Raw genomic sequence first — 70595 nt, forward strand, 5'->3', positions numbered from 1 at the left:
TCTGCCTGCTCACAGCCCCAGCTGGCTCTCAGCAGCAGGTGCCAGCCTGCAGCAGCAGCTCCTGGCCTGGGCAGAGCCCCACACCAGCAATCTGGCTGTTCTCTGCAAAGTGAAGCCCGCCTGGGCTGCCCTGCACTCAGCAGTCCTGCAGGAGAGGAGTTTTTCCCCTTTCCCCCGCAGCGCCCCCGGAGTTCTGCTCTCTAGGGCTCTCTTGTGACACACAGGGAGCTCCCAGGTAAGCTCCGAGGCTGTGCCCGTGAAGGTCCCCACAGCCTGCCCAGACCTGTGTTCTCCAATGGGGACAAAAGCACCAGCCAAGGGAGACAAGGAACGGGGGAAGTGATGCGGAGCACTGAGAGCGGGTGCTGGAGTCCTTTGTCCATCCACAGCCCGGGTCTAACAGTGTGAGCCATGAAGTCAGGGCGGGTGGGGGCCCCACAGCCCATGGAGGGAGCCATCGAGGAACTAGACGGGGCTTTTGTTCTTGGGGAATCACCTGGCACAGGAGCACTGAGCTCTGCTGGGTCCGCACGCGCCGCACGTTTTACCACACCTGCCTGGCTCTGGAGCTCGCACTGCCGGACCCACAGCAGGTCAGCCGAAGGGGCATGGCGCTCCCCACCAGCTCTGCCTTTCTGGGAGCCGCCCTGCCCCCACCTGGCCTCTCTTGGACCCAAAGCCAGTACAAGAAGCAACGCAAAGGTCTCAGCCCCCTGGACAAGGGCGATAGGTGTCAGTTTGAGCGAACAGGTCGGTTGGGTCCCCTGGGCTGGCTGCTCCCGAGACAACAGTAACGGTTGCGGTTACCTGTCTCCTAGAACTGGAAGGGATCTTCACAGGGCATCGAGTGCCGTCCCCTGGCCTCAGCAGGGCCTGGCACCAGCCTGACAGCTGGGTTTTAAATCACCTTGTCCCGAAATGGCCCCCGAGGGGCTGAGCTCCCAGCCTGGGCTTAGCAGGCCAGTGCTCACAGCACTGAGCTGGTTCTGTCGGTTGCTTCTCCCTCCAGCTCTCAGGGGTGTTGCTTTGGCTCCCCCTCCCCTTCCAGCAGAGCTCCCTGATCCCGTGCTAACCACCGCCGCAGGGTGCGCCCGGCACCTGGCTGAGCAGCAGTGCTGCGGAACTGGGGCCAGGGAGGTGCTGAACGGGGCGCATGGGGATGGGAGCTTAAAGTGCTGCCAAAGCAGCCGGATGAGCCCGAGGGCACACGAGGCCACAGCCTGGCACTGCTGTGCAGCCCAGGCCCTGGGTACAGGGACAGGTGCTGAGGAGCTGCTCCTCCGGCACAGCCTGTCCCTCCGATCCTCAGCTGGGAGGAGCCCAGTCCTGGCACAGCTCCCTTGGGAGGGGACTGGCCAAGGGCGACACGAAGCTCCCGACGAGGACACAAGTGACTTAGGCAGCACTCTGACGGAATCCTCCCCCGGCCCCTCTAGCACAGGAGCAAACCCCAAAGCAACGGGTGCAGCCGGTAACAGGGCAGCCAGGGCGGGGGGGTCTCCTGTTAGTGACGCTGGCTGAGAACCTCAACTGGAGACCTCGTTTTCATTATCAGATGCTCCGAAGTTTGCCAAAGTTTAAGTGTTTGGACTGAAATTGCCCTCGCGGGGTGTCTGCTTCCAGCTGGACTGTCTTTTTTAAAATTTTCAGACCTGAGTCAAATGACATCTCAATGCCAGCTAGGAGAGCAGGTGTCCCGCTCACGATGGGAAAACCTGCATAATGTCCCAGTGAGAAGCCCTCGCACCTCCCTGGTTTCCAGCAGATAAAAGTCAGGAAACAGCCTCCTCCCCAGAGCCCTGAGCTGCAGGGGCAGGAGGTGACACACCCAGCTGCCTCCTGAGGGCTTTACTCGGGGCTCACTCCAAGGGGAGCTTTGTCCCACTGGCCCTGAGCAGAAGACAGCCCAGGGCTCCAGAGCTTGGGCTGATGTTGTACGTCGACTCACACCTCTCATCCGGATCGGTCCCCTGGGCCATGAAATGGAGCCCCCTCGGGGCTGGGACCATCAGCTGGGGCAGGGACTGGCACAACCAAAAGGCACATTGTGGTCCAGGAGAGCAGAGGAAACTCACCCCCAGGAGAGGTCCCTGAGCTGTGAAATGGCTGTGCAGAGCAGACTGCACCACAGGCATCTGCCCTCCCCCATCAGGCCCACGCTCAGCTGGGTTTGTTGAGCAGGTGAGCTGCTCAGCAAGAGATGGGTACCTGTGACGTGTCTGCCCTTGGAATCCTCCTCAGGCTGCCGTGTCCCCCGCCTCTCTCAGCCCAGCGTCTGCTGCAGCACCTCATGCCGAGAGCCGACATCGGGTCGTGCTCTTTATAATGCAGCTCTGAGCATTCCCGGGGGGCTCACCCTGCCTCTCGCGGAGAAGGGGCATCTGCATGGAAAGAGGCTGGAGCCAAACCCGTCTGTGCTTTGGGAGTAAACAGCAATTAAGGGCCCTTCCCAAAGGGGCTCCGAGCTGAGGCAGACGGGAATTAGTGATCAATGGCCCAATGTCTAGTTAGCAGCTGCAGTCTCGTGGCGCTGCACAAGGGCTGGTCCTGGGGCTGGTTTTGTTCAACATCTTAATTAATGACCTGGATGAGCCACAGGCTCATGGAAGGCTGGGGCTGGCAGCGCCCTCAGAGGTCATCGAGTCCAGCCCCGAAGGTGACAGGAGCGACGGCACTTCCAGAGAGTTTGCAGGAGACATGAAGATGGGGGGGAGGTAGGTACACTGGAGGGTGGGGGTAGGATCCAGAGCGACAAACTGGAGGACGGGGCTAAAAGAAATCTGATGCGGTTCAACAAGGGGAAGTGCAGAGTCCTGCACCTGGGAGGGAAGAATCCCAAGCGCTGTTACAGGCTGGGGACCGACTGGCTCAGCAGCAGTCGCACAGAAAAGGACCTGGGATTACAGGGGGTGAAACGGTAGAATCATTGAACACGAGAACTGGAAGAGACTTTGAGAGGTCACTGAGTCCAGCTCCCTGCCCTCACAGCAGGACCAAGGACCATCTAGACCAGCGGTTCCCAAGCTTTTTGGCACCATGCCCCACTTTTGATTTGTGAGAAACCCTCCTGCCTCCCACCTCTTATTTACCAACATCCAACCCCCTTCAACAAAAAATCCCATTTGCAATTTAAAAGAAACACAAAAGCTTGATGTAAGATGTTATTTAAAATTAAAAAGAAGCACACAGTTTTTCTTGGCCCCTTGTGGGTGCCTGGTGCAGCCCCAGCTGGGCAGCTGCCTGAGCCTCATGCCAGCCGCCAGAGCTGCCCACGCCAGCCGCCTGCCCACCTGCCTGTAATCTGTGCTGCCAGAGCTGCCCACCTGAGCCCCATGCTGCCAGGAACAGCCACCTGCTCGCCCACCAGCTGTCCCCCTCCCACCGGCCACCCAACACTGCACTACCGGGACCAGCTGCCGGCCCACCAGCCACCCACCCCAGCCGCAGGCCAGCCGTCTGCCCAAGCCCCATGCTACCAGGGCCAGCCACCCACCACCAGCCCGAGCTGGCCAAGCCCCACACTGCCAGGGCCAGCTGCCCAAGCCCTGCTCTGCTGGGGCTGGCCGCCTGAGCCCCACAAGCGGGCTGGCCACCCCAGCCCCACAAGCCCTGAAAGCTGCCCACCTGAGCCCCTCCCCTGCCCTCCTACAAAGCCAGGCACCCCAGCACCCATCTAACCCCATCCTTCTCTTCCTCCACCCCAGCCCACACTCACTCACCTCTGCAGAAGACAGACGGCGACAAGTGGGCCTTCACCGGATGTCTGCTTTGTGTAGCACTTGCACCAGGTCACCCGCGTGAAATGGCAGGGGCTGAGAGCCAGAAGCAAAGGCCGGATCTTTCTTCAGGTGGGGGGAAATTATGGGGGGGAGGCTGGGACACCTCACGCCCCCCCCTGGAATTTCTTCACGCCCTCCCGGGGGGGACGCCCCCCAGTTTGGGAAACCGTGATTTAGACCAAAGCTGCTAGATGTCTATCTAACCTGTTCTTAAATATCTCCAGAGATGGAGATTCCACAACCTCCCTGGGCAATTTATTCCAGCATTTAACCCCACTGACGGTTCCGAAGTTTTTCATAATGTCCAACCTAAGCCTCCCTTGCTGCAGTTTAAGCCCATTACATAAGAACATAAGAACGGCCATACTGGGTCAGACCAAAGGTCCATCCAGCCCAGTGTCCTGTCTGCTTACAGAGGCCAAAACCAGGTGCCCCAGAGGGAGTGAACCAAACAGGTAATGATCTCTCTCCTGCCATCCATCTCCAGCTTCTCACAAACAGAGGCTTGGGACACCATTCCTTACTCACCCTGGCTAGTTGTCATTAGTGGACCTAACCTCCATGAACTTATCTAGCTCTTTTTTTAAACCCTTGTGATAATGCTAGCCTTCACAGCCTCCTCTGGCGAGGAGTTCCGCAGATTGACAATGCTGTGTGAAAAAGAACTTTCTTTTATTAGTTTTAAATCTGCTATCTATTCATTTCATTTGGTGTCCTCTAGTTCTCATGTCATGGGAACAAGTAAATCATTTTTTCTTGTTCCCTTTCTCCACACCATTCATAATTTTATAGACCTCTGACATATCCCCCTCAATCTCCTCTTTTCCAAACTGAAAAGTCCCAGTCTCTTTAACCTCTCCTCATATGGGACCTGGTCCAAATCCCCAATCACGTTATTGCCCTTTTCTAAACCTTTTCTAATGCCAATACATCTTTTGTGAGCTGAGAAGACCACGTCTGTACACAGGACTCAAGCTGTGGGCGTACCACGGTTTTGTATAAGATATTCTCCATCTTATTCTCCATCCCTTGTGTGATTATTCCTGACATCCCCTTTGCTTTCTGCACTGCTGCGTCTTGTTTTACCCTTGAAGGTTAAGGAGAATAATTTTTCTCCTTTCTCTTTGTAATACACTTTCTGGTGCTTGAAATCTGTAATCGTGTCCCCTCCCACTCTCCTCTTCTCCAAACTAACCAAACATAATTCTTTCAGTCATCCCTCGTAGCTCATGTTTTCCAGAAGTTTAATCACTTGTGGTTCTTCTCCGGATCTTCTCCAGTTTCTCCACATAGCTCTTGAATGTGGTGCTCAGAACTGGACACTTCACTCACACTGGGACCTGAGCTGAGCAGGGCAAAGCAGAGTGGAAGAGTGACATCTCCGGTTGCTTACAACTAGGGTGGCCGCACTTTCTATGGTGAATGGGGATGCCTGGTAAGATTGCTCACACATGAGTGAGTTTGATGGCAATCAGTCAGAACTAGGTGGCAGCCCCCCTCCAAACATCTTAGAGAATCTCTAGGCCCGGGGGGAAAGGAGGCTGGGGGGTCAGGGCTGAGGGGTTTCGGGGCAGAGCCACAGGCTCAGGCCAGCTGCACATGGCTGGACCAGGGAAGCAGTGACACCTTGTGATGGGGTTCAGGGGTCCCCCTGCACTGCACCCCGTCTGCTGGCAGGAGTGACTCTCACTCAGCAGGTACAACAGGAGGTTTACGAGGCGACAGAGCCCAGCTCAGCACAGAGGTGTCAGTACAGCTGGCAGAGACAGTCCTTCCAACCCGTCCTGGGGAGAGGACCCCGAGGGGGGCCCCTCTGGGGTGGAGCTTCCCCCTTTGCCAGGCTGGCTCCTTCCAGCTCCCTCTCCCCCCAGCTTCTAACTGCCGCCCCCCATTCAAAACCAGCTCGGCTCCTCCCTCCTCTTTGTTCAGGGCTGAGGTGTTACCTGCCAGCCTAGGTTATGGCCCCAGGGTCATGCTTAGTCGCTGGGAGCTGCTCTGCTTGTCTCCCACATCCAGCCTGAGTCTCACACATGCACTCCCCCCACTCCATCACATCTCTCCCCCCTTCCAGACCGAACTGAGCGGGGTCACTTAGCCAGTGACCTGGGGAAGTTCGGGGCCCTCCCTGCGTGACAGGGCATCGGCTATGGTGTTGTTGTTCCCCTTGACGTGGACCACCTCCATGTCGTAGTCCTGCAGGAGCAGACTCCACCGCAGGAGCTTGGCCTTGGCCCCTTTCATGTGATGCAGCCAGGTCAGGGGTGAGAGATCGGTGTACACGGTGAAACGCCGTCCAAACAGGTACGGTTGCAGCTTCCCCAGCGCCCACACCATGGCCAGACATTCCTTCTCTATGGCTGCGTAGTTCTGCTCCCGGGGCAGCAGCTTCTTACTCAGGTACACGATGGGGTGTTTCTCCCCTTTGTCATTCACCTGCATTAGCACCGCCCCCGGCCCCACGTCTGAGGCATCGGTGAACACCAGGAAGGGTTTGTTGAAGTCTGGATTTGCCAGCACTGGGGCCCTGACCAGAGCCTCCTTCAGCGCGCAGAGGGCCTCTTGGCACTGCTCGGTCCAGACCACCTTGTCAGGCTTTCCCTTTTTACGTAGCTCCGTGAGGGGGGCTGCGATGGAGCTGAAGTGGGGCACAAACCTCCGGTAGTACCCCGCCATCCCAATGAAGGCCTGGACCTGCTTCTTAGTCTGGGGTGTTGGCCAATCTATGACAGCCTCCACTTTGGCTGGCTCTGGCTTTAAGCAGCCGCTGCCCACCGTGTGGCCCAGGTAGGTCACCTCAGCCATTCCCACCTTGCACTTCCCTGCCTATATGGTCAGACCAGCCTTCTGGAGTCGGTCCAGCACCTGTTTGACCTGGGACACATGGTCCTCCCACGTCTGGCTGAAGTTGCAAATTTCGTCCATGTAAGCCAGGGCAAAGCTCTCCATCCCTTTCAGTAGCTGGTCCACCAGACGCTGGAAGGTAGCGGGTGCCCCCCCGAGGCCAAAGGGCAGGACCAGGAACTCGTAGAGCCCCACAGGGGTGATGAAAACCGACTTGAGCCGGGCATCTTGGTCTAATGGCACTTGCCAGTACCCCTTGGTGAGGTCTATGGTGGTGAGGTAACGGGCTCCCCCCAGCTTGTCTAAAAGGTCATCAGGCCTGGGCATGGGGTAGGCGTCCGATGCAGTGACGGCGTTAAGCTTGCGATAGTCCACACAAAACCGAACAGACCCATCTTTTTTAGCGACTAACACCACGGGAGAGGCCCAGGGGCTGGACGAGGGTTGGATCACCCCCAGAGCCAGCATGTCTTCAACCTCCCGCTCTATGTCCTGAGCCGTCCTCCCTGTGGCTCTGAATGGCACACACTTGATAGGGGCGTGGGTGCCTGTCTCTATTCGGTGGACACCAAGGTCAGTGCGTCCGGGTCTGTCCGAGAAGAGCTGTTGGTGTGAAAGCAGCACCTCCTTGATCTCCGTCTGCTGGGCAGGGGTCAGCTGGTCTGAGAGGGGAATAGACTCCAGCAAGGAGCCGGCTCCAGTCCTTGTGAGCAAATCCACCAAGGGATCATCCCCCTGCCCCTCCCAGTGTCTGCACACGGCCAGCACCAAGTTCTCTCTGTCCCAGTAAGGTTTCATCATGTTCACATGATAGACCCGGTGGCTGTGGGCCCGGTTTGACAGTTCCACCACATAATTCACGTGATTTAGCTGTTTGACGACCTTGAAGGGCCCATCCAAGGCCGCTTGCAGCTTGTTCCGCCGCACAGGTACAAGGACCATCACTGGGTCCCCGGTGGCATAGGCTCGGGCCCTGGCGTTACGGTCATACCAGACCTTTTGCTTCCTTTGGGCCATGGAGAGGTTCTCCCTGGCCAGGCCCATGAGCTCGGTGAGCTTTTCCCGGAAGGTCAGTACATACTGCACCACTGACTCCCCTTCAGGAGAGGCCGTCCCCTCCCACTCTTCTCTGAGCAAGTCCAAGGGTCCCCGTACCCTCCTTCCATACAGCAGCTGAAATGGAGAGAACCCCGTGGATTCCTGGGGCACCTCCCTGTATGCAAACAGCATGTGGGGTAAGTACTTGTCCCAGTCATGGGGTATTGATTCATGAAGGTTCTCAGCATCTGCTTCAGAGTCCCATTGAACCTCTCCACCAGCCCATTGGTCTGTGGGTGGTCGGCTGTGGCCCAGGTGTGCCAGACCCCACACTTGTCCCACAAGATTTGCAGCAGGGCCGACATGAAGTTGGACCCCTGATCTGTGAGGACCTCCTTGGGGAACCCCACTCTGCTGAAAATGGACAGCAGTGCATCCGCCACAGTGTCAGTGTCGGTAGAGGTCAAGGCCACTGCTTCTGGGTATCGCGTGGCAAAATCTACCACCACCAAAATATATTTCTTCCCCGAACGCGTTGCCTTGCTGAAGGGTCCCACTATGTCCATAGCCACTTTCTGGAAAGGCTCCTCTATGATGGGCAGTGGCCTCAGGGCAGCTTTTCCCTTGTCTCGGGTCTTCCCCACCCTCTGGCAGGGATCGCAGGACAGGCAATATTGACAGACAGCTGCAAAGATCCCTGGCCAAAAAAAGTTCTGTAACAACCTTTCCCTGGTGCGGTGGATCCCCTGGTGTCCTGCGAGCGGGACATCATGGGCTAGGTACAGCAGCCTGCGCCGGTACTTTTGGGGAACCACCAGTTGCCTCTGGACCTTCCATGGCTCCGCTTTGCGTCTGGGAGCCCATTCCCGGTACAGGAATCCCTTTTCCCGCAGGAGTCTCTCCCTGCAGCCCTCCCCCAGCTGTGGAGCTGGGCTGAGACTGGCCAGTTCCCTCAGCTTCTGCAAGGAGGGGTCTCTCTGCTGCTCTGCCTGGAATTCTTCCGCTGGGGCAGGGGCGGAAGCTACTTCCCCATCCCTGTCTGGCTCCAGCACCCCTGGCCTGTGAGATCTGGTTTTTGGGGGCCCCCTTTCTCTCAGGGTTGGCCCCTGTGCCTCCTGTGTCTTTGGCTGGGCCTGTACCCCTGAATCTGGGGAGCGCACCCCTCGTTTTCTTTGGCTAAGGGTCAGGACCAGGGCACGAGGGCGTTCACCTGGCCAGTTATCCAGGTCACCCCCCATCAGTACAGCCGCCATCAAATGGCTGTGCACGCCCACTTCCCTGGGGCCTTCCTTCTTCCCCCATTTCAGGTGCACCCTTGCCATGGGCACCTTGAAAGGGGTCCCATCAATTCCTGTTATCGTCAGGTGGGAATTGAGTATCATGCGGCCCGGTGCCACCACCCCGGGTCGGGCCAGCGTCATGTCAGCGCCTGTGTCCCAGAACCCCGTGACCTTTCTCCCGTCTACCTCGAGGTGTTTGAGACACTTGCTCCGCAGAGGTAGCGCCGCCCCCACTCTGTAAACTGACCTCTGAGCATTTGGTCCCCCTGAGGAGCTGGTCTGTGGGGCGGTCTCGGCCCAATCCGAGTGCCCATTGTCAGCACCACCCGCCTTGGCCGCCAGCCCCTCTGACTTCTGGGACCCCACCCAGTTGACTCCATGACCCCCCGGCCTGCTCAACCTGTCTGGGAGCCTGGGGCACTGGGCTGCTCTATGCCCCTTTCGCCCACAGCGATAACAGCCTGGGTCTTGTTGTGTCCCTCGGGCCGACTGCTCTGCCCAGGCTCTGCTTGGCTCTCTGGGGGGGTGGGTGGCTGGCCCCTCTTTCCTGGGCTCGCCCAAGAGGTGGTCCCCTCTGTTGTACGGTCGGGAACCGGTCTCTCTGAGATTCTCGGTCCCTCCGGGACTCCCTCTCCCTCTGGGACTCCCTCTCCCTCCGGGACTCCCTCTCTTTGTGGGGGTCACTTTCAAACCTGGCCCGGCTGTTTGTGAAGTCATCTGCCAGTTTCCCTGCATCGTGTGAGTCCCCTGGCCTCCAGTCCACGAGCCACACCCTCAGGTCAGGTGCGCACATCTCGTAGAATCGCTCCACGACCGCCAGCTCGATCAGGTCCTCTACGGACTGGACTCCCATTCCGAACGCCCACTTCTGGTAGTATTGCTTCAGGCGGGTGGTTGTATCTACGTGGGTTTCCTCTGGCCTCTTCTGCGCCTCCTGGAACTTCTTTTTGTACATCTCCGGAGTCAGCCCGAACTTATGCAGCAGGGCCTGTTTGAACCGTTCATAGTCCCCAGGCTGCAGCCCCTCCAGCCGGCTGAGCACCACTGCGGCCTTCTGGCCCAGCAAGGGGGTGAGGTGCCGGAGCTACTCATCTGGGGGAACCTCGTGCAGCTCACAGGCTCGCTCAAAGGCGGTAAGGAACTCGTCCATGTCCCCTGGGTCCTGACACTGGGCCAGCACGTGTGCCTCCAAGTGACTGGCCGCCCTGAGCCGTCTGGCCCTCTCCCCGCTTACTGCAGCTGGGGCCTCTTGGCATCTCGCCTCCGCCATGGCCTGCTTGTGCTCCCGCTCTCGCTCTCTCTCCTCCCGCTGTCTTTCTTGTAGCTGGTGCTCGTGCTCACGCTCTGTTTCCCGTTCCTGGTGCTCGTGTTCACGCTCTTTGTCCCATTCCTGGCACTCATGTTCCCTCAGCCGTTCCTGGGCTTCCAGTTCCTTTAATCTCACCTCGAGCTCCAGCCGTCGCAGCTCTGCGGCGGGGGACTCTTCCCGCGATGGACCACCGCTAGCTGAGCGCGACCTGGCGGGCACCGCGTCTGTCTGATGACGTCGAGCCCCTGCTCCTGTCGGAGAATCCAAAACGCTTCCCGAGGGTGACTGGCCACTTTCTGCTGGGACAGGATCTGGCCCCCCGGATCGGTCACTCTCTTCCAGCTGGGCAATCAGCTGGGCCTTGGTCGCCTTCCCCACGGTCAGGCCCCTCTCTCTGCACAGCCCCGCTAGCTCTGCCTTCAGGAGTCGGGTATAATCCATTTCCCCGCTGTCTCCCCGGGGTATCCACTCACCAGCAGCAGCTGCAGGAATTGCTCTGTTCCCCCTCTGGCTCTTGTGAGGCTCCTTCCTTCTCTTGCGCTCAGTCAGCCACTGCTGGGAGCTCATCTGTGGGTGCTGTGCATCCCACTTCTGACACCAGTGTGATGGGGTTCAGGGGTCCCCCTGCACTGCACCCCGTCTGCTGGCAGGAGTGACTCTCACTCAGCAGGTACAACAGGAGGTTTATTAGGCAACAGATGCCCAGTTTCTCACAGAAGCGACAGCACAGCAGCCAGAGACAGTCCTTCCAACCCGTCCTGGGGAGAAGACCCCGAGGGGGGCCCCTCTGGGGTGTAGCTTTCCCCCTCCTCAGGCTGGCTGCCTTCCAGCTCTCCCTTTCCCAAGCCTCTAACTGCAGCCCCCGATTCAAAACCCAGCTTGGCTCCTCCCTCCTCTTTGTTCAGGGCAGAGGTGTTACCTGCCAGCCCAGGTTATAGCCCCAGGGTCATCCTTAGCCACCAGGAGCTGCTCTGCTTGTCTCCCACATCCAGCCTGACTCACCCATGCACTCCCCACACTCCATCACACACCCCCACCCCCGTTCCCCCCAGCTGGTCGCCTTACAGTGGATTTCTCCAAGCCACGCTTCTTTAACTTGCTGGCACGGATGCTGCAGGAGACCGCATCAAAAGCTGTGCTTAAGTCAAGGTATGTCACACACAGTGACTTCCCCATGTCCACAGAGCTTGTTACCTCATGATAGAAGCTGATCAAATTGGTCAGGCAGGACTTGCCCCTCGTGAATGCACGTTGACTACACTTGATCACTTTCTTCTCCTCCAGTAGTAGTAGTAGGCATCCTTCAGTCTGCATAGACTATGGATCGCGCCCTTTAAAGTTTCAATTGAGGGCTTCATTTACAGTGTCTATTGTGACTATGAAGACCCACATGAGAGTGACAGTCTTTGCTGCATCTCTTGCAGATGTGGTGGGTGTCTGGCAAGTCCTTATTGTGCTTTCTGTGAGCTCGCTTCTCCTCTGCTAGCTGTCTGATCCTCATCTCGCCCTTCTGAAGGCCCTTGTGTAACCCCTGCCTCCATCTGCTGCGGTCGTCTGCTAGTTCTTCCCAGTTGTCCAGCTCGATGGCTACCTCTCTGAGGTGTCTCTTGCAGACATCTTTGTAGCGCAACTGGGGGCGTCCAGGAGGTCTTTTGCCAGAGGCTAGCTCACCATACAGGATGTCTTTTGGAATCCTTCCATCATTCATCCTGTGGACGTGGCCAAGCCAGCGGAGCCGCCGCTGCCTGAGGAGGGTGTGCGTGGTTGGGATTCCAGCTTGCTCGAGGACGGCGGTGTTGGTCACTCTGTCCTTCCATGATATTCCAAGGATGCGCCTGAGGCAGTGCAAGTGGAAGACGTTCAGCCTCTTTTCCTGGCAGGCGTACAGGGTCCAAGTCTTGCTGCCATAAAGGAGGGTGCTGAGGATGCAGGTTCTGTAGACTTGCATTTTGGTGTGAGTGTACAGCTTGTTGTTATTCCACACTCCAAGTTGTAATAACTTGTTGTTATTCCTCTCCTCCAAGTGCTCCAAAATGGATTCCTTGAGGATTCCCTCCACTATTTTCCCAGGGATTGAGGTGAGGCTGACGGGTCTATAGTTCCCTGGATTGTCCTTTCCTTTTTTAAAGATGGGCACTGCGTTTGCCTTCTTCCAGTCACCCGGTATCTCCCCTGATCTCCAAGAGTCTTCAAAAGTAATAGCCAAAGGCTGAGCAATCACACCATCCAACTCCCTCAGCACCCTGAGCTGCGTTAGATCTGGCCCCGTCGATTGGTGTATGTCCATCTTCTTTAAATAGTTCTCAACCTGTTCTCTCCCCACTGAGGGCTGCCCGCCTCCTCCTCCCCATTCTGTGCTGCCTGGTGGGGCAGCCTGGGAGATGACCTTGTCTGTGCAGACAGATGGGAAAATAATTTGAGTTCTTTGTCTTTTCTCATATTGTCCGTCACTGGGTTCCCTCCCACTTCATTAAGGCCCCCCCGCCCCCCCCGAGCAGCCTTTCATTGCTAACGTGCTTGTGGAACCTTTCTTGCTGCCTTTCGCATCGCTGGCTGGCTGCAGCTCCAGCTGCATGTTGTTTTTCCTGATCACAGCCCGGCCTAGGCGAGCTGTAGATTTATACCCTTCCCAAGTCACCTCTCCAAGCTCCCGCTTCTTGTCCGTGTGCCATTTGCACTGAAACTCCGTAAAGAGCTCTGTCGTGAGCCAGGCTGCTCGCCGGGATGGTGCATTTCTGTGCCTTTGGTACGGGTTCTTCAAACTCCTGCCAGCTCTTCTGGACTCCGTTCCCCTTCGTTAGCTTCCCAGAGGAGCTTGCCCAGCTGGTCCCTGAGGTAGTCAAAGTCAACTTTTCTGAAATCCCGGGTCCGTGTTCTGCTGCTCGTCTTTCTTCCTTTGGTCGGGATCCTGAACTCGACCATCTCATGGCTGCTGCTGCTGAGATTACCGCCCACACCCGCTTCTGTTACTCGTGCCTACCTGTTTGGGAGCAGCAGGTTGAGCTGAGTCTGGTCCCTGGTCGGTTCCTTCGGCACTTCTGCCAGGAAGTTGTCTCCGCAATATTCTCCAAAAACTTCATCCCAGAGCGACCGGCAGGAGGTGCCATGGTGGAGTCTGCTCCTGGTTACACACACGGCAAATGTCAGAGCTTCAAACACAGCGACAGGCCCCAGGGCAGTGCTGTTCAACACAACCAGCCACTCAAACATTGCCTCACCAGGAAGCCACTGCAACGGCCACCCCAGCCTTACCTGGCCCAGGTGAGCAGGGGGCATCAGGTCACTACCTTGGGCACAGCGTGTCACGCTCCCCAGTGCACTGAGGGGGGAAGGGGCTGGGGATCAGCCGCGGCCGTGGGAGTGGCGCCCCAAGGGGAGCGCGTGACAGGGAAAGGAATGTGAGGCTGCAGTTCTTGCTAGACCTCAGCAGTGGGCGCAGCTCAGGTGGGAGTGTATGGAGAAGGGCTGGGCTTGCTGCTGTACTAGGTGCTCTCTGGAGCGACCAGTGGGGCCAGCACTTCACTGGGGAGGGGAAGCCATGCTCTGTGCCTCTGGAAAGAATGACGCCTAGGGGGGAGGGGGGAAGGGGCAGCCAGCCCTCAGTGCTGGCCAGGACAGCGGTGCCCCCAGCCCTGTGCGGTGCTCTGGCACTGACAGAAAAGGCCTGGGGCGCTGGCCAGGACAGCGATGAGCCCAGCCCTGTGCGGTGCTCTGGCACTGACAGAAAAGGCCTGGGGCGCTGGCCAGGACAGCGATGAGCCCAGCCCTGTGCGGTGCTCTGGCACTGACAGAAAAGGCCTGGGGCGCTGGCCAGGACAGCGGTGCCCCCAGCCCTGTGCGGTGCTCTGGCACTGACAGAAAAGGCCTGGGGCGCTGGCCAGGACAGCGGTGCCCCCAGCCCTGTGCGGTGCTCTGGCACTGACAGAAAAGGCCTGGGGCGCTGGCCAGGACAGCGATGAGCCCAGCCCTGTGCGGTGCTCTGGCACTGACAGAAAAGGCCTGGGGTGCTGGCCAGGACAGCGGTGCCCCCAGCCCTGTGCGGTGCTCTGGCACTGACAGAAAAGGCCTGGGGCGCTGGCCAGGACAGCAATGAGCCCCCAGCCCTGTGCGGTGCTCTGGCACTGACGGAAAAGGCCTGGGGCGCTGGCCAGGACAGCGGTGCCCCCAGCCCTGTGCGGTGCTCTGGCACTGACAGAAAAGGCCTGGGGCGCTGGCCAGGACAGTGATTCTCCTGCCTAACCGTTGGCCGTGGCTGGGAGCTCTGGGCAGCTCTGTGTTGCTGGGCTCCAGGCCAGTTTTATGCATTGCTCTGCACCCCAGGAGGTGGATGGAGGGACGTCATTATGCAGGGAGCTGCAGCAGTAGGAGCACGCGCTGGCAGGGGTGGCAGCTCTGTGGAGATCTTGGTGGGGCCCAGAATTGGTCCAAATCCCTCCCCAAAGCTGTGGGAGGGAGTTTGCATGCAGGTGGGGCCTTGGTGGGCAGGGTCTGAGCTGGGGTTGTGGGTTGGGGAGTGGTTGTTCTGGGGCAGGGTCTGAGCTGGGGGGAGTGGTGGTTCTGGGACAGGCTGTGAGCTGGGGGTGGTGGTTCTGGGGCAGGGTCTGAGCTGGGGGTGGTTGGGGGAGTGGTGGTTCTGGGGCAGGGTCTGAGCTGGAGGTGGTGGGGGGGAGTGGTGGTTCTGGGGCAGGGTCTGAGCTGGGGGTGGTTGGGGGAGTGGTGGTTCTGGGGCAGGCTGTGAGCTGGGGGTGGTGGGGCGAGTGGTGGTTCTGGGTGCAGGGTCTGAGCTGGGGGTGGTTGTGGGAGTGGTGGTTCTGGGGCAGGCTCTGAGCTGGGGGTGGTGGGGGGAGTGGTGGTTCTGGGGCAGGCTGTGAGCTGGGGGTGGTGGGGGGAGTGGTGGTTCTGGGGCAGGCTCTGAGCTGGGGGTGGTGGGGGGAGTGGTGGGTCTGGGGCAGGCTCTGAGTTGGGGGTGGTTGGGGGAGTGGTGGTTCTGGGGCAGGCTCTGAGCTGGGGGTGGTGGGGGGAGTGGTGGTTCTGGGGCAGGCTGTGAGCTGGGGGTGGTGGGGGGAAGTGGTGGTTCTGGGGCAGGGTCTGAGCTGGGGGTGGTGGGGGGAAGTGGTGGTTCTGGGGCAGGCTGTGAGCTGGGGGTGGTGGGGGGAGTGGTGGTTCTGGGACAGGCTGTGAGCTGGGGGTGGTGGGGGGAGTGGTGGTTCTGGGACAGGCTGTGAGCTGGGGGTGGTGGGGGGAGTGGTGGTTCTGGGGCAGGGTCTGAGCTGGGGGTGGTTGGGGGAGTGGTGGTTCTGGGGCAGGGTCTGAGCTGGGGGTGGTGGGGGAGTGGTGGTTCTGGGACAGGCTCTGAGCTGGGGGTGGTTGGGGGAGTGGTGGTTCTGGGGCAGGGTCTGAGCTGGGGGTGGTGGGGGAGTGGTGGTTCTGGGGCAGGCTGTGAGCTGGGGGTAGTGGGGCGAGTGGTGGTTCTGGGGCAGGCTGTGAGCTGGGGGTTGTGGTGGGGAGTGGTGGTTCTGGGGGCAGGCTCTGAGCTGTGGGCTGGGTGTGGGGAGTGGTTATTCTGGTGCAGGCTGTGGGTTGGGGTTGTTGGGGGGAAGTGGTGGTTCTGGGTGCAGGCTCTGAGCTGGGGGTTGTGGGGGGGAGTGGTGGTTCTGGGGCAGGCTCTGAGCTGGGGTTGTGGGTGGGGAGTGGTGGTTCTGGGGCAGGCTCTGAGCTGGGGGTGGTGGGGGGAGTGGTGGTTCTGGGGCAGGCTCTGAGCTGGGGGTGGTGGGGGGAAGTGGTGGTTCTGGGGCAGGCTGTGAGCTGGGGGTGGTGGGGGGAGTGGTGGTTCTGGGACAGGCTGTGAGCTGGGGGTGGTGGGGGGAGTGGTGGTTCTGGGGCAGGCTCTGAGCTGGGTGTGGTGGGGGGAGTGGTGGTTCTGGGGCAGGCTGTGAGCTGGGGGTGGTGGGGGGAAGTGGTGGTTCTGGGGCAGGGTCTGAGCTGGGGGTGGTGGGGGGAAGTGGTGGTTCTGGGGCAGGCTGTGAGCTGGGGGTGGTGGGGGGAGTGGTGGTTCTGGGACAGGCTGTGAGCTGGGGGTGGTGGGGGGAGTGGTGGTTCTGGGACAGGCTGTGAGCTGGGGGTGGTGGGGGGAGTGGTGGTTCTGGGGCAGGGTCTGAGCTGGGGGTGGTTGGGGGAGTGGTGGTTCTGGGGCAGGGTCTGAGCTGGGGGTGGTGGGGGAGTGGTGGTTCTGGGACAGGCTCTGAGCTGGGGGTGGTTGGGGGAGTGGTGGTTCTGGGGCAGGGTCTGAGCTGGGGGTGGTGGGGGAGTGGTGGTTCTGGGGCAGGCTGTGAGCTGGGGGTAGTGGGGCGAGTGGTGGTTCTGGGGCAGGCTGTGAGCTGGGGGTTGTGGTGGGGAGTGGTGGTTCTGGGGGCAGGCTCTGAGCTGTGGGCTGGGTGTGGGGAGTGGTTATTCTGGTGCAGGCTGTGGGTTGGGGTTGTTGGGGGGAAGTGGTGGTTCTGGGTGCAGGCTCTGAGCTGGGGGTTGTGGGGGGGAGTGGTGGTTCTGGGGCAGGCTCTGAGCTGGGGTTGTGGGTGGGGAGTGGTGGTTCTGGGGCAGGCTCTGAGCTGGGGGTGGTGGGGGGAGTGGTGGTTCTGGGGCAGGCTCTGAGCTGGGGGTGGTGGGGGGAAGTGGTGGTTCTGGGGCAGGCTGTGAGCTGGGGGTGGTGGGGGGAGTGGTGGTTCTGGGACAGGCTGTGAGCTGGGGGTGGTGGGGGGAGTGGTGGTTCTGGGGCAGGGTCTGAGCTGGGGGTGGTTGGGGGAGTGGTGGTTCTGGGGCAGGGTCTGAGCTGGGGGTGGTGGGGGGAAGTGGTGGTTCTGGGGCAGGCTCTGAGCTGGGGTTGTGGGTGGGGGAGTGGTGGTTCTGGGGCAGGGTCTGAGCTGGGGGTGGTGGGGGGAAGTGGTGGTTCTGGGGCAGGCTGTGAGCTGGGGGTAGTGGGGGGGAGTGGTGGTTCTGGGTGCAGGCTCTGAGCTGGGGTTGTGGGGGGGTGTGGTGGTTCTGGGGCAGGCTGTGGGCTGGGGTTGTTGGGGGGAAGTGGTGGTTCTGGGTGCAGGCTGTGGGTTGGGGTTGTTGTGGGGGGGAGTGGTGGTTCTGGGGCAGGCTGTGAGCTGGGATTGTGGGGGCGAGTGGTGGTTCTGGGGCAGGCTGTGAGCTGGGATTGTGGGGGCGAGTGGTGGTTCTGGGGCAGGCTGTGGGTTGGGGTTTTTGTGGGGGGGAGTGGTGGTTCTGGGTGCAGGCTCTGAGCTGGGGTTGTGGGGGGGAGTGGTGGTTCTGGGGCAGGCTGTGGGCTGGGGTTGTGGGGGCGAGTGGTGGTTCTGGGGCAGGCTGTGAGCTGGGATTGTGGGGGGCGAGTGGTTGTTCTGGGTTCAGGCTCTGGGCTGGGCGTGGCGGTGGGGAGTGAGGGTTCTGGGCCCAGGATCTGGGCTGGGGCTGGGGGTTAGTGTGTGCTCCAGCAAAACAAAGCAGCAGAAATGTAGCACTTTAAAGACTAACAAAGTGATTTATTCGGTGACACGCTTTGATGGGACAGACCCACTTCAGCTCCATCACAGTTCCCGTGCAGACTGAGATTTGTAAGTACAGAAGGCCAAATCCAAATTGCAATAAAAATGGACAAATCAGACAGGATTGAAAGAGGGGGGTGAGGGGCTGGAGGATCATGGTTTGTACCCTGAAATAGCAACTCTAGTCTCAACATAGCCATTAGTATTCGAGCTGAGTGGGCCTAGTGTTTGTTTAATTTTCTTTCTTTCCCATAGGAGTTAGATATGGTTCTCTTGTCTGCTAATTGCTCTGTTATCTGCCAAAGACCTGGAGTTTTCAAGAGCCTAAATAGTCTACGGAATCGCGATGACAGTTACTAACACCGCCCCCCCCACCCCGAAACTAGGAATGGCTCCGTTGCCCTGGGGTGAGGAAAGAGAGGCTGAGATGATCCAGCAAGTGATGGGGTGGGCCAGAGAGGAGGAAGCAGCAGGGGAAGGAGACAAAGGAGGCATGTCGGGGGCGGGTGGCAGGGCCCATGGGTCCAACGACAGCACTTGGGAAGGTGGGAACCCCGTGAGTAGTCCATAGACTGATGCCCATGTCTGTCACGCTGGCACGGCACAGAGAGGTTAGGGAAGCATTCAGAGTCTCTCCGTCTGGTGCTTGATTCAGGGAAGAGGGGCCCAGCACCATGTCACCAGCCAGCTGTGTGCGGAGCACGGTCTGGCAGCCGGAGCACCAGGAGAAAATGCTTGGTCCCTTTACAAGCAAAGAGCTGGAGCACCTTGTCCCAGATCTGTCTGGTTCTTGCCCTGTAGACGATGGGGTGTAGCAGGGGGGACACCAGCAGGTATACGTTAGCTGGGAGAATGAGAAAACGCAGTGGCATGTTGCAGCCAAAGCGCAGCGTGAGGGAGGCAAAGAGATCTGGGAGGTAAAAAGCTAAAACAGAACAGAGGTGGGAGCTGCAGGTCCCCAAAGTCTTGAGCCGGGCGTCCTTGGAGGTGAGGCTGAAGATGGCCCGGAGGATCTGGGTACAGGACAGGGCAATAAAAGACACGTCCAGACCGGTCACAACGAGTGCCACCAAGAGGCTGTAGTAGCTACTGATGTGGATGTCAGCACAGGCCAGCTTCACCACAGCCATGTGATTACAGTGCTTGTGGGGGATGACACTGGTTCTGCAATATGGCCACCAGCTCACCAGCCATGGGCAGGGCAATGACAGCAGGCTGCCACGCATAACCACAGCCAGGCCGATCTTGGCCACCACGCGGACCACAGATGGCCACATAGCGATCCAAAGCCATGGCCACGAAGATCCCAGACTCCCAGATCCCAGACACTGCTGAGAAGCAGTGAATGAAGTACATCTGGATGAGGCAGGCCCTAAAACTGATCTCCCTGAAATTGAACCAGAAATTGCTCAACATTTTGGGCAGGGTGGATGTGGGCAGGACCAGGTCAGTGACAGCCAGCATGCACAGGAAATAGTACATGGGCTCATGAAGGCTCGGCTCTCTTGTCACAATGAACAGGATGGTGATGTTCCCCAAGACGGGTATGGCGTACACGGCGCAGAAGGGGATGGAGATCCAGACATGGGCTGCCTCCAGGCCAGGAATGCCCAGCAGGATGCAGGTGGAGGTGTTGGTGGAGCTGGTTGTGTTGGAATCTGACATGGGGGAGGGGAGAAGGTGTCCAGTTCTGAGGCAGAACCCTGTCTTCTGCATGTACCGTTCTGTTCTTCTGACCTATATGTGCCCAGGGTCTAGGGAGACAGTCACAATACAAACTCCTGCATGGAGAGAGAACGTTAATGTGAGACAATACACCCACGTGTGGAGGTGGTTCTCATGGGTGGAACACACTGGTCGCTCTTCCCACACTGAACAATTTCATTTTCATTATTCAGAGAAACAAATTATCAAGAACTGGCCCCACTCCTCCCAGCTGAATAGGGTTTGATGGTGCTCCATACCTCACTGATTCTCCTGTGCCTTGAGGCGGGAACCTGTAACAGTTACCAGCTGGAGATGTGAATGTGTTATCCGTCACTGTCTCTTAATGCAACAAGTCTATGCTGCAGGGAGTTCTCCACGCACCTGATTCTGCAACATCTGAGAGCGGCAAAAGAAACTCAGCTTGACTAGATACGTGCCGGGAGACATAGACCAGCTGGAACACACCTCAGGGAAAAGATTTGGGTGTTATTGACAGAAGCTGCATGGACTCACCTCCTCCTTCACACTAGTAGCCAAATGGAGGGCAATATTCCAATGGCTAAGGAATGGTGAGCAGAGGAACCTGCTCTGCTGATGTGCTTGTTTGAGTCACCTGTAAAGGATACAGCAGATGGCACAAGGGTTTCCAAGGCAGGTTGTGAACATGGAGGAGGCTGCCACATGTGGACAGACTGAAAAAATCTTTGTCTGCTTGGTTTAGAGACGAGACAAGGTGGGGAAGCTTACAATACAGGAGAGGAAAATAAGGAATGGAACCGATCACCTTCTGGTAGACAAAAGGAGAGGTAATTTATATACATATGTAGTGCTTCAGAGGAGCTAGATCTTCAAAGTTCAGGGAAATTATCAGCAGAGTGAGATGAAAGGAAACATTTAGGCAGAAAAATGGGAGTGATAACTGGGACTTTTAACAAAAGACTGTCTGATAGCTGAAAACAGGATTCTATAGTCAAGAGGGCAGAAGACTTTGGCTAAGAACCTGGTTCATTGCCAAAGGGAAGGAGCAAATGTGAGAGGAGGAACCAATGTATAACATGGGAAAAGGAAACCTAGGTAGGAAGCAATGCAATGCAGAAATTATGGGAATTGTTACAGGGAGAGAAAGGCACGCGGGAGAAATCCATGTTTGTCTGGTGTTGTGACCACAGAAAGGAAGGCACTGAGGATGTTAAGAACAAAAGAAACACTAGAAAAGTTGAGGCCAACTCCAAAGGGAGAAAGGACACTTGTTGACATTGCAGAAGAGGCAGGTGTGCCCAAGTAGGTGCTTGGTTCTGCATCTTGGAAAGAAGCAGTATGCGGATCCTCATTTCGCCTAAGATGAGAAAACTCTTTCCAGGCCGGGGCCGTCAAAGGGTGTCAGACCACAGCTCCCATAGATCCTCGGTGTTCTGCAGGCCAGAGTGAAGAACCGGCTGAGCAGCCACTCTTCCAGTCTGGAACCAGAGCTACCCAGTCAGGCGGCTCCAGAACAATACAAAGGCCAACACAGGAGAGTTCTCTGGTAAACATAAACAATTAAAAAGGGGGAAAGTCTGAAAAACGATTTGCAAGGAAGGCGAGCAATGACAAGGGTTGGGAATGACTCTATTTAAAGTAAATAAACCCACATCACCATTTCACGAGAGGGCACATTTAGTTGGTCAGCAGATGTAACAGACTTTTATTTCTCTGTGTCATGGGCTTGGGTGCCCTGTGGTCCCACTCCTCCCTCTGGGGTCCCATGGGCCCTTGCCCACCAGCAGTCCAGAGCCCCTATAGGCTGCGGTTCTACAAAGTCACCTCCTAGTATGGGCCAGCCCTTGGTCACACCCAGGCCACTGGGCCCCACTGATACAGTGCTACTTTCTGTGCTACGCTGAAGGTGATAGTGGAAGAGCTAATGGTCCCATCTGACCTTAAACCCCACGCACCTGTCGATAAGAAGAGTAGAGCAGGCGTCTGTATTTTCTGTGTTGCACAACACACCAACAAAGGAGCATTCCATTATGCATTCCATCGAATGTCAGAAGATATAACACTGGGAAAAGACAGTTGTCAATATAAAGCATATTTCGCCTGTGGAACTCCTTGCCACAGTTGTTACTGCAGCACAGTCAGAGCTGTACGGTATTCACAAAATGACTAGCTATCATTGGTGGTGGTGGTGGTGGTGCTTCAGGTACACGAAGATCGTCCGACTCCTCCAGTCAGGAGACTCCATTTTCACCTATTTATAAGTTTGCCAAACTTAACCATGTGGATAGAAATTTCCCACACATGGGTCAGCCTTCAGCTGAGTTGGGTTTTGAAAGGTTCAGTGGTAACAGCTCAGTCAACTTTGGGAGAGAAGCTGGGAGAGAAGGGACAATGCAAAGCTTGAGGAAAGAACAGACATAAAGGTTTTGAAAAAACAGATTTGGAGAGGGAGGGTTTTTGGCTTCCCAGTTCATTATTCAGCTTCTGTGCCCTGGGAGCTCCCAGCAGTCTGTGTCTTTCCTCCACCCACTCTTCCCTGCATGCAGGGGTCCAAAGTTACAAGGATGACAACAGGAAAGGCTAGGAAGAAGATTTTTGACTTCTCTCTTCACTACATGGACATTGCCAACGGGGGGATGGGGCTCGCCAAATTTCATTGCCATGGTGGGGCTGTTCGGTATTTATCAGTGACCTGGATGAGGGGTTGGATTGCACCCTCGGCAAGTTTGCAGATGAGACTAAGCTAGGGGGAGAGGTAGATACGCTGGAGAGTAGGGACAGGGTCCAGAGTGATTTAGACAAATTGGAAGACTGGGTTGCAAGAAATCTGAGGAGGTTCAATAAGGACAAGTGCAGAGTCCTGCACTTGGGTCGGAAGAATCCCAAGCGTTGTTACAGGCTGGGGTCTGACTGGCTCGGAAGTAGTTCTGCAGAAAAGGACCTGGGAGTTGTAGTGGATGAGAAGCCGGACATGAGTCAACAGTGTGCCGTTCTAGCCAAGAAAGCTAACGGCATATTAGGTTGCATCAAGAGGAGCATTGCCAGTAGATCCAGAGAAGTGATTATTCCTCTTTATTTGGCTTTCATGAGGCCACATCTGGAGTACTGTGTCCAGTTCTTGGCTCCCAATTGTAGAAAGGATGTGGATTCACTGGAGAGGGTCTAGGGGAGGGTGACCAAAATAATTAGGGGGCTGGAGCATATGACCTATGAAGGAAGGTTGAGGGGATTGGGACTGTTTAGTCTGCAGAAGAGAAGACTGAGGGGGACTTGATAACAGCCTTCAGCTTCCTGAAGGGAGGTTGCAAAGAGGCTGGAGAGAGGCTGTTCACAGTGGTCACGGATGGCAGAACATGGAACAATGGTCTCAAGTTGCTGTTGGGAAGGTCCAGGTTGAACATTAGGAAAAACTTTTTCACTAGGAGGGTGGTGAAGCATTGGAATGGTCTTCCCAGGGAAATAGTGGCATCTCCATCCCTGGAGGTGTTTAAGTCTCATCTTGACAAAGCCCTGGCTGGGCTGATCTGATGGGGTTTGGTCCTGCTTACAGCAGGGGGCTGGACTCAATGGCTTTTTTAGGCCTCTTCCAGCTCTATTGTTCTATGATTCCATGGGACTTTGAATGGCCAGTTGACATGGACCCTGAAAGTGGGGTGCAGGTTTCGTGGCTTGAGGGCCACTTGAAGCGTTTCCCCCAGGCAGCAGCCAGGCCCTGCTATTCGTAGCTGCCAGGGGAAACTTGCCCCCAGTGGCAGCTAGCCCTGGAAAATATTTGTGGTGGGGGTGGGAGGGCCAGTTGAAGCAGTCGGCCCCCGTGGCAGCAAGCCCTCAAAAATCTTAGCTGCCAGGGGAGACTTCCCCTTGGAGGCAGCAAGCCCCCCAGAATCTTTCCTGTGCTCGGAGCCCTCACCGCGTGCGAGCTGGGACACGGTGCAGTCTGGCAGCGTGGTCAGCACCGAACGGCAGGCATGTGCTTTCACTGGCTGGGGGGCTTGCCAGGTGATGTGGTTGGGCATGGGAAAGCCCCCCCCTGTGGTGCCTGTGGGGGAGTGGGGGCTGTACAAATGTAACCCACAGAGAAGAACAGTATTGGAGAGGGGCCCTGTCAGTCTGTGCTCCAGCAAAGCAAAGCAGCAGAAAAGTAGCACTGTAAAGACCAACACAGCGATTTATTCGGTGATGAGCTTTCGAAGTGGGTCTGTCCCATGAAACCTCATCACCGAATAAATCATTTCGTTGAAGTGCTACACGGCTGCTGGTTTGTCACCGAGAAGTTTCTCATACAGCATGACCCCCCGGCAGGCTGGCTGCCACGTGGTGGGGTGGGGCAGCGGCTGGTGCCAGGCAGCGCAGAAAGAATACCAAGTGTTCGGCTAGCAGAGGTAGAGACAGGACCACGTTGGGGCAGTTTGTAATGGGCAGATGCGTTCACAGCGCTAATAGCAAAGACAGAAAGACGTTTCTCTGCCTGTCATACGAACATGACCCCACAGGCGGGGTCCTCCTCATCCCAGATTGAAATTCCCTGTTACCTAATCCCTGCACCCGTGGGGAGTGGCGGAGATGGAAGCGGCCAGCGTGGAGCACGGGGGGGCAGTGTGGGGTACACACAGGACCCTCTGGAGGTTAATGAATTCAATTTAAAGACACAGCGCTTCCACACTGGCGTCATTTGAACTGCTAGATTCGAGCTGGATGCTACAGCCAGCCGGTTCTGGCAATGTTCTGCTATCGAGACCAGCGCTCCCTAAATTGAGCTGCTGGTATTTACAGTGATGACAGTCACCTGGTCATATCGAGCTAACCGCCTTACACTCACATTTATCTCGCAGCGCAGATGCAGCCTGAGACGGCCGCAGAGACGCCAGCACAGTTGTTCTTCTGAAGTCAGCACGGGCAGCCTTGCGACGTGTGTTTGCCATATGTGCAAGGGATGGCGTAGAGCATTACAAGGATGGCGCTGCGCAGCCCCACGGCCGGGCTGATCTTGACCCCCAGGGGGCTGGTAGGATGGTGGAATGTCTGAGTGGATCACAGATGGCCACCTCATGGTGGGCACAAGGATCCCAGGTGCCATGACCGAGAAGTAGAGAAAGAAGCACGTCTGGCTCAGGCGCACACTGCTGGAGGTTGCTCCTTTGGGTGACGCGGATGGGTCCCTCTCCACACAGTGAAAAGGGACATTCTCCTCACTCAAAGAAATGAATGATGAATGACTACCTCCTCCGGGCATTTCATTTCACCTTTTTATGGCGCTCCTTGAGGAAATAGTTCCACTACACCTTCGTGTGGGAGACGTTAGCAGGGAACGCCTGGCCAGGGCTGACCCTCTGCCAAGCGGCTGGAGCCATTTGTTGTATCTGAATGTTGTCAGTGCTTTCTTTTTCAGAAAAAAGGGGGCAGAACTTAAACCCCAACTTGTGCTTCCCAGCAGCTTAGCTCCTCGTGCCGGGCCCATACCGCCCAGCCACAGGCTACTTAACCACCCCACAGCAGGGCCCAAACCAATGCCCGGGCAGCTTAGCCAACCCTACTGAGGGCCAAACTGACCCCCTGGTGGCTTAGCCATCCCATGGGTGGAGCCCCAGCTGCTACCTGGTGGGGCCCAAAATGCCCCTGGCTCAGCTCAGGATGCCCCTGAGTTTGCTAAACTGCCCCGGGCAGCTTACCACCCTCTCTGGGGCCCGAGCTGAGCCATGCAGGGCCTGAGCTGCCCTAGGCAGCTTAACCATTCCCCCTTGGGGAGGGGCCCAAACCACCCATCCTGCCTCCAGGCAGCTTACCCCCCCTTGCAGCCCCAAACTGCCACCCCTGTCCCCACCCCTGCCCCCAGGCTTAGCCCCCCCACCCAAGCCCAGATTCGCTCACCTTCCTGTGCAGTTGCGCAGCTCCCTCTGGCTACCCCCATCCAGTGTGGCGGGCCAGTGCCCAGTGCCCAGCGCCCTGCCTGCCATGCCGAGAACAGGGCTCAATTTAACTGGTTTGTTTAAAGCAATTAACCGGAGCCCTCTTTCATTGCAGCAGGGCTCTGGGCGCCAGGAGAGAGTGGCAGTGGCATCAGCAGTGGTAGGAGCCACAAGAAAGTGGTGCTTGAAAGAGACATGTGGCTTGGAGAGGCTCAGCTGCCTTTTAAAAATGGCAGTGCCAGGAAAACCGGTGCCAGAATGTTGGTCCCCAGAGCTCTGGCAGAAAAACGCCCTGCATGCAGTTACTCCCTACTGCTCTCTGCGTGGAGTCCCAGAAATTGCTCAGTCTTTAATGACCAAACTATTTATAGACTGATGCCCCCTCCCAGCCCCCTGCATCGGAGCACAAGGACCATGAGTGGGGCGTACAGGAAAAGCTCAAAGCCATAAGGATACAGAGAGTTCATGCAGTCAAACGAGGTAATAGGGCTCCCGCCTGTCCAGGTTTCCCCAGACAGTCTGTCGTTTGGCTTCTGTGTCTAGTGTCATTTGCAGTTGCATGTACCTGGTTTTACACCAGAAAGTCCAGTCAACAGGAGGCTCTGGAAGAGTCCAGGTCTTGAAATGTGGACAGATGGTCTGGTTCATTAACCCACATCAGCCTCTGCTCACCCAGGGCTGCCCTCTACAAGCAGGCAGGCTCCTTGTCTGGCTGCAGCTGCTCCACGCAGGTGTGGAGCTGGGAGGTCCCACCAGGAGAGGGGTGAGGTGGAGATGACCCAGCAAGTGACGGGGTAGGGTAGAAAAGGACTGAGAAACTGTAGGGAAAGTGGTGGAGAAAAGGACTGGTACAGCAGTCTTGGGGGCGCAGGCAGGATCTGTCTGGTCCTCACCCCGCAGATGATGGGGTGTAGCATGGGGGGCACCAGGATGTACACGTTCGCTAAGAGAATATGGAAGTGCAGGGGCACATTGTGGCCAAACCGGTGAGTGAGGAAGGAGAAGAGAGCCGGGATGTAAGAGACAGAAATGACACAGAGGTGGGAGCTGCAGGTGACACAAGTTTTCATTCAGGCACCCTTTGTGGGGAGGTGGAAAATGGCCCTGAGGATCTTGGTGTAGGACACGGCAATGAGAAACAAGTCTAGACCTGTCACAGAGACTGCCAGAAAGAGGCTGTAGTAACTACCGATGCTGATGTCGGCGCAGGCCAACTTCACCACAGCCATGTGCTCACAGTACGTGTGATGGATGATGTTGGTTCTGCAGTACAGCCACTGCCTGGCCAGCAATGGAAAGGGCAGTATGGGGATGCCACCAAGCAGCACCATGGTCAGGCCAATCTTGGCCACCACAGGGTTTGTCAGGATGGTGGAGTGTCTCAGGGGATGACAGATGGCCACGTAGCGATCCAAAGCCGTGGCCACTGTCAAAGTTAGACTCGAGACTCACAATTTGTCAGGACACTCTGTTTATTAGCAAAGCCGCTCTGCTAATCCATTCAGAGAAAGGTGAGCCCCCACCTAGGGCTCAGGTCTCTCAATTTATACAGTCAAAAGAAGGCAAGTTAATAAACAAAGAAAAACCAGACACACACCCACCTCACATAGCCCCTGAATATCACCTCCAGCGGTCTCCTGTCAATTACTCTCTGGTTACCTTAATTAATTACCGTCTAGCACCTACTGCTCTGGTTCCTGCTTTCCCAGGCACACCTGGCTCCATTCAAACCCACCCTACATTCCCACACAGCATCAACATAACTTCCCCTTCCTGAGCTCAGAGGCAACATTGTATCAGTGTGTGATTTTTACAATGTAACTCTCATACTTCCACACCACGAAGATCCCAGATTCTGTGGCTGAGAAGCAGTGAAAGAAGAACATCTGGGTGAGGCAGGCAGCGAAATGGATCTCCCTGCAACTGAACCAGAGGATGCTCATCGTTTTGGGCAGGGTGGATGTGCACAGGACGAGGTCACTGACGGCCAGCATGCAGAGGAAATGGCACATGGGCTCATGGAGGATCGGTTCTGTCCTCACAATGAACAGGTTGGTGACGTTCCCCAAGGTGGCTATGACATACATGGCACAGAAGCGGATGGAGATCCAGACCTGGGCTACCTCCAGGCCAGGGATGCCCAGCAGGACGAAAGTGGAAGGGTTGGTGAAGTCACTTGTGTTGGAAGCTGACATGAAGGAGGGGAGAAGGTGTCCAGCGCTAAGGCAAAAGGGTTTCTCCTTCATGTACCGTACAGACTCCTGACTCTCTGTGTGTCGCTAGCGGGTAGGGAGACGGTCACAGTACAAATACCTGGATGAAGAGGCAGTGTTAATATTGTCCCCAATGTGCTGCTGGAGACTGCTGTCATGGCTGACGCAGATTTGTTGCTCTTCACAAATGGGCAGATGGCAATTTCATTAATCAGAGAAATTAACCGCGAACAACGGACCCTAGTGATGCCAATCCCACATTTGATGGTGCCCCATTTGTCAACCCTTCCTACAGCTTGTGGGGTGTGACACCTTAGCACACCCACAGATAACACACGTGGACACTGACTACCCCTCAGTGGATCCCAGGCTGAAGAGTCCATGCTACAGGCAGGACAGTAGTAAGCAAGTGGCTTTAGGGACAGCAGGCCAGGGCCCTGGGATACAGGGAGCCCCACAGCAAGATCTCCTGAACACCAAAAATGTGCCTCTTTGTCCGGGAGGCCTTAGTCTGGGGCTGCAGCCTCTCAAGCCCTTGCACATCACCTGGGCCTGCCTGGTGGGGGGAGGGACAGGGTGGTAAGGCAACTCTGCACACCACCGTTCTCCCCACAAGCCCAGCTGGGCAGGACTCATGTTGCCAGGGTAGTTCCATACCCTCACTGCCCTTGTCTTCAGGCTCCTCCCCTGCAGTTCCTACTGGGCAGGAGTTAGTGGGAGCTGTGAGGGACAGAACCTTCAGGGGAGCATAGGGCCACATGGGCTGTGCTGAGCTACCTGCTTTCCCCATCAAAAGGGAGCTGTTTCAGGCTCCCACTCCTCCCAGGGGCCCCTCCTGCACCTTGACTCCTGCAGACCTCACACCTCAGTCCTGAGTCTGCTCCTGCATCCGAACTCCTGCCCAGACCTCACATAACCTCCTCCCCTGCGTGCCCTCCCATGCTCAAAGACCCTTGGCCCCAGCCTGGAGCCTCTTCCTGTACCCCAAGCACCTCGGCCTAACCTTGGGGCTCAGGGTTACGAGCAGAGTGTTACGAGGCTGTTAAGGGAAAGAAATCCTAGACAAGGCTTAGACACATTTCCAGAAGGAGAAATGAAACTTGTTCATGTTTCATAAAAAGGGGATGTGTGGGAGAGCCAGTTTAGCTCCGCATTTGGAAAGACACAGAGTGAGGTGCTGGTATAACCTGAGGTGAAGAAACACTTCTCAGTCCATTAGCTGTCAAGGTGTGAAGGACCTTGTGCAGCACAGCCCTGGAGTTATGAACATCCGAGGTACGAAGTAAGTGAGCAAACAGACCTCCCATGGAACCAGAACTACACAGTCAGGCCAGAGGAAACAAACAAAGCCAAGCACAGGACAGTTACCTGCTAAACATAAAGTACTAGCAGATTGAGCCAGTGTTGCGTGGGTCTGTAACTCAATTTATTTTTTTGGAAAATAAAAGGCAAATACACATGCTTTACTTAAATGACTGTGTTTTGGAAGCTACAATGTTATTTTTATGAGTTTGATTTTATTTTGGATTTCTTCAAAGATGGAATTGTTTAAATTTTTCTGTTCAATTTTTTTAGTCAGTGTTTTTAAATGGGAATTCCATAAAGTGTGTTTTTCTTCATGCCTATAAACTGTTATCAATTGCTATGTCTTACTGAGAAAGGTCTATCGTCAATTTGGTTTCCAATAACATTTGCTTTAATCATTGATTTAGCTGTGCCAAAACAGAGCACTACTCCAAACTTTTATGGTTTTCTCTAAGGTTTATTGAGAAGCAACTCTGTTCTACGTTCAGCTTAGTTTTCTTGCTCATTTTAATTCAGTCTCTTTCAACATTTGCTCAGTTCTGTCAGTGTTGAGGTCTGTACCTGCTTTGGTGATTATGTTTCTTTTCTACTTGGTTTTATGAGCAGCAACCCCATTCCGTGCACATCCTCTTTTCCTGGCACAACCAAACCTGTATGGTTCTGTAGGTCTTGATCAAAGAGAAAAACAGACAAAGTCCTGAAATTATATAGGAGATTATAAAAGGAAAAATTTACAAAATTGCCAAGGTTAAGAAACAATCACAGAATCATAGAACACTAGAACTGAACGGGACCTTGAGGGGCCATTGAGTCCAGGCCCCTGCCCTCATGGCAGGACCAAGCACCATTTTAGACCACCCCTGAACATCTATCTAATTTGCTGTTAAATATCCACAACCTCCCGAGGCAATTTATTCCAGTGTTTAAACATGCTGACAGTTAGGAAGCTTTTCCTAATGTGCAGTGGAAAAGCTGGTATGTAATTAAGTCCAAACAAGTGTAGAGTTTTAATTAATGCCATTCAACAACATGGTTTATGGAAAAACAGTTCTGTGAAATAAACCTGATTGTGTCCTTTAATGAGAGTAAGGCTACGTCTACACGTGCACCCAACTTCGAAATAGCTTATTTCGATGTTGCGACATCGAAATAGGCTATTTCGATGAATAACGTCTACACGTCCTCCAGGGCTGGCAACGTCGATGTTCAACTTCGACGTTGCTCAGCCCAACATCGAAATAGGCACAGCGAGGGAACGTCTACACGCCAAAGTAGCACACATCGAAATAAGGGAGCCAGGCACAGCTGCAGACAGGGTCACGGGGCGGACTCAACAGCAAGTCGCTCCCTTAAAGGGCCCCTCCCAGACACACTTTCATTAAACAGTGCAAGATACACAGAGCCAACAACTAGTTGCAGACCCTGTATATGCAGCACGGACCCCCAGCTGCAGCAGCAGCAGCCAGAAGCCCTGGGCTAAGGGCTGCTGCCCACGGTGACCACAGAGCCCCGCAAGGGCTGGAGAGAGAGTATCTCTCAACCCCCCAGCTGATGGCCGCCATGGAGGACCCCGCTATTTCGATGTTGCGGGACGCGGATCGTCTACACGTCCCTACTTCGATGTTGAACATCGAAGTAGGGCGCTATTCCCATCCCCTCATGGGGTTAGCGACTTCGACGTCTCGCCGCCTAACGTCGATTTCAACTTCGAAATAGCGCCCAACACGTGTAGACGTGACGGGCGCTATTTCGAAGTTACTGCCGCTACTTCGAAGTAGCGTGCACGTGTAGACGCAGCTTATGTGTTTCATTGACAAGGGAACTGGGTCATTGTGAAAGATTTTGATTTCTCTGAGCTATTTGATTCAGTTGGAGGGGAAAACACTGAGACAAAATGAACTCTCTACACTATTGGTAGAAGACATGAAAAATGGACAAAAAGCTGTCTGAGTGACAGATCTCAGAAAGCCATTCTCAAGACACCGTTGCCAGGGGACAGGGCTGTGGCTAGCTGGGCCCTGCAGGGACCACTTGTGGGCCTGATGCTATTCTATATTTTCATCAGTGATCTGGGAGCAAATAGAAAATCACTGCAGAGAAAAGGTGCAGATGAGCCCTTGCCAGGCCGAGTGGTTACAAGGAAGGTGGGGCAGACACCTGAGTGACCTGGCACAGGAGGTAAGCAGGCTCCAGGCAAACAAAATATTTTAATTCAGGGAAAGGCAAATGTAGCCCCTCAGCACAGGGAACGTGGCCTGAACCGCAGGCGCGAGCGCTGCCTAATGGAACCCAGGGACCCCGAGAAGGACTTAGTGGTCATGGTAGACAACCACATGATCCTGAGCGCCTAGTGCAAGGCCGCGGCCAAAGGGCTGGCCTGACCCTTGGATGTGTGGCCAGGGCAGTGGAGAGCTGGAGCAGGGCAAGGGCTCTATCCCTGGTGAAGCAGGCCCAGCCCCATGGAGGGTGATGCCCAAATAAAACGGTTCGTCCTTCGGGGGCCCAGGACTCCTCGCTGATTCTCTATCTGCACACAGCTTTGATGACACAGACTGCAGCCAGGCCCAGGTCCGCCTTCGACAAGGGATGTTGAGCAGTTAGAGAGACTGCAGAAGAGTCCCAGTGGTGCTTGGAGGCTGCAGACAAGGCTAGAAAGATCCCGGTTTCCCTGTGCTAATAGGCCCTATGATGGGAGAGTTCCTAGTGCCCCTGGATGCAGGTGAGCACCAGCCTGGGTGGGTCAGGAGATCCTGGACCTCACTGGGCTCCATGGGGAACAGAGCTTTCTCTGAGATCTCTGCACCAGGCAGTGGAGCGCTGAGATCTATGGCTGGATCATCAATGGCCCGGTGGAGAAAGGTCACACCTGGCACAGTGCCTTGATTTTGTGTCAGCCCTGCTCCAGGGTCCAGGGTCCTGGGCAGGAGTTAGGATGCCTGACCTCACCATACAGGTGTCCGAGGATGACAAAGAGGCGGAGGAGCAGGAGGAGGCCACCTACTTCACCAAGCCTGAGAGCCAGGTGATCCTGCTGACCCTGGAGCTGGTCCCCCATTCCTACGACATTCTCCCAGGACCTCAGGAAGGGCACTTCATGTTAATTGGACACTGTTCTGTATTACTTCGGTGGCATGCGGCAGCTGGGAGGGTGAACTCCTCTCACAGCCTACTCAGCCTGACGGTCACAGAACAACCTGGTCATCTGTTTGCACATGGCCCTTCAGTCCAGAGCAATTAGATGCAGGTCACTCCCACACGGGGGCCCCATGGTCCCTCTCATGAGGTTCCTGCAGAAACCTGCTTTTTCCAGTCTCTGTGGTACGACACCTTCCTGCGATAACCCACAACTAGGTTGTCTGGGGTCCATGTTCCACACAGCTGTGCTGCTCGGGCTCACCCTCCGGCAGCAGCCACTGCCAATGTGGCAATGTGCTGTGGGGGAGACTGATGTCATTCAGGGAAACCTGACGGAGGAGGAAAAGGCTGGGGACCTTCTCCTCTTCAAGCATCATCCGGTGCTCACACACACCTTCCCCATCCCCCCATTACCAGTGGGCATGGACAGGAGTTCTCTCAGTGTGTGGGATGCTGCGAGTGCCAGATCCAGCTTTCGCAGGACTCAGGCAGAAGACAGACTCACAGACTCTTAGGGCAGGAAGGGACATCAGGAGGTCATCTAGTCCAGCCCCCTGCTTCAAACAGGATCAACCCCCACTAAGTCATTCCAGCCAGGACCTTGTCCAGCCGGGACTTAAAAATCTCAAGGGATGGAGAATCCACCACCTCTCTAGGCAACGCATTCCAACGCTTCACCACCCTCCTGGGGAAGTAGTTTTTCCTAATATCTAACCTTCACCTCCCACTCTTCAACTTCTGACCATTACTCCTTGTTCTGCCATCTGACACCACTGAGAACAGTTTCTCACCCTCCTCTTTAGAGCTCCCCTTCAGGAAGTTGAAGGCTGCTATTAAATCACCTCTAAGTCTTCTCTTCTGTAAACTAAACAAGACCAGACCCCTCAGCCTATCCTCATAGGTCTTGTGCTCCAGACCCTTAATCATTTTTGTTGCCCTTCGCTGAACCTGGTCCAGTAAATCCACATCCTTTTTATACTGGGAGGCCCAAAACTGGACACAATATTCCAGATGTGGCCTCACCAGTGCTGAATAAAGAGGAATAACTACTTCCCTAGATGTGCTTGAAATGCTCCTCCTAATGCACCCCAGTGTGCCGTTAGCCTTCTTGGCTACAAGGGCACACTGTTTACTCATATCCAGCCTTTCATCCACAATAACCCCTAGGTCCCTTTCCATCGTACTGCTGCTGAGCCAGTTGGTCCCCAGCCTGTAACAATGCTTGAGATTCTTCCACCCCAGGTGCAGGACTCTACACTTCCCCTGACTGAAACACATCAGATTTCTTTTGGCCCAGTCCTCCAATTTATCCAGGTCCCTCTGGATTCTCTCTTTACCCTCCAATGAATCTACCTCTCCCCCTAGTTTTGTGTCATCCACAAACTTGCTGAGGGTGCAACCCAGTCCCTCATTTAGGTCATTAATAAAGATGTTGAATAACACCGGCCCCAGAACCGAGCCCTGCAGCACTCCACTTGAAACAGACCGTCATCCAGATATTGAGCCACTGACCACTACCCCTTGGGCCTGACCATCAAGCCAGCTTTCTATCCATCTTGCAGTCCAAGGATCCAATCCATATTTCCTTAACTTATGGACAAGAATGTTGTGGGAGACCGTATCAAAAGCCTTGCTGAAGTCAAGGTATATCACATCCACTGACTTCCCCAAGTCCACAGAGCTTGTTACCTCGTCATAGAAGCTGATCAGATTGGTCAGGCTGGACTTGCCCCTGGTCAATCCATGTTGGCTACTTTTGATCACTTTCCTCTCTTCCAAGTACTCCAAAGTGTATTCCTTCAGTATTTCTTCCATTTTTTTCCCAGGGATTGAGGAAGACTGACTGGTCTATAGTTCCCTGGATTGTCCTTCTTTCCTTTTTTAAAGCCTGGCACTACGTTTGCCTTCTTCCAGTCATCCGGTATCTCCCCCGATCTCCAAGAGTCTTCAAGGATAATGGCCAAAAGTTCAGCAATGACCTCTGCCAATTCCCTTGGGTGCATTAAATCCAGACCCATGGACTTGTGCACATCTAGTTTTTCTAGGTAGCTCAGAACTTGTTCCTTCCCCACAGATGGCTGCCTTTCACCTTCCCATACTGCATCGTCTAGGACCGTCATGGGGAAGTTGCCTTTGTCCGTGAAGACTGAGGCAAAAAAAGCATTGAGTACTTCAGCTTTTCCTGCATCATCTTTCACTAGGTTACCTCCCTCATCCAGTAATGGCCCCACACCTTCTCTGATAACCCGTTTATTGTTCACAAGCCTGTAGAAACCCTTCTTGTTACTCTTCACATCCCTTGCCAGCTGCAGTTCCAATTGTGCTTTCGCTTTCCTGATTAATGCCCAGCATTCTCCAGCCGTATGTTTATACTCCTCCTTAGTCAACTGTCCATGTTTCTATTTCTTATATGCCTCCTTTTTGAATTTAAGCTGACTAAGGATTTCCCTGTTAAGCCAAGCTGGTTGCCTACCATGGTTGCATTTCTTACCATGCAGCAGGATTGTTTGTTCCTGTGCCTTCAGTAAGACTTCTTTAAAATACTTCTAGTTCTCTTTAACTCTTTTCTCCTTCATCTTTGTTTCCCAAGGGATCCTGCTCATCCTGGCTACGTCTACACGTGAAGCCTACTTCGAAGTAGCCTATTTCGATGTGGAGACATTGAAATAGGCTATTTCGATGAATAACATCTACACGTCCTCCAGGACTGGCAACGTCGATGTTCAACATCGACGTTGCGCAGCACCACATCGAAATAGGCGCTGCAAGGGAACGTCTACAAGCCACAGTAGCACACATCGAAATAAGGGTGCCAGGCACAGCTGCAGACAGGGTCACAGGGCGGACTCAACAGCCAGCCGCTCCCTTAAAGGGCCCCTCCCAGACACACTTGCACTAAACAGCACAAGATACACAGAGCCGACAACGAGTTGCAGACCCTGTGCATGCAGCATGAATCCCCCGCTGCAGCAGCAGCAGCCAGAAGCCCTGGGCTAAGGGCTGCTGCACACGGTGACCATAGAGCCCCGCACGGGCTGGAGAGACAGCGTCTCTCAACCCCCCAGCTGATGGCCGCCATGGAGGACCCCACAATTTCGATGTTGCGGGACGCGCAACGACTACACGGTCCCTACTTCGACGTTCAACGTCGAAGTAGGGCGCTATTCCCATCCCCTCATGGGGTTAGCGGCTTCGACGTCTCGCCGCCTAACGTCGATGTTAACATTGAAATAGCGCCCGATGCGTGTAGCCGTGACGGGCGCTATTTCGAAGTTAGTGCCGCTACTTCGAAGTAGTGTGCACGTGTAGACACGGCTCCTGTCTCTTAGGGAGTCAAAGTCTGCTCTTCTGAAATCAAGGGTCTGTATGTTACTGCTCACCCTTCTTCCTTTCGTCCGAATCCTGAAATCTACCATCTCATGGTTGCTGCAGCCCAGGTTCCCTTCCACTTCTATTTCTTCTACTAGTTCTTCCCTGTTTGTGAGCAGCAGGTCAAGTTGCGCACGGCCCCTGGTCGGTTCCTTCAGCACTTGTACCAAGAAGTTATCCCCAACATTCTCCAAAAACTTCCTGGATTGTCTGTGTGCTGCTGTATTGGTCTCCCAACAAATGTCTGGATGATTAAAGTCTCCCATGAGAACCAGGGCCTGTGATTTGGAAGCGTCACTAAGCTGCCTGAAGAAATCCTCATCTATCTCCTCTCCCTGATCTGGCGGCCTATAACAGACACCAACTACAACATCACCTCTGTTACTTCCACCTCTAAGCTTAACCCAAAGACACTCAACTGGATTTTCTCCTTCCTCATACTGGAGCTCTGAGCAATCATACTGCTCCCTCGCATAGAGCACAACTCCTCCTCCTTTTCTCCCGTCTGTCCTTCCTAAACAATTTATAACCGTCCATGGTCGTGCTCCAGTTATGCGAATCGTCCCACCAAGTCTCCGTTATTCCAACCACCTCATGCTTGTGTGACTGTGCCAGGGCCTCTAATTTTTCCTGTTTGTTCCCCAGGCTTCTGGCATTAGTGTACAAGCATCTTAAAGAAGGGGCCGATTGGCCCACTTTCTCCTCTTCACCCAGGAAACCCACTTGATTGTTCCCTCCTCCTTCCCCACTTACCTCAGGGCTTGTGTCACCTTCCCCCGACAAACCTAGTTTAAAGCCCTCCTCACTAGGTTTGCAAGCCTGCCCGCAAAGATGCTCTTTCCTCTCTTTGTGAGGTGGATCCCGTCTCTAAGACAGGTTATCCAGTTCCCTTCTCCTGCCTGCAGGCTCATGGCCTGGCTGGTACATTCCCATGCCTGCTCCTCTCCAGGCGGGGGGTGTTGTAATTGTCCCTGGGGTGTCTGTGCCCCCTCAAGACAGTACCTGCTGTGTGGGCAGCATATAGCCATGCTCCAAGCACATCACCAGTGTCTGAGGCAAGACCCTCAGTGTTGGCTCAGGGGTCAGGGCTGGGTGTCATACAGAGTCTTCTCTTATGGCAGCCCTCATGACTTTTCTTCACTGCTGAGCCAGCTGTGAGCAAGACATATCCCTCACCCCACATGCTTCCACGTGCCTCCACAGGAGGAAGTGCTCCCAGGACCACCTGCTCTGGGAGCAGATAGCCTGCTTGTGGATCATCCTGGAGGGCCTGGACGAGGAATGGGTGGAGTACCAAGCAGATCCAGATCAACACGAGGCTGCCTGAGAGCACCTGATACACCATCAGGAAACCATGAGTAGGCCACTGACCACATTCTCACCTCCACAATCTTCCCCTTCTAGTCTCCACAGGGGTCACCTGGCCCCTAAAGCATAGGGTTTTGAGACCCACCCCGCCCAGGCAGCTGCAGTCTCCCAACATCTGAAGGCAGGTAGCATTTGATGAGGTAGATGAAGCTTTTTTGGGACAACTGAGAGAAGTTTCCAGATCGCGGGCTCTCGTTATCATGTGGGACTTTAATTACCCTGATGAAGGACCCAACCAGAGGTCATGCGCGGCTCAACCTCCTGCTTACAAACAGGGAGGGCAGAGGTGGGTGACAACCTGGGAAGCAGTGATCATGAGATGGTAGACGTCAGGATCCTGACCAAAGGAAGGAAAGAGAGCAGTAAATTACACACCTTGGACTTCAGAAAAGAAGACTTTGAATCCTTCAGGAACCTGATGGGCAGAATCCCCTGGGATGCTACCATGAAGGGAAAAGGAGTCCAGGAAAAATGGCAGTATTTTAAGGAAGCCCTATTGAAGGCACAGAAAGAAACCATCGTGATGTGCAGCAAGAGAAGTAAATATGGCAGGAGACCAGACTGGCTTACTGGGGAAATCCTTGGAAAACTTAGGCACAAAAAGGAGCTTACAAAAAGTGGAAACTGGGACAGATGTCTAGGGAGGGGTATAAACGTACAGCTCGGGAACGCAGGGCAGTTATCAGGAAGGTGAAAGTGCAACTGGAATTGCGACTCGCGAGGAATGTGAAGGATAACAAGAAAAGTTTTTACAGGCATGTTAGCAAGAAGAAGGTGATCAGAGAGGGTGTGGGGCCCCTAATGGATGAGGGAGGTAACCCAGTGACAGATGAGGTAGGGAAAGCTGAAGTACTTAATGCTTTCTTTGCCTCTGTCTTCACGGACAAGGACAGCTCCCGGACTAATGCGATAAGTGATGCATTGTGGGATGAAGGTGGACAGCCTCTGGTGGAGAAAGAACAGGTTAGGAGCAATCTATAAACGCTAAACACACATAAATCCATGGGCCGGGACCTAATTCATCCGAGGGTTCTGAGGGAGTTGGCGTATATTGTTGACAAGCCCTTGGCCATTATCTTTGAAAAGTTGTGGAGATCAGGAGAGATCCCAGATAATTGGAAAAAGGCAAATGTAGGGCCCATCTTTAAAAAAGGGAAGAAGGGTGATCCAGGGAACTATAGGCCAGTCAGTCTTACATCAGTCCCTGGAAAAATCATGGAGGGGCTCCTCAAGGAAGTCATTTTGAGGCACTTGGAGGAGGGGAAAGTGATCAGGAAAATTCAGCATGGATTCATGAAGGGCAAGTCATGCCTGACCAATCTGATTAGTTTCCACCACGAAATAACTGGCTCTGTGGATAGGGGAAAATCAGTGGATGTGATTTATCTTGACTTTACCAAAGCTTTTGATACGGTCTCCCACAATATTCTTGTCAGCAAGCTAAAGGAATGTGGATTGGATAAATAGACAGTAAGATACGTAGACAGCTGGCTACAAGGTCGGGCCCAGTGGGTAGTGATCAACTGCTCGATGTCAGGATGGCGGTTGGTTTCTAGTGCCCCAAGGTTCAGTTCTGGGTCCTGTTCTGTTCAACATATTTATCAATGACCTGGACAAGGGCTTGGAATGCACCCTCAGCGAGTTTGCAGATAAGACTAAGTTAGGGGGAGAGGTAGATACGCTGGAGGGCAGGGACAGGGTCCAGAGTGACTTAGACAAATTGGAAGACTGGGCCACAAGAAATCTGATGAGGTTCAACAAGGAAAAGTGCAGAGTCCTGCACTTGGGCCAGAAGAATCCCAAGCATTGTTACAGGCTGGGGTCCGACTGGCTCGGTAGCAGTTCTGCAGAAAAGGACCTGGGAGTTGTAGTGGATGAGAAGCTGGACATGAGTCAACAGTGTGCTGTTGTAGCCAAGAAAGCTAAAGGCATATTAGGTTGCATCAAGAGGAGCATTGCCAGTAGATCCAGAGAAGTGATTATTCCTCTTTATTCGGCTTTGATGAGGCTGCATCTGGAGTACTGTGTCCAGTTCTGGGCCCCCAATTATAGAAAGGATGTGGATACACTGGAGAGAGTCTAGGGGAGGGTGACCAAAATAATTAGGGGGCTGGAGCATATGACCTATGAAGAAAGGTTGAGGGAATTGGGACTGTTTAGTCTGCAGAAGAGAAGACTGAGGGGGACTTGATAACAGCCTTCAGCTTCCTGAAGGGAGGTTGCAAAGAGGCTGGAGAGAGGCTGTTCACAGTGGTCACGGATGGCAGAACATGGAACAATGGTCTCAAGTTGCTGTTGGGAAGGTCCAGGTTGAACATTAGGAAAAACTTTTTCACTAGGAGGGTGGTGAAGCATTGGAATGGTCTACCCAGGGAAGTAGTGGAGTCTCCATCCCTGGAGGTGTTTAAGTCTCATCTTGACAAAGCCCTGGGGGAGCTGATCTGATGGGTTTGGCCCTGCCTAGGGCAGGGGGCTGGACTTGATGGCTTTTTTAGGTCTCTTCCAGCTCTATTGTTCTATGATTCTATGATTTGCAGCCCCATCCCTGAGCCAGGCTTTCCCCTCCCACTTTCCAGGTTCCTGTCCCCTTCCCTCCCCTGTTGTAAGTGCACCTCAATAAACACTCCACTGTGCTCAAGAGAGTATTCTATATTGTTTATTCTTCATTGAAATGGGGACAGTGGAAAGAGGGGGTGGGAGAGAGGGGAGTGGGGGATAAAAGACACAGAAAAACAGGGACCCCTTGTGCAGAGGCACAGGGGATAGTCTCAGGAGAGGCCCTGCAGAAAAGCGTCCTTCAAGGCCTCCCTGATGAGCACAGCCCTTTGATGTACTCCATATATGGTGCTGGTTTCCATCTGCTCATGGACTGTGGCCAGAGATTCTGCCTGAGCCTCCTACGCTGGCAGGAAAGCCTTCCCTTTCCTCTCACACAAATTGTGGAGCACTCAACAAGCCTACACCACAAAGGGAATGTTGTACTTGCTGAGGTCCAGGTGGGTGAAGAGACACTGGAACTGCCCCTTGCGTGCTTTCCACCACCATGTGGAATCTGCTCATCCTGGTGATGAAGTCCTCCACGCTGAGGTCTAGGTTGTACATGTAGGGCTTCATGACCCAGGGGAGCAAGCAGTGGTCACATTGCCTAGAAGGAAAATGGGCATGTTTTTGCAAGACCTGATTAACAAATAGAGGAACTACCTTCCCAGAGAATACCTATCAGTTGTTCACAGTCACGTTGGAAGGGCATGGCTAGGCTCTGACAGGGGTCATTTCTAGGTTCTCTTCTGTTTAAATATCTTCACCAATGATTTAGATTACAACACAGAGGCTACGTCTACACGTGCAGCCAACATCGAAATAGCTTATTTCGATGTTGCGACATCGAAATAGGCTATTTCGATGAATAACGTCTACACGTCCTCCAGGGCCGGCAACGTCGATGTTCAACTTCGACGTTGCTCAGCCCAACATCGAAATAGGCGCAGCGAGGGAACGTCTACACGTCAAAGTAGCACACATCGAAATAGGGATGCCAGGCACAGCTGCAGACAGGGTCACAGGGCGGACTCAACAGCCAGCCGCTCCCTTAAAGGGCCCCTCCCAGACACAGTTGCACTAAACAACACAAGATACACAGAACTGACAACTGGTTGCAGACCCTGTGCCTGCAGCATAGATCCCCAGCTGCCGCAGAAGCAGCCAGAGGCCCTGGGCTAAGGGCTGCTGCCCACGGTGACCATAGAGCCCCGCAGGGGCTGGAGAGAGAGCATCTCTCAACCCCCCAGCTGATGGACGCCATGGAGGACCCATCAATTTCGACGTTGCGGGACGCGGATCGTCTACACGGTCCCTACTTCGACGTTGAACGTCGAAGTAGGGCGCTATTCCTATCTCCTCATGAGGTTAGCGACTTCGACATCTCGCCGCCTAACGTCGAAGTTAACTTCGAAATAGCGCCCGACGCGTGTAGACGCGACGGGCGCTATTTCGAAGTTGGTGCCGCTACTTCGAAGTAGCGTGCATGTGTAGACGCAGCTAGAGAGTACACTTACAATGTTGATGGAGGATACCAAGCTGGGAGGGGCTGCATGTGTGTTGGAGGATAAGGCTATAATTCAAAATGATCTGGAGAAGCGATCTGAGATACATAGGAAGGAATTCAAGTATTCCACTTGGGAGGGAGCAATCAATTGTACACATAGGCTGCATCTACACTAGCCCCGTCCTTTCAGAAGGGGCATGGTAATGAGGGGTTTTGGTAGATACTGATGAGGCACTGACATGAATATTCAGTGCCTCATTAGCATAATGGTGGATGCCCATGATTCATAAATGCAGTTTTTGAAACACGCCCCACCTGTATAGATGGGGGCCTTTCAAAAGGACCACCTGATTTTGTAAGGCCCTTCTTCCCATTTGGTTTCGGGAAGAAGGGTCTTTCAAAGTCTGGGGGATCCTTTCAAAAGGCCCCCATCTACATGGGCGACATGCGTTCTGAAAGCAGCACTTTTGAATCACATGTGGCTGCTCTTATGCTAATGAGGTTCTGCATATTCATGGAAGCACCTCATTAACATCTGCCAAAACCACTCATTACCATGCCCCTTCTGAAAGGCGGGAGCTAGTGCAGATGTGTCAAACAGAATGGAAAATGAATACCTGGGAAGGGGTACAGTGAACAGGGATCTCATGCACATAGTGGACAAAAAGCTAAACATGAGTCAACAACCTGGCATTACCCGCTGTTAGCAGACAGGATACTGGGCTTGATGGACCTATGGATTGACCCAGTGTGGCTGTTCTTATGTTCTTAACACTGTGGCACTGTTGAAAAAAAAAAAAGCAAACATAATTCTGGGATGCATTAGCAGGGGCACTGCAAGCAGGACAAAGAGGAGAGGGAAAAGTTATTCTTAACCTCTGCTGATAGCACAAGAAGTGATGGACTTAACTGCAGCAAGGGAGGTTTAGGTTAGAAATTAAGAAAAATGTCCTGTTAGGCTGGGTAAACACTGTAATGAATTGTCTAGGGAGGTTGTGTAGTCTCTGTCATTGGAGATTTTTGACAGCAGGTGTCATGAATGAGTGCAGGGAATGGGTTAATCTTCCTGAGGTAACCTGAATCCTATATGAGCCAATGGGAGTGAAGTATCAGAGGGGCAGCTGTGTTAGTCTGGATCTGTAACAGCAAAGAAGGGTCCTGTGGCACCTTATAGACTAACAGAAAAGTTTTGAGCATGAGCTTTCATGACCAGCATCTAATGAAGTGAGTCTTTGCTCACGAAAGCTCATGCTCAAAACTTTTCTGTTAGTCTAATGAGAGTGAAGTAATTCTGTTTAAACTGAGCACTGCAGTTCCCGAGGCTTTTAGTCTCTACAGAACCAGGGAGAAAGACCCTGAGCGGAGAGGGCTCCCAGGCAATGGGAATAAAATGAAAAATATCCTGACCATCCCAAAATCAGCCACAGAGATGTAAGTACCAGGGAAATGTATAGTTAGATGCATTTAGGTGATGGTTATTTTAAAATTGGTTGGAGTCTCTTCTCTGTATTTGTTTTTGTGCTGCTGTTTGACTTGAAGTTTTCTCCTATAACTTTTAAGCTAAATCCCAGAGGAATATCTTTCTCTGCATGCAACCCATGATTCATTTTCTCTTGTTTTGTGAATAAGTTACTTTTTATTTGCAAATGATTTGATTTCTGTGTCTCAAGTAGGGTCTGTGTATATGCTTGCCTTAGACTGAAAGCTATTACAGCTTTCAGTTTACAGCTGAAATAGAATTACAGCTTTTGTGTGTGTCTAAGCTCTCTCCTGACGTGGGTTTGAGAGCTTGGGATACCCCACAGGAAGACATCCTAGTGTATCTGCATCGGCTGGGGATCTTTTCCCAGTCAGGAGAGTGGCAGCGAACTCCCCCACCACGTTCCCCCAGCGTCAGGGAATTTGTGACCCTGGACAGTTTAAAGGTAAAGGCTATGAAAAAGCAAAATGTTTTAAGTCTATGTGGGTCCCCACTTTCTGCACTCCCAGGGTGGAATGAGGAAGAAGCCCCTGACAGCAGGTTCGACAGACACTTGTGGTGGAAGGTCTGGATGGTGCTTGGTCCTGGTTGGAGTGTAGGAGACGGGATTTGGTCATCTCCGCTGTTCTGATTCATAGTGAGTTTCCTTTTCTGCATGCTTTCAAAATCATTCAGTGATGGGTGTTGCACAGTACGACGACAGGGAAGAGAATTACTGATCTCTGGTCCCTTAGCTAAAGTCCCATGTGCCTGTGAAAGTGTTCATGTCTCACCTCAGGCAACTTTCTCCAGGTCTTTCTGTCCACTGTCCACCCTTCCCAACTGGGCAGTTACAGGGTAGCACGGCCTATGGAGACTTTGGTGTTATGCCTTGTTTCTGACTAGTCAACAATAATGGCTAAATATGCACAAATGCACAGGCAGCCAATTCCACTGTGACTCAGACCAGAGCCCCAGAGTTCTCATCTCCCCTTGGGAAGGTCCCATAATTGCTGTTTACACCTAAAGCTGGATTCATAGCACAGAAGCTGCTTCTGTCCTAGACGTTGCCCAAACCCCACTGGAGTGCACAGAGCTGGATTATAAGTGATGCGCACTCCGGTGTCAGCTCTCGGCGTGGGATGAGCTGGAGATGCTGGGGTGACAGAGGTATTCACAGGTACCCATCTCCTGCAGAGAAGCGGCTGTTCTTGACAAGCCCATAGTAACCTGGCTGTGCTGGCACAGAGAGTAAGTCTGTGATCCTTTCTGCTCTGCACAGCCATTGCACCTGCAGGGCCCTGGACACAGGGGACGAGTTTGCTGCGGTATCACTGCTCAGAGTGTCCCTCTGTGCTGCGCACCTGGGCCTGCCCTGGCTGATGACCTCCAGCACAGGGGCGGCTGCCTTGCAGTGGTGCAGGGATCCTTTAAGATGAAAGGTGTTGGCAGACGTCCATACAAAGCCAAATTCAGAGGCTGTGGCCAGTATTTTGCTGAATGAAGCAAAACTGCCCTTGGAGTGAGAAGGGAGTAAAGAGTGCAGGAGATAGCTGTGTGTTACTGCACGGACACTGGCACGCCCTTGTCTTGTGTTTAGTGCCCTGCCTGTTCAGAGGCAACGGGGGCTGTTACCTGCCTGTAATTTCTCCCCTACATTCCTTGGTGCCATTAGTTGCACTGTTACACTGTTGTAAGTGTAAGGTAATGCATGTTGGAAAAAATAACCCAAATTACACGTACTACATGATGGGGTCAAATTTAGCTACGACAGATCAGGAAAGGGATCTTGGAGTTATAGTGGATAGTTCTCTGAAGACATCCACGCAGTGTGCAGCGGCAGTTAGTAAGGCAAATAGGATGTTAGGAATTATTAAAAAAGGGATCGATAATAAGACAAAAGATATCATACTTCCCCTATATAAAACTATGGTACGCCCACATCTCGAGTACTGCGTGCAGATGTGGTCTCCTCACCTCAAAAAAGATATATTGGCATTAGAAAAGGTTCAGAAAAGGGCGACTAAGATGATTAGGGGCTTGGAAAGGGTCCCATATGGGGAGAGGCTAGAGAGACTGGGACTTTTCAGTTTGGAAAAAAGGCGATTGAGGGGCGATATGATAGAGGTATATAAAATCATGAATGGTGTGGAGAAAGTGAATATAGAAAAATTATTTACCTTTTCCCATAATACAAGAACTAGGGGACACCAAATGAAATTGATGGGTAGTAGGTTCAAAACTAATAAAAGGAAATTTTTCTTCACACAGCGCACAGTCAACCTGTGGAACTCCTTGCCCGAGGAGGCTGTGAAGGCCAGGACTCTATTAGGGTTTAAAAAAGAGCTTGATAAATTTTTGCAGGTTAGGTCCATAAATGGCTATTAGCCAGGGATAAAGTATGGTGCCCTAGCCTTCAGAACAAGGGCAGGAGATGGATGGCAGGAGATAAATCACTTGATCATTGTCTTCTGTTCTCCTTCTCTGGGGCACCTGGCATTGGCCACCGTCGGCAGATGGGATGCTGGGCTCGATGGACCTTTGGTCTGACCCAGTATGGCCGTTCTTATGTTCTTATGTTCTTATGTTATTCCTGAAACATTCAAAGAGTAATTCTGAAGAACAGAAGAATGGCCACACTGGGTCAGACCAAAGATACCTCTAGGCCAGTGTCTGGTCTTCTGACTGTGGCCAAGGCCAGGTGCCTGAGGGAATGAACAGAACAGGGAATTGTGAAGTGATCCCCTGACAAACAGAGGTGAGTACAACATTCCTACCCATCATAGCTAATAGCCATAGATGGACTCAACCTCCACGAATTTATATGGCTCTTTTTTGAACTCCATATGATTTATGAATATGTTTATTAGGGTTGGTCCTAGAGGGACACCACTAATTGAAGGTGTAACTCAGCTGGAGGCAGACACCCCATGTGGGAAATTTCAGTTCGAGCACTTAAAGTTGTGCAAACTTATCAGCACCTAAAAATCAGGTGCCCTAACAGAAGGTGTCAGACTTAATTAAAGTTTGTTCCACCAGCACCGGTTACACTGTCCAATCCAACAGTAAAAACAGTGAGAAGTCCTGTGGCACCTTATAGACTAACAGATTTTTTTGGAGCATCAGCTTTAATAAGAACATAAGAACGGCCATACTGGGTCAGACCAGAGGTCCATCTAGCCCAGTGTCCAGTCTGCCGACAGTGGCCAGTGCCAGGTGCCCCAGAGGGGGTGGACTGAAGACAATGATCTAGTGACTTATTTCCTGCCTTCCATCTCCAGCCCCTGACAAACAGAGGCCAGGGACACCATTTCTATCCCCTGGCTAACAGCCTTTTATGGACCTCACCTCCAGGAATTTATCTAGCTCTTCTTTGAACTCTCTTACAGTCCTGGCCTTCACAGCCTCCTCTGGCGAGGAGTTCCACAGGTTGTCTGTGTGCTGTGTGCAAAAGAACTTTCTTTTATTAGTTTTAAACCTGCTACATGTTAATTTAATTTGGTGTCCTCCAGTTCTTACATTATGGGAACAAGTAAATAACTTCTGTTTATTCACCCTCTCCACACCACTTGGGATTTTATACACCTCTATCCTATCCCCCCCTCAGTCTCCTCTTTTCTAAACTGAAAAGTCCCAGTCTCTTTAACCTCTCCTCATGCCACTAATGAAGTGGGTCTTTGCCCACAAAAGCTTATGCTCCAAATAATGTGTTAGTCAGTAAAGTGCCACAGGACTTCTCACTGTTTTTGCAAGTACACACTAACATGGCTACATCTCTCATACCAAGCCGGTTGTGAATCCCAAAGATCTTTGCTTGAATAAGGAGAGTGACAAAGAGTTCCACAGACCAGATATGGATTCAATAAACATTTTTCTTTTCTCAGTGCTGCATCTCAGACTTTCCAAGTAATTGAATGTTCCATTTCGTGAGCGTTATAAGCACGCCTCTCAACGCTGGGGATGGGGGTCGGGGACAAAGCTTGCAACCATTGGGAATTGCTAACAGGGCTGGAAACAAGGGAGTTTGTGCGAGTGAGAGGCATTTCCCCTGCTGAGCACACCAGGACAGAGCTGTTGGGTGAGTGACCTGCTGGACTGTACGTATGAATTTGCATTTGAATTGCAGTTACTGATTGAGCTCAGTTACTCTGGCAGTTAGTGCGTGTGGGAGTGTTCGAGCCCCTGCCCCATCACTCGCTGGGGGTCGGTAGGAGGGTTGAAGGAGACAAGGCTTTAAAAGCCAAGGGCCAAGTGACCAGTGAGAACTGCAAATGGGGCTGCTAACTGGGGCGTTTGCGAAGGAGTTTGTAAGGGGAAGTCCGAGGGACCCCTACTAGGCTAGTGAGACTCATGTCACCAGCGCCAGCTCTGCTCCTGTCTCCTCCACCGGTGCCTGTAGCCCGACACGTCACCTGACCATGGATGCCGCTACCCAGCCCCAGCGCAGCTTTGCAGAGAGTGCGGCTCCCTTTTCCCACTTGCAGAAATCCAGGCTGAGGGGAGCTCCCAGCGTGAAAGGTGCCGGCTGGTGGAATGTCTCAGGCAGCAGGTGGGAGAGCTGCAGGAGGGGGTGGCTAGGCTGAGGAGCATCCGAGCCCATGAGGAATTCCTGGAGAGTATCCACATGGTGACAAGGAAGGCTGGGGTACCCGTTCAGCGACAGTGGACTGCTGGCTCATCACTGGTGGACGAGGGGATGGCTCTGTCTCAAGGGGGCACTGGCAGCTGATTAATTCTCACACCAGGCAGTGCCCCATCCCTGCTCCCAACCTTCCCCCTGCGGTTCTGGAGAAGTGTTCTGCTGCCCTGGGTAGCAGAGCTGAGGAATCAGCCCCTACAGAGCAAGAGGAGAAGCTGCACAACCCCAAGACTGGCAGGTCTGCAACAAGCACTGTGAGGAGCAGACGCAGGATACGGGTGATTGGAGACGTTCTGCTGAGAAGGATGGAGGCGCCCATCTGTCGCCCTGACAGGACGTCCTGGGAGGTACGCTGCCTGCCAGAGGCCTGTATTTGAGACTTCATGGAGGGATTATTGAGGATCATCCAGCCCTCTGACCACTGCCCCAGGCTCCTCCTCCACGTGGGCACGTATGATACTGGAAGGCGTGACATGGAGGAGATCAAGGGTGGCTCCAGGGCTCTTGGGTTAGGGGTGAGGGAGTTTGGAGCACAAGTGGTGTTCTCTTCAGTCCTTCCAGTCACAGGTAGGAGCACAGGTGGAGAGAGTTGCATCCTGGAGGTGAACGCCTGGGTATGGAGATCGTGTCACCAGGACAGCTTTGACTCCCTTGATCATGGGATGCTGTTTGAAGGACTGGTAAGCAGTGATGGGGTTCACCTAGCTAGGAAAGGTAAGAGAGTATTTGGATACAGAAGGGACACCATGACGAGGAGGCCTTTACATTTGATTTGATGGGGGCAGGTGACCAAAGCCCACAGGTAAATGAAAACCATGGAGACCTGGGAGATAGGTCAGAAATGGGAGGGAGTGTGGACAATAATAGCAGAGATAAAGAAGGGACAAGGCAGAACTGGAGGGTAAAATCAAATCAGGATCTAAATTGTCTGTATACAGATGCAGGAAGTATAGGGAAATGAGCAGGAAGAACTCAAAATACTAGTAAATAAGCACAAGTGTGACATAGCTGGTATCACAGCACTTGGTGAGACTATACACATGGCTAGAATATTGGTACAGAAGGGTAGGGCTGGTCAGGAAAGATAGGCAGGGAGAAAGGTGAGGATGTTTTGCCTTACATATTAAAGTGTGTATATCTGGACTGAGGTTGAGATGGTCATAGAGCACAGACTTGTTAAGAGTCTGTTGCTAAGTTTAAATGATATAAAAAGCAGGGGCGATGTCATGGTGGCGGTCTACTACAGAACACCTAACCAGGAAGGAGTGGTGGATGAGGCTTTTTTTTTAAACAACAAAGTGATTCAAAGCAGGGAACTTGGTGGTGATGGGGGATTTCAACTCTTCATTCTTTTGGAAAATAACACAGCAAGGCACAGATTATCCAACAAGTTCTTGGAATGTATTAGGGACAGTTATTTATTTGAGAAGTTGGAGAAAGCTACAAGGGGGAGAGTTGTTTTAGGTTTGATTTAAGCAAATAGGGAGCAACAGTTTGAGAATTTGAAAGTGGCGGACTGCTTGGGTGGAAGTGATCATGAAATGATAGAGTTTATGATTTTGCTTGCTTGCTTGGGTGACTAAATTAACCCTTGACCAGCAGAACTGATTACAGATGTCACATAAAAAGCTGCCAGCTGCAGACCTTGTATGTTCTTTCCAAATCCCACGCTTTTCCTGTAGCGCCTGTATACGCTGAGTACCAAAGCAATTAAGAGCCTATACAGTGGTCTGCCTCCAGGACAATCTGTCCTGAACTAGGGTTTCCAGAGCAATGGGAGATATGCCACGACTTCACATTGTCCTTTAAGATGTCTTTATAGTGCTTATCACAGAGTTATAGAATAATTGAATCCCAGGGCTGGAAGGGACCTCAGAAGGTCATTGAGTCCAGCCCCCTGCCCAAAGCAGGTTCAACCCCAACTGAGTCATCCCAGCCAGGACCTTGTCAAGCCAGGGCTTAAAAACCTCTAGGGATGGAGAATCTACTACCCCTCTAGGCAACACATTCCAGTGCTTCACCACACTCCTGGTGAAATAGTTTTCCCTAATATCCAACCTACACCTCTCTGTAACCGTAGACCATTGCTCTTTGTTCTGCCATCCATCACTACTGAAAACAGTTTCTCACCCTCCTCTTTAGAGCCCCCCTTCAGGAAGTTGAAGGCTGCTATCAAAGCACTTCTCCCTTATACTGACCATTTATGATTTTAAGGAGTGGTAGAAGGGAGAATACCAAAATAAAAACGCTGGATTTGAGGAAGGCAGATTTTGGAAAAAGTAAGGATCCATGGGAAGCAAGACTACAAAGAAAAACGGTTGATGACAGTTGGTAATTTTTCAAAGGGACATTACTGAGGGCACAAGAGCAAAGCATTGCTCTGTAGGAAAGATAGGAAGTGTGTCAAGAGAGCATCTTGGTCTAACCAGGAAATCCTGAACGACCTAAAAATCAGAAAGTAATTGTATAAAAAGTGTCAACTAGGTCAAACTGCAAAGGAGGAATATAAACAAATAACACAGGAATGTATGTGCAAAATTAGAAAGACAAAACCACAAAAATGAGCTCAGCCTAGATCAAGATATAAAGAGCAACAAGAGAACATACGACAAGTATGTTAGAAGGAAGAGGAAGACCGTGGACAGGGCAGGCTCATTGCTCAATGAAGAGGAAGAAACAATAACAGAATATGTGGAAATGACTTCTTTGTTTTAGTTTTCACCAAGAAAGCTGATGGAGATTGGATTCCCAACATAGTGAATGCTAGTGGAAATGGTGTAGGTGAAGAAATTAAAACGGAAAGAAAAAGTTAAAAATGACTTAGAAAAGTTCGATGCCTTCAGGTCACCAGGGCCTAAGGCAATGCATCCTAGAATACTCAAGAAGCTGATAGAGGAGGTTTCCAAGTCACTAGCTACGATCTTTGAAAAATCATGGAAGTTGGGAGAGATTCCAGAAGACTGGAAAAGGGCAAATATAGGCTATGTCTACACTACAGAGATCCTTCAAAAGACGCTCTTCCGGAAGATCTATTCTTAAAGAACTTCTTTCGACAGAGCGCGTCCACACACAAAAAAGCAGATCAAAAGAGCGATCTGCTCTTTTGAAACAGAGCTTCCACACAGCCCCCACACTTTTGAAAGAGCAGGCCAGGGATTGAAAATGAAGACTGGTCTTTTGCAAGAAGGGCCATGCAGAGCATCTACAGACGTTCTCTTTTGAAAAAAGCTTTTGAAAGGGGGAACTCTTCCTGAAACAGGAAAGGAAGAGTGATTTCAAAAGGAGCACTGCATTCTTTCGATCTACTTTTGAAAGAACAAATTTTGTGTGTAGACGCTTTATGGGCTTTTTTGAAAGATAACTGTTCACAAGGGAAGCTATTAATGGTTCACAATCACACTGGAAGGGCACAACAAGTGGGGTTCTGCAGGGGTCAGTTTTGGGGCCAGTTCCATTCAATATCTTCATAAATGAATTAGATAATGGCAGAGAGAATACGCTTATCAAGTATGCAGATGATACCAAGCAGGGAGGGGTTGCAACTGCTTTGAAGGATAGGGTCAATTCAAAATCATAGAATCATAGAATAATAGAATACCAGGACTGGAAGGGACCTCGAGAGGCCATCGAGTCCAGCCCCCTGCCCCGATGGCAGGACCAAGTACTGTCTAGACCCTCCCTGATAGACATCTATCTAACCTGTTCTTAAATATCTCCACAGATGGAGATTCCACAACCTCCGTTGGCAATTTATTCCACTCTTTGACCGCCCTGACAGTTAGGAACTTTTTCCTAATGTCCAACCTAAACTCCCTTGCTGCAGTTTGTCCATTGCTTCTTGTTCTGTCCTCAGAGGCCAAGAAGAGCAAGTTTTCTCCCTCCTCCTTATGACACCCTTTTAGATACCTGAAAACCGCTATCATGTCCCCCCTCAGTCTTCTCTTTTCCAGACTAAACAAGCCCAATTCTCTCAGCCTTTCTTCATAGGTCACATTCTCTAGACCTTTAATCATTCTTGTCACTCTTTCTGGACCCTCTCTAATTTCTCTACGTCTTTCTTGAAAAGCGGTGCCCAGAACTGGACACAATACTCCAGCTGAGGCCTAACCAGCGCAGAGTAGAGCGGGAGAATGACTTCTCGTGTCTTGTTCACAACACACCTGTTAATGCATCCCAGAATCATGTTTGCTTTTTCTGCAACAACATCACACTGTTGACTCATATTTAGCTTGTGGTCCACTATAACCCCTAGATCCCTTTCTGCTGTAGTCGTTCCTAGACAGTCTCTCTCCATTCTGTACGTGTGAAACTGATTGTTCCTTCCCAAGTGGAGCACTTTGCATTTGTCCTTATTAAACTTCATCCTGTTTACCTCAGTCCATTTCTCCAGTATCCAGATCACTTTGAATTAAGCCCTATCCTCCAAAGTAGTCGCAACCCCTCCCATCTTGGTATCGTCTGCAAACTTAATAAGTGTACTTTCTATGCCAATATCTAAATTGTGGATGAAGATATTGAACAGAATCGGTCCTAACACAGACCCCTGCAGAACCCCACTTGTTATACTTTCCCAGCAGGATTGAGAACCACTAAGAACTACTCTCTGAATAATCTGGACAAACTGGAGAAATGGTCTGAGGTAAACAGGATGAAGTTTAATAAGGACAAATGCAAAGTGCTCCATTTAGGAAGGAACAATCAGCTTCATACGTTCAGACTGGGAAGGTACTCCCTGGATGGAGTACTGTAGAAGGGGATTTAGGGGCCAGAGCGGACCACAAGCTCAGTATGAGTCAACAGTGTGACTGCTGCAAAAAAAGCAAACACGATTCTGTGATGCATTAACAGGAGTGTTGTGAACAAGACACGAGAAGTCATTCTCCCGCTCTGCTCTGCGCTGGTCAGACCTCAGCTGGAGTATTGTGTCCAGTTGTTGGCATCACGTTTTAGGAAAGAGGTAGAGAACTTGGAGAAGGTCCAGAGAAGAGCCACTAACATGACTAAAGTTCTATAAAATATGACCTATGAGCGAAGATTGAAAGAACTGGGCTTGTTTAGTTTAGAAAAGAGAAGGCTGAGAGGGGACATGATAACAGCGTATAAGCACCTACAAGGGTGTTACAAGGAGGAGGGAGAAAAATTATCCTCCTGAGCATGTGAAATTAGGGTAAGTAATAATGGTCTTAATTTTGCAGTAAGGAAGGTTTCGCCTGGACATTAGAAAAAAATTTCTGTCACAGTGGTAAAGTACTGGAACATGTTGCCGAGGGTGGTTGTAAAATCTTCATAAATGCAGATATTTAAGAACAGGTTGGATAAATATCTAACACGGATGCACTAGGTGATGGTAGGTCCTGCCATGAGGGCAGAGGACTGGACTTGACCTCTTGAGGTCCCTTCCAGTTTTAGTATTCTCTGATTCTTAGGTGGGCCATTGCTACGAGCCCTTTAAATCATCACTGGAGCTCCACACTGTGTGTTCTCAGAAGCTCTGAGGGGCACCTGGGGCTATCACCCTTTCGTGCCAGGCTCCACACCTTCCAGGAGTGCAGAGCCATGCCCCTCACTTCCTAGCCTAGGAGGCCATGGAAGATGGCATATCTCCTGATTATGAGACAGAGTAAATGGAAATGCCTGCTGTACTTTTTTATCAATAGATTCATTGGGTTCCCTATGAGAAGGGAACATTGGAACACATAGTCTGACTTCCTATGTAACACACGCCAATATATTTCATCCAGTTACCCCTCCATTAAGCTCTGTCACTTGTGTTTGACTAAGGCCTGGTCTACAGGAAGATTTCACATTACAATCATAGAGCCACATAGGGAGAAGGGACCACATCTCTAGCCATCTGGTCTCACCCCTGCAAGAAGCTGTCTTCTGTCTAAACCTTTCCAGGCAGATGACAAGGGAACGAAACCAAAGTGCAGAGCCAGAGTAAGAGCAGCTCGATCCGATTCCTTACGTACCCCAACATAGTCCATTTTTGCCCACTCCAGTGGATGAGCAGGAGTTGCTATGATAGAGGGAGCACCATCAAATATGGAATCCATGTGAGTAGGGACAGTTGTTCGTACTTCACTTCCCTGACCAATTGAACTATCATTTCTAAGAGTGTGAAGAGCAACCAATCTGCTTCACCCATGACAACAGCCTCCAGTAGTGTATGTGGTCTCTCATACTTCTGTTATTTTTCCCTACAGGCATTCGTACTGTGACACCACTTGAGACCCTGTCACATGAAGAAGGTCAGAAAACTGTACTGTACAAAGAGGAAAGACTGTTTTGTCTCAGTGTTGGAGACCTTCTTTCCTACTCCATGTCTGATTCCAACAGAACTGAATTCACCAGCCCCTCCACTTTTATTCTGGTGGGTATTCCAGGCCTGGAGGCAGCCCATGTCTGGATCTCCATCCCCTTCTCTGTCATGTATGTCATAACCATCTTGGGGAACTTCATTATCCTGTTCATTGTGAAGAGGGAGCCAAGCCTCCATGAGCCCATGTACTATTTCCTCTGCATGCTGGCCATCACCGATCTGGTCCTGTCCACATCCACCCTGCCTACAACGCTGAGCAACTTCTGGTTCAATTCCAGGGAGATCAGTTTCAATGGATGCCTTGCCCAGCTGTACTTCGTTCACTGTTTCACAGCGATTGAGTCTGGGATCTTCGTGGCCATGGCTTTGGATCGCTATGTGGCCATCTGCCACCCCCTGAGATATTCCACCATCCTGACAAACTCTGTCATAGCCAAGCTCAGCCTGGCTGTGGTACTACGTGGTGCCACGATTACACTGCCCTATCCCTTCCTGGCGAGGCATTGGCCATATTGCAGAACCAACATCATCCCCTACACGCACTGTGAGCATATAATTGTGGTGAAGTTGGCCTGTGCCGACATCAGCATCAGTAGTTACTACGGCCTCTTTGTGCTACTCTGCAGGATTGGTCTGGATGTGTTATTTATCACCATGTCCTACATCCAGATCCTCAGGGCCATCTTCCGCCTCCCCACGAAGGACGCTCGGCTCAAGTCTTTTGGGACCTGCAGCTCCCACCTCTGCGTCATCTTAACCTTTTACATCCCCACTCTCTTCTTCTCCCTCTCACAGCGGTTTGGTCATAATTTGCCCCTCCATGTACATGTTCTTCTGGCTAATGTGTATCTCCTGGTGCCCCCCATGCTAAACCCCATCATCTACGGGGTGAGGACCAAACAGATCCGGGACAGGCTGATCCAACTCTTTACTCATTAAGACACTAATGGCTTCTCCTGGTGCTCTCCCCGCCAGGCAGAGATCCGTGCAGTGCTGGCTGGTGCAAGGTGCTGGGCCCTCCTCCCTGAGCCACTTACTGGCCAGTCGCAGGAGATTAGGTCCTTCCCTGACCTTCCTGTGGTTTCTCGGTGTGACATGACGGGTAATCGGTCCGTGTACAACTCATAGGGCTGCCATCTTTCTAGTTTTAATTCCTCTGGTAGCTGGACATCCACAGAGCCACCCGCCACCTCACCTCTTGCCCCAAGGCTGTACCACTGCCCCACGTCTGTTCTCAAGGCACCAGCTCTGTTGCTCCCCACTCTCCTGACACCCATCACTCTCTGGAACACAGAGCTGCACTGCCCTGCCCTGGTCAGAGCCCAGCCAGAATGAATTAATTACCCACAGCACCAGCCCTCCAAAGGAAAGTGGGTGCGCCCAGCCTTGTTCGTGAGCTGAGATTTCCCCTTCGCACTTCAGACAACAAATGGTGTGTTAGGTGGCATGGGAATCAGATGTATTAGCTGCACAAAGAGAACTGTGAGGGGATTATAGATGATGACAAAGAGATTACACAGATTATGATAGGAAATAAAACAAAACCACAATCTAAGCCTGAAGTTCCAGCTAGAATTTGAATCAAGCCGTGTCTCTCCCAGCTAGACACCAGAAGCAGGTCAGGCTTTTCAGGCAGGTTCCTCCTTTCCTGCCCTGGTCCCATTCCCCACCCTTCCCCTCCTGGGTCAGTTCATTCCCTCTGCTGCTTCCTACTGTGCTGTCCTAGGGAGAGTGAGGACCCGTCATTATGTCACTGCCCCATTTGTGTCTTCTTCCAACTTGCTGGACACCCTTTTGCTGTGACTGGGCCAAGCTGCCCCATGTGCAGGGCTCTCCAGACCGGTTGCTGTTGCAGATGGTTCCTGGGGCTGGCGTGAATTCCCTCAGTGAACATCCTTTGGCCTTTCCTCTGTCGTACCTGGCAGGCAGCTCGCGGAGGTTCTCCGCCTCCCCCTTGTCACAGGAACGCAGACGGAGCCGGGTGCAGAACTGCGCAGAGGGTGACAGCACGTGTCACTGGACAGGCCATTCACCTTCTGCATACTGAGACTCTCAGAACCACACCCCCAAAGCGCCGTTGTGCAGACCCCACCGCTATTGTACCCCAGTGGTGAACATGGGGCTGCCAGGGGGTCCCAGTCCCAACCCCAGCAAGGGCACAGCACTGGCGCTGAGAGGGGAGCCCAGAAGCCACGACCAAGCTGCTGAGGTTGGGAGTGGGTTGTGCAGCAGGCGGACAAGATTGCGCCGCCTGTAGCTTGTGGGCCCCAAAGCTCAGCTAGAAAGTCCTGAGGGCAGAGACCTTGGTGTGTTTCTCTTTAGCTTTCAGCTCCCTTTGGTTCAGCCCAGCTGGGCCTGTAGCTGGCAGGGCCCTGCAATGGCTGTGGCCTGGGAGCCCTTGCGGTGTGCCAGGCCTTGGGGGCAAGGCAGGGGCCAGCTTGTGGCGAGGAGGAGAACAGCTGAGAGAGGCAGCAGGGTCATCCCCGCATTACCAGGGAAGGCGGGATGCTGGGGGCGGGGAGGGGCTGCGGGAGCTCCAGGGAGGAAGAGAACCCGGGCCCCTTGCAACGGCGCAGCTTCCTGCTCCCACCTCACCGGCCGGGGCACTGAAGGCTTCCGTGACCTGCCCACAGGTGCAGGTGGGGCTCACCAGCTCCCTCTCTGTGTGAGGGGCTGTGGGTCCCCACTCACACTTAGTGAGGGTTTCTGATTGGCTCTTTCCCTGTACCAAAAGGAAGGGGACAGGTCGATGGAAGCCAGGCCCCTGCAACTGACAGGCCCCAGGTGCAATGGAGAGCGGCCAGTGCTCCCATTCACCGTCACTGAGAGGGAAAGCAAACCAAGGGGGCAGTCCGGCCAGGGGTCCCATTCTCTGGGGCTGCCTGCGGCAGAGCAGGGCAGAGCTAAGGGGACAGCAGAGGCCCTGCCTTACCTGGGAGCAGAGCCAAAGGATTGGGGGAGGGGACCAGAGGCAGAGCAGCAGCACAGCCAAGGCAGTGAGGCCAGAGCTGGAGTTGGACCTGGTGTATTGCACAGTTGGTGCAGTGAGCAGTTGGGGAGTGTGAAGGGGCCCTGGGCAGAGGGAAACACTCCCAGCAGTGTCCTGGCAGTAGTGTAACAGTACTACAAGAGGGGTATTGAAAAGCCTTCCTCTGCAGCCAGAATGAAGAGCAAGCAGTAAAGCGAGGAGTCGCATACTCACATTTTATTGAAATTTCACTGCGATAGTCACACCAAGCTCTGGAGAAGGAGGCCCTGTCCTAATGGCACCCAGTGTCACCTGATAATGAAAGATCTCAAGGTGGGTGGAGAAAAGTTAGCAGCACTCTGTCTGGCAAGAATCTCTTTATCAGGATCTCAGGCTGGGGAATCCCCATTCTAGGATGATTGTCCTCCCTTTCCTACTGTTTGTCTGCCTGATCTCTGTTGATTGGTAATTGTTTCTGTCTGCTGTAAAATTAATTCTGCTAGGTTTAAATCAGCTACGGTGGTGCAGTGTGATTGGTTGGGTAATTCTGCTACTGTGGGCTACAACTGGTTAGGAAAATTACACTAAAATAATCGGTCATGGTATTGCCAAGCAGGACTCAGGTTTCACTACATAAACAGGGGCCCAAGAAGGGAAAGGAACAGCAGGAATGAAGGAAGAAGACCTAGAAGAAGAATTCACCTCCAAGACAGCCTGAGACCAGAGTGGCCAGAATTCCCCTGCATGACCGTGAGGTGCCGCAGCCCGAGAGACTGACTGTATCTGGCCAGTGGGGAAGTCTGCCTGCCTCTGTCAGGATTGGTGCGCGTGACTGTCACAAGTTGGGTCTGGACGCCGTTTTATGTGTTCAGCGTGGCGATTGGCCCCACATGTTGTGCTAAGGGTGGCGGGGGGTGAGGTGTCTAAGGAAAGCTGATGATGCCCTGAATCTAGGTACGCTGCTTATATGTCTGTATCATGCTTGTATGGGAAGTTATAGATTGTAGCTCTGCGGCTGTGTGAGATGGGTTTCAGTGCTGAGGTTCACAAAGGGAGGTGGGGCTTTGCCCCAGCCAGGACTCAGACTGAGCAAAGGCCCAGACGGCCAACACCCATTTGCTGCTGGTGGGGTTCCCCTACGGGGACTGCAACCAATGGAAACTCAGCACAGTGACCTACTGGTCAGGCGGTGGGCCAAGGCCTATGGAGAAGAATGGGATTTTCCCTCCGCATATGGAAAACTATAAGAGGGGCCCTGGCAGCACTTTCTTTGTTCTTCAGTCCTGACGAGTTAATCCCCGTCCTGTTACACGTGGGATTGGGTAAAGGTGTGTGTGTCCCTGAGCGTGGACGGGACGAGAAGTGTGTGCAGGTAACAGGACAGACCTGAGCTGGATCACAACTCTGGCAGGAGGCTGATGCTGGGAAGATGGGCCCTGCCTCCCGAGCCTGAGGGCGTGTGGCTCTCACCAGAGCCCGTCTCTGACCCGCGCCCTCCTGCAGCACAGCCAGGGCCTGCGACATGTCAGGGTCACAGAGGAACTGCTGTTCAGGGGTCTCCTGTGCTGTGTGTCTACTGCAAGCGCCCCTCAAGGGCCATTCTGGCCACCCGGCCTAGTTCCCACAAGTGTGAGCTCTCCTTGTTAGGGGCCAGGCCCTGCCCCGAACAGCCAGGGCAGGGCCCTGCCAGCCACCCAGAAGCCTGTGTCCCCAGCCCTCTGTAGAGCTCTCACTCCCACGTCTCTCTCTCCCGCCGCCTGGCTTTGTAAACCACTGCCTGTGGCTTCCCTTCCTTGGACGGATATCGCGAAGGAGCAGGGGCCGTTTCTCCCTTTCCCCTGTGAAGTGCCCAGTGCAAGGGGCCCTGAGCTGGAGTGGAGGCTCTGGAGGCTTTTGCAATACAGTGATCACAAACAATAACCACCATAATCCACCCATGTCAGACCGAGGTCACGTTGTGCTGCTTGCTGGAGAGCGTCAGTAACCTGAATGCAGCTGGACACAGTGCCCCGGCTTGGCTCAGATGTGACAATTTGTTCAGCCTCATCCCAGTGCTGAGAAGCCCAGGTGTTCCACTTCGGAGAAATCCCCCATAGCCAGAGGAGCAGGAAAAGCGCAACTCTGGGAATCCAAGAGCCCTCCAGCCGGGGCACTGCTGGGGAATCTGGCTCAGCTGGGACACTGGATTCCAGTTCCACCTGGGAGATAATATGAGGAGATGAACTGAGCTTGATAGAGGAAAGCCACTGCCAACACTGAGCCAATCAATACCCTGCCTCGGGAACCGTTGTGCCTGTACAGCTGTGTGGGAAAGGGGAAGCCTCTGTCCCAGGGACAGGCCCTCAGAGTACTCATTGCACTGGGTCTTTGTGGTGTTGTTCCTTGTCCTAAGCCAGTTCCCCTGAAGAGACCCTGGGGAGGGTTGTCAGTGGGAGCAGAAGTGGAGTCCTGGAGCTGTCAGCTCCCAGGAGCTGGGAGCAGAGAAGCTGCAGCTCGTTCTGAAAACTTCAGATTCTCCTTCAGAGGATGGCCAGGGCTCAGACTGCCTCTTGCAAGCTTTCCTCTGCCTCCCGCCCAACCAACCGGCCCTGCCAGAGTGGGAATCTATTGGCATTGTGGCTTCACAGACAGACTGTGATTATGGCAAGGAAGTCCAGCCTGCTGGGCTCTCTCTCACATTCATCACGCTCAGTTGTCTACTACCTACCCAGGTATTCTGGGCATTTACAGCTTATCAGACATGATGGAGACCTGGGTGGTGGTTCTGGTTATTCTTCGTAATTAACTACACATTTCAAATATACACAGAGCAGCCAGTTACTGAGTGACTCAGCAGAGAGCTGCAGAGGATTCATATCCCTTTGGGAATGTCCCTTAATTGTGGTTTAACCCAAAGCTGGGTAAAAATCTGAGAAGCACAGACAGGTCTCCAGCCTGTCTTCATTCGGATGCTGCTTCTCCCGCAGAGATTGAGTTAGCCCCACTGGGACGGCACAGAGCTGTGTTATAAGTGGTGTACACCTTGGTGTCTATCCTTGGCGCAGGATGGTGCTGCAGATCCTGGGGTGAGAGAGGCGGGGAACACAGCTACTTGAGGGGAATTCCCAGTGAGGACACTTCTGTCTCAAAATTCACAGGTACCCGTCTGCCTCTGCTCCATACACCCCATACGTTCATTTATCAGAGTTATACATTCTGATTTTCAGTGGAATTGAATGTTGTCTAGTTTGTGTTTTATGAGACAGAATAAATATAAATTCCTGATCTTCTTTCTTTGTTAATAAATTGGTAGGTCTCAAGGTCAGAGGAAAAATTTAGATCGTCCAGTCTGACCTAGCTTATGACATGGACCATAAAATTTCATCTCATTACCGTTGTTTTGAGCCCAATGACTTCTGTGTGACTAACCTGGTCCATGGTAGGATTTTACACGAATGAATGATAGAGCTGTAGAGTGAGAAGTGATCGGAAGGGTCATCTAGTTTAAACCTCTGATGAGATGAAGGATTTGGTCCATCTAAGCCATTCAGGACAGATGACTATCCCTTCTGCTTTGGAAAACCACCAGAAAAGGCATTTTCTCAGGCTCCAGAGGGGTCCGTTACATTGTCCTCCTCCTCTGACTATTTGGAAGATTTTATTGACGTTTCATCAAAATCTGCTAGGATGGAGACTGAACCCACAGACTCTGTCTCACTTCCCCTCAGTTATCTCTTTTCTAAATTAAATGCACCCAAGTCCTTGAGGCTTTTCTTGTATGTCTTGTATGCTGTCCTGTGGATCATCTTTGTCTCTCATCTCTGAGTCCTTCCCAGATTCTCTACATTCTTCCTATGCATTAGACACACAACCAGCGCTGAGTATCATTGAGTTACAGAATCATAGATTAGATTTGGAAGAGACTTCAGGAGGTTATCGTATTCATTCACGGCTGAAAGCAGGACTTCCTGTGACCACGGATAGCTATTCCCTCCCATGGCTTGCGTGCTCTGCTTGCAGTAATGCAACCCAAACGGCATTTTCTTTTTTGGTGACAGCAAATAACTTCCCACCCGAGAGATCTAGCTATGCGAGCATAACCCCTGTGCAGAAAGCATGCAGTTACAGGAGGAATACTCCTGTGCATCAAAGTCCAAACTTTCTGGGTGGTGGATTACCCATATGGACCGAGAGCCCCTACCCTTGGTGTAGATGCTGTCTACACTAAAGCATTACAGCAGTGACAATGTACAAGTGTAAGCAAGCCCTCAAGCAGATCTTCCAGAGATGCATCCAGTCTGGATCTGCAGACATGGAGAGTTGAAGAACCACCACTTCCTTTCTCTGTTTGTTCTAACAGTTAATGACCCTCACTGCTGAAATATCAGTCCCTTGTTCCAACTGAAATTTGACTTGCTTGGGAACAGCTCTGCCTTCATCTGGTCAATTACAGAGCCCATAATTACCCCTGTTTTTTTCTCCCCTTTGCTTTTCCCATCCAGACAATTTATGAAAATTGTGGACAGCGTCAGGTCTAGACCTGATTGGTGCAAAACCGTGCCAAAACCAGCTCCATTCCCTGGCCACGGCCCATTAACAATCACTGTCTGGGTTTATCACTTAGCCATTTTTTAATCTATTTTATGTGTGTAACAATGTTCAGGATTTTATCAGGACAGTATCCTGTACTAAATCAAATGTCCAGGATATCAAACATTATTGCCTCTGCATTCTCCCCTTGACCAACCAAAAGTGTCCTCTTATTGAAGGATGACAATGAGAGATTTAAGGAGATTATTTGACCAAACTGGTTTCCCATAACCCATCTTGTAGATTGGTGTTAATTACAGGAAGGCCTCCTACTCCATGGATTTGTGGTTTTACTTATTCACGGTCTGCCGAGCCAGTTCCTAGTGCCGTTCTGAGCCGCACTGCACCGTCCTGAGCACATAGTTCAGCGCCTCATTAGTAATCTTTGAAATATGGCTATTTCGAAGATTTGTGCCCATGTAGACACAGCCAGAGTGATGCAGACAGTTGTCAGCAGGTTAAGAAGGGAGAAACATGAACATTAAGCCAGAAAGTGAAATTACTGGTCTGGCTGGCAAGTGGTCACACTGCGGCCTCGGTAGGTTGGAGTTAAAGTTGATCGTGTGATCTTTGTGTTCTAGTTTGGCTCTCAGTTTACTATCTTTAAGTTAAACCTGCTTGTTGACTCTTAAACAACAAGCAGTAAAATGTTCTTTGCAGACAATGTGTTGTTTCTGTGTTACAAACAGCTCTTCACATCTCCTGATATTTGCATTTTTTGACATTCACAGACTTTTCTGGAAGGTTACCACCGCAAATGGTGAGGCCTTCCTGTATAATCCCAAACTTCATTTTATCTAATCCCATGCCCACCTTTCCATTGTTTGCTAGTATCAAAGTATTCTCTTTTTGTTTGCCTTCATTTTTAGTACCTTGTATTTAATTCAGAACTTTCCTGTATTTGCTGGTTTTGTCTTGTTTCATCATGGCTCTGCTACTGCATGTCTGCACACTTTTGGTTCTGAATGAGACGTGTGATTGATTGCTCACTTCCTAACTCTGGTGTTCATAGCTATAAGGTTCTACTATAGATGCTGTTTAATGTCCTTGATAGTTAATGCACTGAGAAGTATTTCATCCAATCATACTGAGAACAGGGTAGGCCCACTGCTCAGTGAGGAGGGAGAAACAATGTCAGGAAACTTGGAAATTGCAGAGGTGCTTAGTGAATGTGAGTGGGAGGGAAATAAGTTTAGAAAATAAAATTAAAGAGAGCAAGTTAAAAATTACTGAGAAAAGTTAGACTTTTGCAAGTCACCTGGGCCTGATGAAATACATTCTAGAATACTCAAAGATCTGATTGAGGAGATATCTGACCCTTTGGCTACATCTACACTAGCACAAATCAGAAGATAGGAGTAAGGGGATTTCGAAGTTGGCAGGGTCCTTTTGAAAAGGACCTCTGTCTGGACAAGCCACGTGGGAGCTAAACGCAGCAATTTTGAAGAGCCGCAGCCAGTGGCATGCTAATGAGGCACTGAATATGAATTTCAGCACCTCATTAGTAATCTTCATAATGGCCATTTGCATGGCCATTTCAAAGGTTTGTGCTAGTGCAGACACAGCATTAATGGGGCAAGTAATTAAGGAATTCATCTGCAAACATCAGGAACTTAAAAAGGTGATAGGGAACAGCCAGCATGGATTTGTAAAGAACAAATCAAGCCAGACCAATCTGATAGCTTTCTCTGATAGCATAACGAGCCTTGTGGATAAGGGAAAAGCAGCTTCATACATATGGAATGGGAAGCAACTGTCTAGAAAGGAGCACTGTGAAAAGGGATCTAGCAATCATACTGGACCACAAGCTGAATATGAGCCAACAGTGTGATGCTGTTGCAAAAAAATCAAACATGATTCTGGGATGCATTAACAGGTGTGTTGTGAGCAAGACACGAGAAGTCATTCTCCCGCTCTACTCCGCGGCAATAAGACCTCAGCTGGAGTATTGTGCTCAGTACTGAGCACCGCTTTTCAAGAAAGACGTGAAGAAATTGGAGAAGGTCCAGAGAAGAGCAACAAGACTGATTAAGGGTCTAGAGAACATGAGATTTGCGGGAAGACTGAAAGAACTGGGGTTTAGTTTAGAAAAGAGAAGACCGAGACAGGACATGATAGTGGTTTACAAACATCTAAAAGAGTTTTCCAAGGAGCTTCTGTAAGAGGGCCACATCCTCCCTGAGTGAACTGAGCTTGTCAGCTCTGGCCTTCCTATTGATGGGCACTGACTTTGTTTCATGAGTCTGCATGATTATACCTGCACCTGGAATCTCCATTCCGTTACACCTGGTGAAGTGGGTCTTTGCCCATGAAAGTTGATGCTGCAAAAATTCTGTTAATCTATAAGGCATCACAGGACTTCTTGTTGTTATTGCAGATACAGAGTAACACAGCCACCCCTCTGATGCAAGGAGGAGGAAGAAAAGCTATTCTAGGCCTCTGAGGATAGGACAAGAAGCAATGTGCTTAAACTGCAGCAAGGGAAATTTAGGATGGACATTAGGAAAAACTTCCTAATTGTCAGGATGGTTGAACATTGGCATAAATTTCCTACAGAGGTTGTGGAATCTCTCATCACTGGAGATATTTAAGAGCAGGTTAGACAGACATCTACAGGGATTGTCTACATGGTGCTTGGCCCTGAGGTGAGGGTAGTGGTCTGGACTCAATGTCCTTTTGAGGTCCCTTCCAGGTCTAGTGTTCCAAGACTCTATGATTTTACTAAATGCAAAACAAAACTATTTATTGAAAACATCTACTTTTTCTGTGACATTAACTCATTCTCTTTCTCTCTCGAAGAATTAACCTAAACCTTTCTTAGGATTTCTTTTGTTCTTAATATACTAATATACTTTATACTTAATAAAGTGTTAATCTTTTGTATTAGTCTCCTCTGTCATATGCCCCCTTTCTTGTCTCTTTAAACAGTGGCAGACTTTTCATGCTGTCCACATCTGGCAGACTCCTCAATTCTCACAGCCTGTCTTGGAAATCCCCTTTCTATCTGCAATAACCGTTATACAGACAGGGTGACTGAAACTGAGCACCTATCCAGTTTATTTTCCACAGGATTCTTTTGGCCTCTGAACATTGTCATTGCTCTGGTCACTGCTGTGAGTAAGCACATATTTCCACTGAGATGCTACCAATGACACTGAAGTATTTTCCCTGTGCTGCATTCGCAGAAGGATGTTTTCCGTGGAACATGTTTTAGTAATCTTTTTATTTTCTCACTCACGTTTTCAGCAGCTGAGTGAGTAGGGAATGGCCCATTCCATGGAGCTCTTTGACTGGCTTTCATTGTGTAGCCAACCAGGCTCGGGTTCCCCTGAGACGAGGCTGCACCCAGAAGGCGAGTGCTATATTTGGTTTATTGAAAGCGCGTGACACCCGAGACGGGAGCCCCGGAGACGCCGCAGTCACCAGTGGGGGAAAACCCGACGCATCGGAGCTTCGCTCGGGGAGAGGCTCAGTAACAGGCCTCCTAACCCTAGCTGATAAAGCTAAGCTCATTAACATAAGATTGCCTAAAATTGCCTATGCATTTCTTATCACTATCTCTGGTGGCCTACTGCCAGTGTAGCCTTGAAATCTTGGCAAGCGCGGCTTGTTCTGCAGCTGTTCCCATGGCAGTTTGCAGCTTTCACCTTGCACAGACTGGTCTGTTTAGATTCTCCTGAGGATTCACAGAGGGGTCGATCTGCTCTCATGAGACGGTTACAAACTCTTCTCGCACCCTACACATTGCATTAAGGAACAATGATGGATAATGAGTATTCACACTCTTATTTTCTGCTGGTTCCTGATGAGCTTTTCCCCAGCATGACCTAAGGGAGTTATTGACGCACGGACCGACATCCCCAGTGGAATTGCCCTTCATATGGTCAGTTGTTCCTAATTCATCTTTCTTGATAATGAAAATGTCCCCCAGGTCTTTACACAAAGTTGTCACCTTTCTGGATTGTGGAATTGTGTCTTTTCTGAAACAACATTTTCAAGGAACAACATCACCTGTGGAATTGACTTCCATGGGGTCAGTTGTTCATAATTCGTTTTCTGACTAAGAAAATGTTGTTTTCTGATGTTTAGGGAGTGGCAGACTTGCTTCACCCGGGACAAGTGGCTCTCTATGGTTTTGGCTTTGTTGGTAGACTCTACTGTCGTCAGGCTGGAAACCTGTTAGATAAACATCTCTCAGGGAAGAAGTGAGCAAACGTTTTCAGGCCAGGCCCCCCTTTTCAGCCCAGCAATTAGCCAGGACTCCCCAGCCTGTCTAATAAAGTCCAAAACAATGGAAATGTGAATATATTCACACAAAAACAGTAACATATTGCAAAATGTTTAGTGAGACATTGAGTGCTTTATACGTGTGTAAAAACTCTGTCCTGATGTTTGAAGAGGCCATCCCACCCACTCCATCTTGGGGAAAAAAACCCCACAACAGCTCCCCACTGTTTAAAGAGACAGCTTCTCCCCCCTGCTCCCCCCCTGCAGCCAGCCCCCGGCCTTTCTGCAGCCCTCCTGGGCTATGTTAAACAAAAGGACAAAACAAAAATCAACACAATTACATTGTATTAAGATGCCTGATCTCTCCCCATAGAAGCTCACCCCACTCAGCTGCCTCTGCCCCACATCCCCCAGTGCTCCCAGTGGATTTTGGCTCCGTAGGGGCAGGAGGGCTGGAAGCACAGGGCAGTGTAGCCTAGAAAGGCTGTGGCACGATGGCCTGGGGCAAGGGCAGGGGATGGGAAATGAAGCCAGCAGACAAAGGCAGGAAGGCAGGCGGGCGTAAGCTGACTGAGGTTGTGGTGAGGCAGTGGCAGGCCCTCACAGGAGTAGGGGGAGATGATTGTGCCGCACCCCTCTTTTGAAATTTCATTCCCCCCAAGAGGGCGTGCCCCCCAGTTTACACACCTCTCATCTAGATGATCGCACCCAATAGTGATCAATGACTCAATGTCTGGTTGACTGACGGTTTCAAGTGGAGTGCCCCAATGATCAGTTCTAGGGCTGGTGTTGTTTGACATCTTTATTAATGACCCCGACGAGGGGTTGGGTTGCACCCTCAGCAAATGTGCAGATGACATTAAGCTAGGGGGACAGGTAGATACATTGGAGGGTCGGGACAGGGTCCAGAGTGACCAAGATAAACTGGAGCACTGAGCCAAAAGAAATCGGATGAGGTTCAACAAGAACAAGTGCAGAGTGCTGCACAGGGTGGAAGAATCCCAAGCATTGTTACAGGCTGGGAACTGACTTGTTAAGTAACAATGCAGCAGAAAAGGACCTGGGGATGAGAGGCTGGATATGAGTCAATAGTGTGATCTGATGGGTTTAGTCCTACTATGAGGGCAGGGGGCTGGACTTGATGGCATTTTAGGTCTCTTCCAGCTCTATTGTTCTATGATTCTATGATTCCTACCTTTTATTCCCCTTCATTCAGCACTGGGGAGGCTACGTCTGGACTATTGTGTCTAGTTCTGCCCCCCAACACCAGTTAAAAAAAAAAGGGTGTGGATTTATTGGAGAGAGTTGAGCAGGGAACAACAAAAATTATTAAGGGGCTGGAGCACATGACATGAGGAGAGACTGAGACATTTGGGCTTATTTAGTTTGCAGAATAGAAGACTGAGGGGCAATTTGATAGCAGCCTTCAGTTTCCTGAAGTGGGGCTCTGAAGAGGACAGAGCCAGGTTATTCTCAGTGTTGCAGATGACAGGCCTAGAAGCAATGGTTTCCAGTTGCAGTGGGGGAGGTATAGGTAGGATATTAGGAAAACTATTTCTCCAGGACAGCGATGAAGCACTGGAACACGTTACCTAGAGGGGTGCTGGAATAGCCATCTCTGGAGGTTTTTAAGTCCCAGTTTGACAAAGTTCTGTCTGGGATGATTTGATTAGGGCTGATCCTACTTTAGGAGATGACCCCCTCCAGGGTGGAGCCTGCTGTAGGGTTGGTCCTTTCCACCCTAAAAGTCTATGATTCTTTGGAGCTAGGTCCTGCTGTGAGGGCAGGGGATAGGGATCGATCACCTCTCATGGTCCTTTTTGGTTCTAGTTTTCTAGATTCTGTGTTCTGTCTCATATTAATATCTCTCCTTCCAGGCACTTGTACTTTGACCATCACCCAAGACCCTGGGCACACACACGAAGTCAGAAAACGTACAGTACATGTGGAAGACATCGTACTGCCTCAGAGTAAAACACCTTCTCTTCTACGCCATGTCAGATTCCAACACAAGTTACTTCACCAACCCCTCCACCTTCATCCTGCTGGGGATTCCTGGACTTGAGGCATCCCATGTCTGGATCTCCATTCCCTTCTGCGCCATGTACATCATAGCCATCTTGGGAAACTTCACCATTCTCTTAATTGTAAAGAGAGAATCGAGCCTCCATGAGCCCATGTACTATTTCCTCTGTGTGATGGCCATCAATGACCTTTTGCTCTCTACGTCCGTCCTTCCCAAAATGCTGAGCATCTTCTGGTTCAATTCTAGGGAGATCAGTTTCAGTGCCTGTCTCATCCAGCTGTACTTCATTCAGTGCTTCGCAGTGATGGAGTCTGGGATCCTAGTGGCCATGGCTTTCGATTGCTATGTGGCCATCTGCCATCCCCTGCGACATTCCAGTATTGTGACCAAACCTATGGTGTCCAAGATCAGCCTGGCCATAGTGTTGAGAAGTATTCTGCTAGTAATTCCCAGTCTCATCTTGGCAAGTCAGTGGCCATATTGCAGATCAAACATCATCCCCCACACATACTGTGAAGGCATGGCCTTGGTGAAGCTGGCCTGTGCCGATATCCGCATCAGTAGTTACTACAGCCTCGCGTTGACATTCTTGATTTTTAGTACAGACACATTTTCCATTCTTCTGTCCTATATCCAGATCCTCAAGGCCATCTTCATGCTCCCCACAAAGGACACCTGGCTAAAGGCTTTTAGGACCTGTGGCTCCCATCTCTGTGTCTTGTTAGTCTACTGGATCCCAGCTGACTTCGCCATCCTCACACATCGGTTTGGCCAGAATGTGCCCCTGCATGTCCATGTGCTCATGGCCACCCTGTACCTCCTGGTACCCCCTATGCTAAACCCCATCATCTATGGAATGATCACCAGACAGATCCGGGACAAGCTGTTCTAGGCACTTTACTGACACAGAGATCTAAAGTCTCGCGCTGGTGCCCAGGCTCTCAGAGTGAGGTCCTAGCAGATTTGGATGGTCATATGCTGCTGGGCCTTCTTCCCTAAATGACCCACCAGGCTGCTAAAGAGACATAAACGTTTTCCTGACCTTAGTGCACTGTGACAGGGTGACAAACTGGGCAATTGATCTATGCACCACTCATTTACTCACCCCGTGGCTATTGCTGGTAACTAGGTCATAGAAAGCCTGCCCTTCACCTCACCTCTTCTGCCAATACTCTGCCTCTGGCCCACATCTTCTATCAAGGCTCTGCCCCTGCTCTGCCCCTTTCCCCAAGGCCACACCATGTCACTTGGCCCTCTCTTCCCTTCCCACAGTCCATATGAGTGGAGATGATGTTGGTTCTGCAGTCCATAGTTAGCAATTACCTGCCTGGAGCACTGTGTCAATATTTTGTGTCAGCTTGTGGCAAGTCACTTTAAGGGCATTGGCTTGACTAGATTTAAATATTTAAAGTATATGGTTCATTTGTTACCAGCTCTGCAGTGCGACAGAGACCTTGCAAGGACTCCTGAGTTCCAGGAGGCGAGCAGGTTCTAGAGGGTTACTGTTGGGAAAAACGTAGGTTTTGGATGTCAATCTCACTCATCTTGCCTAAAAGCCATTGACTGACCCATCCTTCATGATGTCATCTACATGTTATTGGGGCCATGTTACAGTTTTGGTTTTCACAACACCCAATGCCAAAGATTTCCACATGCTGATTGAGAAGAAATACTTTGTTTTCTCAATCTGCTGCCTGTGAATTTCACTGGCTAGACCCTAGAGTTAGGGGAAGGACTAAAACCATTTTGGGCAGTTTGAAAGTGTGCTTGGCAGTTTGATAAGTTTGCAAGATATGAACTGGGAGTGCTTTCTTCCAGGTGGGCTTTCAAAGGCTGATCAGTTTTGAGGAGAGGCCTTGAGCTGGGTCTAACCAGCCACAGCCTTGTAAGAAGGCAGCCACAGCGAACAATGTGAGCAGTGAACAGGGAGCTTGCCTGGTAGTTCACCTTGGGGGGATCCCCATACCTGTTGTCCCTTTCTTACAGGATTGTGTCTTTTGTGCCCTTCAAGGTGGCACTAGTAGCAGCATCCTTCAGTCTACGTAGACTATGGATCGTGCCCTTCGTAGTTCAGTTTGGCATCCTCATTTGCAGCGTCGGCTGTGACTGTGAAGACCCACATGAGAGTGACAGTCCTTGCTGCATCTGTTGTATACGTAATGGGTGTCTGGCAGGTCCTCGCTGTGCTTTCTGTGGGCTCGCTTCTCCTCTGCTAGCTGTGTGATCCTCATCTCACTCTTCTGAAGGCCCTTGTGTAGTTCCTGCCTCCATCTGCTGCGATCGTCTGCCAGCTCCTCCCAGCTGTCTGGCTTGATGTCTACTTCCCTGAGGTCTCTCTTGCAGACATCTTTGTAGCGCAGCTGGGGGCGACCAGGTGGTCTTTTGCCAGAGGCTAGCTCGCCATACAGGATGTCTTTTGGGATCCTTCCATCATTCATCCTGTGGACGTGGCCAAGCCAGCGGAGCCGCCGCTGCCTGAGGAGGGTGTGCATGGTTGGGATTCCAGCTTGCTCGAGGACGGCGGTGTTGATCACTCTGTCCTTCCACGGTATTCCAAGGATGCGCCTGAGGCAGCGCAAGTGGAAGACGTTCAGCCTCTTTTCCTGGAGGGCGTACAGGGTCCAAGTCTCGCAGCCGTAAAGGAGGGTGCTGAGGATGCAGGCTCTGTAGACTTGCATTTTGGTTTGAGTGTACAGCTTGTTGTTATTCCACACTCTCTCGCTGAGTCTGGACAGAGTTGTGGCTGCTTTTCCGATCCTCCTCTTTAGCTCAGTCTCCAAGGACAGGGTGTCAGTGAGGGTGGACTCAAGATAAACGAACTCGTGGACGACCTCTAAAGTATAGATGTTAATGCTGATTGATGGAGAAACAGCAATGTCCTGAGCAAGTACATTTGTCTTCTTTAGGCTGATGGAGAGCCCAAAGTCCTTGTACGCTTTGGAGAACCGATCCAGCAGTTTCTGAAGCTGGTCTTCTGTGTGTGACATGACAGTAGCGTCATCTGCAAACAGCATATCTCTGATGAGGACTTCCAGCACCTTAGAGTTAGCTTTCAGCCTTGCAAGATTAAACAGTTTCCTGTCAGATCTTGTGTGCAAAAAGATGCCCTCTGTTGAAGATCCAAAGGTGTGTTTAAGGAGGAGTGCGAAGAAGATCCCGAAAAATGTCAGAGCAAGCACGCATCCTTGTTTGACGCCGCTCCTGATTCTGAAAGCATCCGATAATGTGCCATCGTATTGGACAGTTCCTCTCATGTGTTCGTGGAAAGACTGGATCATCTTGAGTAACCGTGGAGGACAGCCGATCTTGTGGAGCAGTTTGAACAGTCCATCCCTGCTGACCAAGTCAAAGGCCTTGGTCAGGTCGATGAAGGCTATGTAGAGTGGCTTCCTCTGCTCCCTTCATTTCTCCTGCAGCTGCCTTAGAGAGAAGACCATGTCAACGGTAGATCTCTCTGCGTGGAATCCGCACTGTGATTCAGGATACACCCTCTCAGCAATCTTCTGGAGTCTGCCAAGGATGACGCGAGAGAACAGTTTACCAGTGACGCTTAGGAGGGAGATTCCGCGG

At 52.0% G+C, this 70595-nt stretch overlaps 2 protein-coding genes and 1 pseudogene across 2 annotated transcripts; 2 read left to right on the top strand and 1 right to left on the bottom strand.

Annotated features, from left to right (window-relative positions):
* Window positions 1-25851: 25851 nt before the first annotated feature.
* On the bottom strand, window positions 25852-27575 carry LOC142006885 (olfactory receptor 52R1-like; annotated as a pseudogene).
* A 25660-nt stretch (window positions 27576-53235) lies between these two features.
* Window positions 53236-54174, top strand: LOC142001678 (olfactory receptor 52E4-like). Its single transcript, XM_074977167.1, has one exon. It carries the CDS (start codon window positions 53236-53238, stop codon window positions 54172-54174), a length of 939 nt encoding a protein of 312 aa, XP_074833268.1.
* Window positions 54175-66942: 12768 nt separating this feature from the next.
* On the top strand, window positions 66943-67917 carry LOC142001683 (olfactory receptor 52E2-like). The gene has a single exon (XM_074977182.1). It carries the CDS (start codon window positions 66943-66945, stop codon window positions 67915-67917), a length of 975 nt encoding a protein of 324 aa, XP_074833283.1.
* Window positions 67918-70595: the final 2678 nt, after the last annotated feature.

Source organism: Carettochelys insculpta, chromosome 1 (genome assembly GCF_033958435.1).
Source record: "Carettochelys insculpta isolate YL-2023 chromosome 1, ASM3395843v1, whole genome shotgun sequence".
NCBI classification, from domain to species: Eukaryota; Metazoa; Chordata; order Testudines; family Carettochelyidae; genus Carettochelys; species Carettochelys insculpta.

What these genes read in the sequence shown, in the direction of transcription:
- LOC142001683 (XM_074977182.1), top strand. Translation starts at nt 66,943, where the DNA reads ATGTGGAAGACATCGTACTGCCTCAGAGTAAAACACCTTCTCTTCTAC.
- LOC142001678 (XM_074977167.1), top strand. Translation starts at nt 53,236, where the DNA reads ATGTCTGATTCCAACAGAACTGAATTCACCAGCCCCTCCACTTTTATT.